At 46.5% G+C, this 72,089-nt stretch overlaps 1 protein-coding gene across 1 annotated transcript; it reads left to right on the top strand.

Annotated features, from left to right (window-relative positions):
- The first annotated feature begins 17,428 nt into the window (after positions 1-17,428).
- On the top strand, positions 17,429-70,521 carry c12h3orf70 (chromosome 12 C3orf70 homolog). Its single transcript, XM_041201304.1, has 2 exons — positions 17,429-18,473; positions 66,168-70,521. The coding sequence occupies exons 1-2, from the start codon at positions 18,290-18,292 to the stop codon at positions 66,758-66,760; spliced, it is 777 nt and encodes a 258-aa protein (XP_041057238.1). The 5' UTR covers positions 17,429-18,289; the 3' UTR covers positions 66,761-70,521.
- The last annotated feature ends 1,568 nt before the right edge of the window (positions 70,522-72,089 follow it).

The following is a 72,089-nucleotide window of genomic DNA, read 5'->3' as shown; positions in this document are numbered from 1 at the left end:
ATAGAACAGTCACAGTGGGATTCCTTCCAGGAGTGGAACATAGCAAAACTCTCCTCAATTCATCATTTCTTTCAATGACTGGGAGGTACTTAAATTTAGCTTTAACAGCTGATAAGCCAGCATAAGCTCAGAATTATATGCCCATTTATGAACTCCTTTATGTAGCATGACCTACATAGAAGAGACAGCAAACAAGTCATAACAAACCTTGCCAGTCTCGCTGAATATTTAATAAAAATGTGGTAACTATGGAAAAATGCTTGAAATTACCAGTTGTGGTATCGGATGAATATTTTAACAGAGCACTTACTGCCAGTGGCTTAACCATGAGAAGGATTTGGAACCTAATTCTACTGAACTAGAATGGACAGTGAAGCCTACGGATGTTTAAGTGTCATAATCAGTACAAATTACTGCCACTTCTCTTATGTGGAGTGGGGGCCATAAGAGGTCAGCAGTCGCTATCTGATGAGCGGTTGGTTCAAATCAAAAACAATCTGTTAAATAGTCACCAGCTGGTCAACAGCCTGGACTCATGAGGGAAAAATGTATTACAAAAGGCACCAGCAAAGGAAACTCGGCCAATCAAGAAACACCCGACAGTCTGACTTCTTGCTCCACAATTGCTTTCTGCTTCTTCCCATTGGAATGATAAAAGCACTGACAGGAACAGCTATGAGAAGCACAACTGGAAAGTGCAGCAAGGCCAGCGTTTGGTGCCCTTCCCTAATTGCCCCTGAACTGAGTGTCTTGCTCGGCCATTTCAGGGGGCAGTTAAGAGTCAACCACGTCATTGTGGGTCTGGAGTCACATGGACAGCAGATTTCCCTCGCTAAAGGAGATTAGTGAACCAGATGGGTTTTTACGACAATCCATGATAGTTTCAAGGTAACCATTCTGGAGACTAGCTTTATATTCCACATTTATTAACCAACTTTAAATTCCAGGGGCTGCCATAGCGGGATTGGAACCCATATCGCCAGAATGTTAGCCTGGGTCTACTAGCATTACCACTGTACCACCGTCTCCCCAGGCACTCTGCTGCTTAGACCCAAGCTAGAGTGGGATCGATCACCGAACACCACGTTAGACATACTAGAGAGAACGCACGAGTTCTGCACTTCAGCTTAAGTCTGGCAGGCCATGTTCCTGTGGGACGCTGTGGAGGGTGGTGGGTAAGGCATCACAACAACTTGTGATCATGTGCCACTTATAACAGAATAAAACAGCCTAAGGTTCTTTGCAACAAGGTTATAAAGCAAAATTTGATACCCAGCCACATAAGGAGCTGTTCGCATAGGTAGCTGGAAGTTTGGTCAAAGATGTCGTACAGGAGGAAGAAGAGGCAGAGAGGTGGAGAGGTTTAGGGAGGGAATTCCAGAGTTAATGGTCTAGGCTGCTGAAGGCATGGCTGCCAATGGTGGAATGATCAAAATCAGGGATGCCCAAGAGGCCAGAACTAGAGGAGCACAGAGACCTGGGAGGATTGTGGGGCTGGAGGGGATTACAGAGATAGGGAGGGCCGAGGTCATGGAGGGATTTGAAAACAAGGATGAGAATGTCGAAATTAAGATGTGGTTTTTGCCAATGAAGACCAGGGAACACAGGGGCGATGGGTGACTGGGACTTGGTTTGAGTTAAGACACGGGCAGCAGGGTTTTGTGTGACTTCAAGCTTACGAAGGGTGGTTGATGAGGGGGGCAAGCCACACTTGTGTTGGGATTGTCCAAGTCTAGAGGCAGCAAAGAATGGTGAGGATTCCAGCAGCAGATCAGCTGAAGCGGGGATGGAGTCCAAAAACATTAGAGAGGTGCAAATACGTGGCTTTAGTAATGGTCCAGAAATGACAGTAAGGCTGTGACCAATGGCAAATCCTGTCCATAGATTGAGCTGAGATTAAAGAAAAAATGTCTCCAGTTAATGTTATACTGCTATGCACAGCTTGAAAACAGTCTGTGTGTTCCCCAGGTGCCAATCTGACTGACTAAATACACAAGCCATATTGATGAAATGAAATATTTTAAAACCTTTAGAAATATGAATGTGTTCAATAATACGAAATGCTTCTGCCTTAAGCTGTTTATTCTGTTCTTGAAGGGATCAAATGACAGTGTCCCTGGGATTTTGTCATAGCTTGGGCTAGATTTTGCAATGAAAATAATGATGAGGGCAGTGTTATTAATGTGTAAATCAGCAACTCCCATGTAGAGTTAAATGCATCAGTCAGGAAGGGGCTGCCCAGGATGCTCTACTCCACCAGGAGTTGCACAATAATACCAGAGTACTCAGCATTGAAACACATTGACTGGTGTGAAGCTGCTGTATTATCTCATAGACACATACTGAAAATCACCAGGAAATGTTGGGGCTTGTCTATTACAATGTAATCACTCTGTTAACGTTGTGGTCAGTCTTAATTACTTCTAGACAACCTCTCTGCCTCTGAAAATTAACTTTGAGAAATGTGGAGTCTCATTCTTTCACGTTGCAATATGTTGTCACAGATTTTAACCTTTTTTTTAAACTTTCTGTCTCTTTTATCCAATCTTTATTTCTCTTTCTATATTTTGTTTTTTTAACTGATTTGACATTGAATTCGATAGTCTAACTTGCGCTTCCAAGTTTAGGCTCTACATGACTCACTAATGAGTCTTTAATCTGATTGGTGAAGGTGCTACACAGGCTCCAGATATTCTGGAGAGAGTGCTGTACATTTCTGATTGTTATCTGATGTGAAGTTGCCATGTAAAGGCGCTTAAAAAATTTACCAGCATGTACAAGTATAACCAATGGCTGATTCCATTCTTGGCACTGACTTCAAAGTCTAGCCGATTCAGTTAGGATAATAAACTTGGAGTTCTGGTACCTCGCTTCAAGTTCACCCCAGGCTAACTATGTGAGTACAAAAGCAAAATACTGCCCACAATGATGGAAATCTGAAATAAAAACAGAACATACAGGAATACTCAGGAGGTCAAGCAGCAGCTGTGCAGAGAAACAGAGTTAACATTTCAGGTCAATGATGACCCTCTAATGGCCTGAATATTAACCCTGCCTCTCCCCCCAGATGCTAGCTGGCCTGCTGAGTATTTCCAGTGTTTTCAGTGATTAACTAAGTGAATATCTGGAATGACTTGACGTATTGGACAGGTTTCTACTTGAAACAGATAACTTTATGACGGAGGGGTTTTAGAAACTACATACTTGAAACTACAAGCTCCCCTCACCTGGGGATTACCTGCACTTTGGGCTCATTTGTCAAGAGCAATCACGTGACTCCTAATATGCAGTAGGAAAGGTTATACTTTCAATAGCTACATTTCCTCCCCCTTTAGTTTTTTTTTACATATCCTATTTACAAAGAACATTTTAATCCACAACATATACAGGTCAGGTGATTAAAGGCAGACTCTGAGGTGGTTTTCTAATTCGGTTAGAGCGGTGTGTCTCTGCCTCTTGAGGTTCTCCCACTGGATCGACATGATCAGGAACTGCAGCATCAGGTACATCATTAGAAAGTGGCAGTTCAGGGTTAGGCAACTCTACCGAGACATCAGGTATGTCTATTCTAGGTCAATCTGTCACCTCAGAGATTAAAGGTTCAACATTAATCACTGGGAGAATAATCGGTTGTTGGAATGTCTCTCTACTCCGAAGATGGTCCAGATGTTTTTGAACAATTATGTCTTCCACTTTCACTTGGAATGACAAGTTACCATTTTCAGAGATAATTATACCAGGAACCCAACAAGGTCCATTTCCAAAACTCCGCATGAAAACTCCATCTCCTACAGTAAATCTTTGAGCTTTGCTATGAACATTGTGATTCAATTTTTGATTACTCTGATTCTTCTCTCCCTCCCCCATTAAGTTTGGAAACACCAGACTTAACCTTGTACGTAGGTGACGTTTCATCAATAACTCAAAAGGTGTTGAACCCATAGTTGCATGAGGATCTTAACTGAGAAGAAAGTGGGAAAGTCGAGTTTCTCAAGTACCTTTGGAAAACCTCTTCCTTCCTGATTTGAAAGCTTACACAACTCTTTCAGCCATCCCATTCGATGAGGGATGATATGATGCTGTTTTAAAAAGTCTGATTCCATTTAAGTTCATGAATCTCTGAAATTCTGTACTAGTAAAGGCTGTACCATTATCTGAAACAGTGACTTCCTGTTGGCCGTGTACTAAAACATTAGCACAGCTTTTAAATTGTTGCACTCGATGTTGCTGATCTGAGCTCATACACATCCATCCACTTCGAAAGCACATCTACGATCAATAAAAACCATGGTGCCTAAGAATGGTCCTACATAATCGATATGTAGTCAAACCCAGGATCAACCAGGCCACTCTCATGGATGCAGAGGAGCTGAAACAGGCAACTTCTATTGTTGCTGACAGTGGATTCAGTGCTTGACCATGCTTTCAATGTCACTGTCAATTCCTGGCCACCAGACATAGCTTCACACAAGCATCTTCATCTTCGATATGGCTGGATGCACACTGTGGAGCTCTGTCAAGAGTCATTCTCTCCCTTGTGAAGGGGTGATGACTCTTGGGCCAGCACTTTTGGCTTGTTGAGCAGGCATGTTCGACCTGAATGAGGGCAAAATGACGCACGTTGACATCGGGCAAGCATCCCAATGTCATCCCACACTCACACAATATTGCGGTCGGCGGGCATGTGTTGGAGTTGGCAGTGTGCCCACCGATAATTAACAGGCCCATTAAACATGTCACTGAATTCAGATTTTCACTGTTCACCCAACCTTACTTTTGGGGGCAGGCGAACAGGCCAGGCGGCCTTTGCACTTTTTGTGAAACCTCATCCTCACCTGTCGTTAAAAAAATATCCACCCTGATTTCTAACACGGCCCCGCTCATGCGCAGGATCTTGCCCTTGGCGGGGGTGCTTGGCAGGGACGGCCAGGGGTGGTCAGGAAGCTGACCTCTGGCTGCCGTGGGCTCTGCACCACCATTGTACGTGGTCGGGCCTTAATCGGCCGGTCCATGGTGGAACGCGGGCAGCAGCGGGTGGGGAGGGAGGGGGAGGGTGAGTGGGCCTAGCGCAATCTTCATACACACGCGTGGAAAAGCGTTACAATCCCCCTGAGGTATAGAGCTGCCTGAGGGAAGTGAAGCGCTGCTTAGAAAAAACACAGGGACTAAAACGGTCATAAAACATGTCCCCCTCGGTGACTCTGTCACATGAACTGGGACATGTCTGAGCTATTTTAGTTCTTATTTTTTTTGCAATGTTTTATTCCTAAACTAATCTTCCTGAGGCAGTTCTGTGCCCCCAGGGATATTTCGGCACATTTCCAAGCGCGTGCACAGCAGAGCAGAGGCCCCAACACCCCCCCTCCTCCCCCCCACCCGCACAGGGAGCGCTCAGTGCTTCCGGCGTGGCTCACGCAAAATGGCGGCGCGTAGCCGATTGTGGGCAGCGATCGGCTGCATGCCCACCCACGCCAGCTCTCAAACCACCCTCCCGATGGGGGAGAAAACTCTCCCCCACAATTGGGAAGCGTTTGTTGATGATTGCACGTTGCTCAGTGACATTTCGGATTCCTCACAGACTGAAGCTGTCCATGCTTCAAGATCGACACAGCACTCAGGCCTGGGCTGATAAGTGGTAAGTAACATTCGCACCGGATAAAGTTTCAGGCAACAGCCATGTCCAACAAGAGACAATCTCCCCTGGACATCCATCAGCATTACCAAAGCTGAATGCCCCACCATCAACATCTTGGATTAACCATTGACCAGAAGCTTAACTGGACCCGCCATATAAATACTGTGTGACAGAAGCAAGTCAGAAACTGAGAATTCTGTGGAGAGTAACTCACCTCCTGACTCCCCAAAGCCTGTCCACCATCGACAAGGCACAAGTCAGGAGTGTGATGGAATACTCCCCACTTGCCTGGATGAGTATGGCTCCAACAACATTCAAGATGCTCAAAACCATCCAGGACAAAGCAGCCCACTTGAAAGTCATCCCATTCACCACTGTGAACATCCACTCTCTCCACCACCGACACACTGTAGCAGCAGTGTGTGTACCATCTACAAGACACTGTGCAGCGACTCACCAAGGCTCCTTCGACAGCACCTTCCAAACCCATGGCCGCTACCATCTAGAAGGACCAGGGCAGCAGATAAATGGCTCAGCATTTTACAGCCCCACTACCCTGAGTCTCCCCCAGGCGGATTCAGTGAGCCACTTAAATCTCCATTCAGTTCATCTGGACTGTAATATCCTGCTGGAACTCCCTCCCTAACAACACAACCTACCCGACATGGACTGCAGCGGTTCAAGAAGGCAGCTCACCACCACCTCCTCAGGGCAATTAGAAATGGGCAATAACTGCTTGGCCCTGCCTGGCGACACTCCCCAATGCATGAATATATTTTTCTTTTTAATGTTGATTCCCTGTAGTTGCTCTTGGAGCAGCCAACAGACCAGCAGAGCAGAATAACTGGCTTTTTCATGATCCAGGCACATGAAACAAACTCCAAACAAACTCCTCACACTCTTCAGCTTTTGGTGATTACAACACGAGGTTATAATAAACAGAAGAGCAAATGAGTTGGATTCACCCCAGCACCCCTGCCTCCCTCCATCCCAGCATGGTAAATTTAAATCGACCTGCTTATAGCCTTTTATTGGATGCATGAATAATCTCACTCCCACTTCAAAGCAGTGAGAATGGACAGAATGAATGACGAGCTGAGTAGAGATATAACAGCAAAGCAATGAAGCTGGAAGCAGTAGGTAGCAATATCCAACTATTTTTAGCTCTCTTCTCATCTGAATTTCATCAAGAGTAGTGATACAGCCAGCAGAAAAACCCATGCAAACTATGAGTAATGATAAACAGGAAATCTGACACTGACTCCATTCTGCACATATGTGAATGTTTTGTCCTTGCAGAGTTCAACTGGCGTCATGCCAAGTTTTCAATGTAGTCTTTTCCCTTTGTCTTATGCTTTTGTGTGTGGGAAGATAATTCCAAATTATCTTCAGCTATTTCAGAACTGGACAGGAGAATGTCCGGGGCAGAAAGTTGCCGAGTTTCCTTTTCAGGCTCAAAGTAATTAACACGTTTCTCGTGTATGTCAGAAGCAGGAAGGCTGAAGCTAGGCCCCAGGCCTTTCCTGAATGGTTCCAGTGAGTTGCACAGGCCTGACACAAAATGTTCCTGTCCTTCGGGCCAATTTCGCAATGGAGACAGCAACCCACAGAGGCGAGGTCGATCCAGCAGGGACCCTTCTATTCACCCTGTTTCCACAGCAACCAAAAGACTGGCCCATGTTGGCAGCCTCCAGTAACCCCTTTAGACATCCAATTCCCAGCTAATGTTCCACCCAGTTTCTAGCAGAATCTTCAAAGGTGTCCGGAGGTGGGCATTATACTAGCGTATGAAAGGGGGCTGGTGCTTGATAAACGCGACTGCTCAGCCTGCCTGAGTATATCTGCATCAGGCGTCACATCCCAGAAATGAGTAACCTAATACAGGAAGCCAAATCCTGCAGGAATTCTGAAATGTAAACTGAAACGCTTGTGTGCAGACATACACAAGAAATCCTGGGAATTCTAGTCTTTACACAATATTCTCCCCAACATCTACTCACAAAGGGACCCCCGAAACCAACCTCTGTCCATCCCCAGCCCTTCCCCTGGCCTCTGATCCCATCAACCCTGCCCCAACCTCTCTGGCTTCTCCAAGTCCCCGATCTCCCCCTCCCCTCCGCAGGTTTCCGATCTGATCCCCAGTCCCTGACGTCTCTCCGCTCTCCAGCTGTGAGCTGGTGTTGAAGGCCTACCCACCCAACAGCTCAGCAGCTTCTCAACTGCCTGGCTGTGGCCAGACAACAGACCTAAAAATGTTAAATTCACGGGGTGTTAGCTATGGCCTTTGGTGAGCCTCCTGAAGTAATGGTGCTCATGTAGAGAGAGCTGTTCCTCTAGCTGTAGAGCCTGTGCTGGGGTTCTTGCCTCCTTAAAGCTGGATCTCAGTGGCCTTACCTTCTGGCCTTGTGGCGGAGAATGTCACTGTCACTGTCGCTGCTGCTGCTACACTTCTTATTCCTCATCAGAAGTTCAGTTAAGAGCTATAGAAGTAGCTCCCATTCCACAGTGTGCACTGACAGCAGAAGAATGCAGATCAAGACAAATAAGGTCTGAGACGAATGAACTGAAATCACCTGTCAAGCAGTAGGGACACACTCTCAGAAGAAGCATTCTCTCACCTAGGCATAGCCACAATCCTTCTGTTTCACTACTTGAAGCCTGCCCACCCTGTCAGTTACACTGAAGAAATACTCCATGCTCTACTCTCACCCACTTGACCCCAGTGAGGTGCAGCAGCTAGCAAAACTTGTGCACTGGCTCTTGAAGCCAGAACGTTGGGTTAAGTTCTGAGTTACATACCTGTCGGCATGTTGGAACTACTGACACAACAGCTGCACAGGATTTCCCCATGTGCCTACAAACTTGTCCAGGTTAAACCCAGAATTGGGGGGTGGTGGGGGAGATTCCTGATCCAAAGTCGCATTTGGGGATTTACCTGCCCCTGTGCTCACCCAAACCCGTCTCCCCTGTTATAATGCTAATAGCTGGTTGGTAAAGGAAGAAACCAGAGTCAGTCTTTATTCAGAATAGAGTTGTTCACAGAGTGAAACATTACAGGTATATATCTCCTAACTCCATTCTATTCCCTCGTCAATAAATGTCTCTTTATATGTGCTCAAGTAACCATCCAATCAATGTCCTCCACCTGTGTGTACTTAACGTCCATTGATACAATTAACATTCCCCTGGGTGTTGAAACTTTGCTCTTCAGGCTGTTTATCTTGGATTATGCTAGGTCATTTAAAGAGATAGCCAATTAGTTCCACTCTTATCTTTCCCAAAATTTCTACAATATACATTGAAAACCTTCTACCATCGTCATATAGTGTAAAAGAATTCTCCTTATCTCTCGTCTGGCTCGTTTGCCAATTATCTTAACTGTGTGTCCTCTGGTCAGGAGAAGCAGTCTCTCCTTATTTACTCTATCAAATCCCCACATAACTCTCAACACCACAATTAAATCTTCCCTTAACCATTCAGCTCTAAGAATAAAAACAAAAACAGAATTACCTGGAAAAACTCAGCAGGTCTGGCAGCATCGGCGGAGAAGAAAAGAGTCGACTTTTCGAGCCCTCATGACCCTTCAACAGAACTGACTGTCATGAGGACTCGAAACGTCAACTCTTTTCTTCTCCGCTGATGCTGCCAGACCTGCTGAGTTTTTCCAGATAATTCTGTTTTTGTTTTGGATTTCCAGCATCTGCAGTTTTTGTTTTTAGCTCTAAGAATAATCCGAGCTAATATAGTATCTCTACCTAGCGTTCTAGTTTGTTTTACAGGGTCAACGCAGACAGAAAACTGGAGCCAAATCTTTTTTCCGACCTTTCCCAAACCTATAAGTATTTCATTTAACCAGACATGTCCCTGATCCACACCTCCTGTCAAGACAACCACTGCTATCATTGGCACCCAAATTTGCAATTCGATGAGGGCCTGGATTTTACCTTCCCACAGGTGGGTGTGTGCCCGAGCCAAGCGGGTGTGGAATGGTGCGAGACGATGTCCGGTGAGTGTCCCGATGTCACCGCACACTCCTGTGATATTTTGCATGGCGGGTACGCACAAAAGTTGGAAGGGCACCCGCCAACAATTAAGTGGGCAACTAAACCCATTAACGTCCCAATCGTCAGCGATTTTTCATAGCCCGTCCACCAATCAGCCAGGCGGCCTTTCCAGTCTTCATCAAACCTCATCCAAGGGCCGGATGGGATCTCCATTAGGATTTAACATAAAAAGAAATACCTGGGCACTTTTCATCACGAGGTCTGCTTTCAGGTGCTTGATTGTGCTGCATGGACATTTTTGGTGCATTTTTGGGCTGGATTCCCCTATTTGGAGGTCTGCAGCTCCCTGAGGTACCTGTCTGCCTTCAGGGAGCTCTCTTGCAGTGCTCACCCACACCCGCGGTGACATCGGTGCCCGCTCTCTCCCCGCCCCCAACGGCAGTGCTGGGCCTCTCTCCAGGCGCCTTTCAGGCTGGCACAAGATGGCAGGTGGGGTCTGATCGCAGACAGAAGCTCATTCCGCATCCGCTTCCAGGCCCATCGATCACACTCACCCGGTGAACACAAAGTCCAGGCCCTTGTCCTTGTGCAGGATAGAAAATATTTAGGGAGAGTCGGGGAGGTTTTGGGTCTTTTATGTCACTGTTAAATTTTGACTTTTACATTGACGCTAAGGGATTAGATACTTTATCAGTGCAAAAGCAGCAGTGTAATTTAGGAGATGTGAAAGATGTGAGGGTCAAATCACTTGAAGGAGAACATCTCACACCTGTTTCCCATATCATCAGAGCCTTAAGCTTCAGGGAGGCAGGACTGTAATGAATGAATAATTCTCTAGCTGAGATTGATAGATTTTTGTAAGGGACGGGCACCAAGGAAGGTGGGTGGACTTAAAGTAGCAGGATAGCTAAACATTTTCTATTTGTCAGGAGAGTGTCTCGCGTTTTATTTGAAGGCCTGGTTGCTGTTGACTGCAGAGGGCGCTTTTTACTCATTTATTGAATTTCCAAATCCCAAACAGCTTCTTCTAATCCAAACACCAGATTTGCAGACGAGTGAGAGCCAGGATCACTGTGTCAAGTCAACTACCGGCCAGAATGCTGGATTCAAAGGTGCAGCCTCGTAACAAACATATAGCAGTGAAAGTTAATTCCTCAGTCCGACTGCAGAGAATACCACTTACACCAGCCCCCAAACATTAACTCAGATCATGACTATATCAAGAATCAAAACAGCATTTTGCAAATGCAGTGAATTTCTTTATTTCCTGCTAAAAGTCACTTCTGATTTTCATTTGAACAACTGGGGCCCTTATGAGAAGTTTCTTTTCCACACAAAGTTATTCTGACCTGAAATGTGCCACCTAAACAGGTGGTGGATGTAGATTCAACAGCGACCGTCAAAAGAGAATCAAATACATACTTGGCAAAAGCTGGGGAGTTGGGAGAGTGTGGTCAATGGGACTAATCGGATAACGCTTTCAAAGAGTAGGAAGAGGCACAGTGAGACAAATGGCACCCCCCTTCTGCTTTATAAAATTCTATGAATTAAAGTGTGTGGGGCTTCATGTTTGGAAAGTCCCTACAGATCATTCCATTAGCGATAACTTAAAGTTACATAGCAAATTTCTCAAAGTGATAGGAAGATGGGAGGCAGAGTGGAAGGTGACAGGGGGAGTGATACAAAGCATGGTCATTGAAGTCGGTTGTGAAGAACCTTCAGGGAGGGGTAATGAATGAAAGGTTTTAAGACAAGATTTCTAAAGTGAAGAGGTGTGATGGCTAGAAGCCATGTCACCACTGGTGAGCATTGAGATCCTTATTCAGTTCATAAATAGAAAAATATTGGAAGGAAATTAAACAGACTGAGCATCCTTATTAAAAGTCTATATTGAGAATGAACATAACAGTTTATTTATTACGCATTTCTTGTTCTTCACACATTATCCCAGCAACTACCAAGAAAATACCAAACCCAGAATGCCCATAGCTTCCGAACTGACCTGCATAATCACACTTTGAAAAACAATCAGAAACCTCACCACAGTTATTGCCTGCAACCTGAACAATAGGCAAGGAGACATGGTGTCAGGCTAAAGGGACAGCCATTTCAGAGAGTTGTGAATCTTGGGAATTCTCAGTTCCAGGGGTCTATGGATGCTCTGTTCTTGAGTGCATTCAAAGCTGAGGTTGACAGATTCTTGGACTCTGAGGGAATAGGGGCTATAAGAATCAGGTGTGAAAGTGACATTGAGATTGAGGATCAGTCATGGTCTTCCTAAATGGCAGAGCAGATTCAAGGCATCATATGGTCAACTCCTACTCCTACTCCTTGTGTTCTTATGCTTGAGAATCTGTGCATGAGGCACTATCTTGGCTTTGTGTGATCGAATGGTAGACTCCTTGTTACCCCAGTATATCCAAGCTGAAGGTGACTTCATTATCCTCAGTGTCTCATAAGTGAAGAATCCAATGTGAGATTAGCGTGGGCATTCACTGAACTGACAGCTTGTCTTTACCACTGCTGGTACTGGGGAACCTCTGCAGCTACCCACCCTCTAGCCTTCCTCTGGACACATTGGAAGTTGCGAGTTTGGTGTAGGTGATCCTCGAAACCTGCTGAACTAGATTCCAGGGCTTGACTCCACATGGGCTAGTGAGCTGCAACCTTTCTCCCAGACAGCCGGCCTGCAATGCAGAACGTTTGTGAAGCTCTTTTTTGGGGATGTCCTTGTTTCATTTGTACTGACCATCCTGATGTTGTTTGTCCTGAGGCAGCTCCCCATTGAAGATCTGCTTATGGATTCTGTAGTTGTCCATGTGGGGTACACAGTCCCGCCCATCTAAGCTGGATTTTCTGGAGGTTGGTCTCCAGCTGTTGAACCCAGCATGATGGACAGGCTCATTGTCTGTGATTTTGCCCTGACATCAAACTCTCCTGATGACCTCAGGTGTCTCTGGTGGAAGTGGGCCAGAGCTTTGATATGACTCCCATAGCAGACCCAGAACTCTGCACCGTACAGCATGGTGGTGGGGACAGGGACCTGGTAAAGTTTGATGTTAGTCTTCAGCTCAATGCCTTTCTGCTTCCAGACATGGTGATGGAGTCAGCCATGAACTAGCTCTCTCTGGATACATGCACTGATAGCTTCATCGATAGCGGCATCCCCAGAAAACACACAGTCAAGGTGTGAGAATATCTCTACACCCTTGGGACTAATGCTTTCAAAGGTTATGTCTGGTGTTCCATAGCATGTGCCTAGTACTGGCTGAAACATAGCCTCAGTCTCGGAGACACTAATCTGAAGACCAAAGTTAGTGACAGCACTTGAGAATTTGTTTACTGCAGTCTGGATGCCTTCCTTGTTGTGGGTAACTAGGGCATCATTATCTGGCCACAGGAACTCTCTGATTACTGCTTCCGTGCCTCTGGTGGTGGGACACGGTCTGGAGAGATAGACAAGCTTCCCTGAATGGAACCTAATGTTGATGCCTCCAGGCATATCTCCGGTGCCATGAATCAGCCTTGCCTTACGTCACTGCAAATCACCGCACACCTTGCCACGGGCACAAATTTGCCCAGCCATGCCAGTCTGCAGTGGGTACAGGACTTTGACATCCTGGCTGGGAAAGCAAGCGCCATAGTCCAGCTGACACATAATGTCAAAAGCTTTAATTAGGTCTGTGCACACCAGTCCTGAGGTTGCTGTCTGTGCTTTTATTGTGGCTGTGTCCTGTTGCAAATACCACATCGGCTGCTCGCGAGATAGTCCTAAAACCACACCGGGATTCTGGGAGGACATCATTTACATCATTTGGTGGACAGTTTCAGAGGATCCTTGTGAGGATCTTCGCTGAGACTGAGAGAAGGTTTATTCCTCCATAGCTGCCTCACACAGTTTTGGATTCTTTCCACTTCCAGGTGCTGACTATGTTGGCAACCGTGAGCCCCGGTGGAACTTCTTCCTGATCCCTTGAAGTTGGCTGTAAATAGGTGAATAAAATCTGTACTATTACACTCCAAAATCCCTGAAGGAATGTTTTCTGGGCTGGGGGCTTTGCCTCGTTTGGATGATTTGATTATCTTTAGTGAAGGATGAAGAGGCAGCCTTTCTTTCTCTGCTTAATGTGATGCTGAGAATCTGCGGAGATGTGGGGGTCTCTTGTTGAGGAGCACACTGATGTGCTCACACCAGTTTCCCATTCCAGATGCATTTTCAATAATTAACTCGGTGAGAGGGAAGGTTGTGGTGAGTGGAACGTTTCTAGTCTTCAGCACCTTGGCAAAACGGACCATGCCACTCAGTCAGAAGTTGTTACTCATCAGCTTTCACACTCCACCGGCCCGTCTGCATTTCTCCGAGAGCACTCTGGAGTTGTGTTTAGCAGTTGTGTTTAGTGATAGTGTACACTGTGTGGAATGGATGGTCGTGGGAGATAGAAAATGGGCTGTTGACATTATGGGTAGAAATCAGTCATTACACAAACTGGGGGACAATGATCGATTTTGCATGTCTGTGCTTTTCACCCCACAGAGACCTGGAAAATGTCCAATGCCATTGCAGTTCTGGCTCAGCCACCCAAAACAGGTCTATGGATACGACAGTGAGCTGTCTGACTTCTATTTTACCACCGTTCTGTCCTGAGTGAACCGAATCCCAGTTCAGTCTCCACCTTGTCGATAAGGTGCATCGGCGTTAACATGACTTTCTCACTGTAAGCAGGATTGCACTGTACACCACTCTCCAGTGTTAAACCTTCTTGTGAGTAGCCTGTACCAATCACAATGCATTTCCATTCCCTGTTACTCACCATACAGATGAGCCCGCACTTCCTGCACTGCACAGTTATATGAACAGACTGAAGCTATATCCTCCAATTCTTTACAAAGCTGAAATCAAACAATTTTCAAATGCTCAGGATTAAACAGCAACCTGTGTGTTAACTGCTTGTTTAACTATGCATTTCTCTCTCCCCCTTTCTTCCTTTGTTTTGATGCCTTTGATAAAAGGAACCTTTATTGTAACTCATTTCAATAGCAGCTGGAATCCAATTACCAAAATAGAGGACTGATTTCACAAAAGTGGAAGTGAAAGGTTATAAGTTCCAGCGAAGGGTCTGGGGAGGTTCTGTACCTACCACATCATTCTCACTACTCCTGTGGAGGGGAATCCCCCCTCTCCCCTCTCCCCTGCCCACCCCAATGGCTGGACCAGCTTTTGGCCTCTCTGTTTGATAGCTTCTCTGCCGACATGCAAGTGTGCCCCCCCCCCCACCGTGTGGGGCTGATGTTGGGGTCCCGACATTTGCCAGAAACCTCAGCCCAACAGGACCAGGTTTAATTTCCTTCTGCACTCCCATTAAACATTCAGGGAATACACCAGCAGGACTGCGATTTCAGACCCCACTCCATTTGACTCACTAATACATGAGAGTTCATATTATATGCATGGAGAGATCGTATCTTGCACATGGCACATGTACATTACACTTCAAATGTCAAACTTTGTCACAGGTACAAAAAATCTTCAAAACAGAGAATACTACTGGCTGATATAAAAGCAAAATACTGCGGATGCTGGAAATCCAAAATAAAAATAGCTCGAAAAACTCAGCAGGTCTGGCAGCATCTGCGGATAGGAGCACAGTTAACGTTTTGAGTCCGAATGACTCTTCAACAGAACTAAGGAAATAGAGAAGAGAGGTGAAATATAAGCTAGTTTAAGGGGGGTGGGACAGGTAGAGCTGGATAGAGGGCCAGTGATAGGTGGAGATTGCCAAAGATGTCACAGACACAAGGACAAAGGGGTGTTGATGGTGGTGATTTAACTAAGGAATGTGCTAATGGGGACATTAAGGGTAGCAAGTGGGACAAGCTAGTGGCAGATGGCCCTAGTGGGGGTGGGGAGGGGGGGAAGGGATCAAAATGGGCTGAAAGGTGGAGATAAAACAATAGATTGAAATAAATTTAAAAATAGGTGGGAAAAGAAAAATATATTTGAGCAATTATAAATTATTGGAATAAAGGGGGATTGGAAAGGGGGTGGGGATGGAGAAGAGAGTTCATGATCTAAAATTGTTGAACTCAATATGCAGTCCGGAAGGCTGTAAGATGCCTAGTCGGAAGATGAGGTGCTGTTCCTCCAGTTTGTGTTGGGCTTCACTGGAACAATGCAGCAGGCCAAGGACGGACATGTGGGTATGAGAGCAGGGTGGAGTGTTGAAATGGCAAGCGACAGGGAGGTCTGGGTCATGCTTGCTGCTATTACTGGCTGACCTGGAGCCTGACATTTCAAAGCTTTTACAGTTACTATCTCTGACCTCAGCAGTTTAAAAGTTACCCATTCACCCGGATTTGCTTATTTCAAGCATTGATCTCAAAAGTTAAAATCAGAACAAGGGCTAAATCGTCACGCTTTCCAGCAGCATGTGTAATTATTTTATTTATTTCTCAGCTTGCGGTTTTTCAATCCAAGTGCTTCAGTGATGTATCCCTTAATGTCAATGTGTAATGTTGTAAAACATTGGAATCCAAGTTGGGATCTGCTTAAACATAAACAACTGAAAAGAGGCAGAAAGAAGGGAATGATGGGCTAGTTCGGTCCCATAAGATTGCATTGCCTCTGGACACTGCAGCCCTTGATGTGTCCATCCAACAGCCATTGTATGATCTTGTGACAGACAATTAACATGAAGAATTAAACTGAGGCCAACTGAGGGATAAAAAGAATTCTGGGACATCCCTCTCTGGGTCTGGAGCCAATCCAGACCAAGTCCCAAGAAATAGGAGCCTCCTGGTGTCCATCCTACCTTTGAAACTCCCCCCAGGAACCTGCCCCTTTGAATATTTGCAGCCAATCTGGGCTCACTGCAAACTCCCAGAGCACAGGACCCACCTGCAGCTGAAAGAAACCTTCTCAGGGTGAAAGTCCCAGGATGCCCAGGCTGACGATGTTTGGATTTGTACCTTCCAGCTGTGTGGGGGGGGGGGGGGGGGGGGGGGTGTGGGGTGGAGAAACACATTTCCTGTTCCCTTTCACTGTGAATAGTATTTGGGAGTTCAACAGGGGCTGGTTTTAAAACGCTGAACCATTTCTCAGCACCAAAATTAGAAGAGAGAGAGAGAGAACCCAACTGAAACTGGGAAGCAGCACATCACAGGGTTAACACGCTGCCAGGAGTGAAATGTGATCAATTCCTTTTAAGGGAGAGTTGCTGTGTCGGTCTCTCTCCACTGCACAGACTGATCTCTGAGCGAGTAGATAGATGATGCCACCACTGACCAGCCGCATCCTGGACTCTGCCTAGTCAGAGAAGTTTTCGCTACTGAAACTTCGGGGTCAGATGGATATTTGAGGCGACCAGAGAAAGTGGAGCCAGATGTTGTGCGAAGGGTTTGTCGGTGGTTGATGTGGGGTGAGCAGGCTGCCTGTCTCTGTCTCTGTCTCTCTCTGACTGTGATCCCCCTGTCACTCACATCACAGCCCAGCTGGCAGGGACACTGAGCAAGTGACCGGGGGAGGGAGGGGGCACTACTACCCCGGCTGCACCGAATTCCCCAAACCCCAGCCCCCAGCCCCAATGTGGGGGCCGAAAGCAGAGAGTGGGAAGTCCGGGTCAGTCTGGGGGGGAGGCAGTGGGTAGCTGCAGAGAAGCTGCAGTGAAGGAGAGGGAGGGGGAGAGGGAGGGGGAGAGGGAGGGAGGGAGAGAGGGAGAGGGAGGGGGACAGGGAGAGGGAGGGAGGGGGAGAGAGAGGGAAGGAGGGAGAGGGAGGGAGGGAGGGGGGACAGGGAGAGGGAGGGAGATAGAAGCTGGAGGTAGAAGCAGCAGATCTGCAGCTGGAGTTTGCGGCGGCTCCGAGCAGCCAGTAGGAGGTGCTGGAGGTGCAGGAGGTGGAGGTGCAGGAGCTGGAGGTAGGGGTAGAGGAGGTGGAGGCTGGTGGAGGTAGAGGAGGTTGAGGTAGAGGAGCTGGAGGTAGAGGAGGTAGAGGCTGGTGGAGGTGCAGGAGGTGGAGGAGCTGGTGCTGGATTTATTTTGCAGTGAAAGGTCTCTGGCTGGATCCGGAGGTTACCCGCAGGCGGCTGGTCCAGGCTGGTCCCTGATCTTCTCCCCAGCTGCAGAGTTTCGGACTGGGTCTGGGTCCGGGAGAGAGGGAGGGGGGTTAACCTGACTCCCGCCGCCGCCGCCGCTCTTCCGGCCAAAGTGTTGGGGGTCAGCGGGCTGTCCCTTCACTGCCCCCCACACTGTCCCCAGCTCATCCCACCACCCCCCCCCCCCCCTCCTCTGCCAGGAAGACCCTGAGCTCCACCAGCTGGAAGACCTGGGAAGGCCCCCTCTTGCCCCCTCTGGCCGGATGGACGCTGTTGCCCCCGTGGTGTTGGCGGGGGGAGGCACACACATTCACTCTGCCCTGGTCAGGTCATAGCCTCCAGCCCTCGGAGCCTCCAGCAGCCCCTGACCACCCCTCCAAGCGCTGTCCCCTTTCTCCAGCCTTAGCCTGAAAGATTTCACTTCCCCAAACCCCCAGTCCAATCCCTCCAACTCCCCAAAGTGGACTGGACGATCCAAGCTGCTGATAACTGTGGGGGTAGCTCCTTGACCCCCCCCCCCACCCCCCACTCTGTGGAGCTCGGGATTTACCCCCCTCCAGGATGATGGCCTCAGGTGTGAGGAAGGTTCTGAAGAGCGAGAAGGTGGATGAAGCCCAGGCACTGGCTCGGAGCTGTGCAGGGAGACCAGACTTTCAGCCCTGCGACAGTCTCTCCATCTGTGCCACCCACAGCCATGGCAAGTGCTTCAAGCGGCATTGGTGCTGTCATTTAGGATGGTGTCATTGTAAGTAATATTCATTACTGCTCATTAATGTTGATGTGTGATTAGCTGATGTAGAGTGTCACTCAGAATTATGCTGAAGTCCAAATTTGGTGAATTGAGTGTCCAGGTCCTCTGAACTATTTACAGAGAATCTCAAAATCTGATCATTTGAGCATAACACCCTGTGGACTGGGGCTTGTAGGAGCCTATTTATGAATCAAATCCACAGTCACCATCCAATCTCTAAGTGAGGAATGCAACCTGTAATAACTGTATGAATGGAATGCTTGCTACATATCCTGTGATTGTTTTAGCACTCCTATTTACCTTGCTAACAGTTTAGGCTTCTAAGACTTTTCGTTATTTCAAATGGCCTATTAACAGGGTTCATAAGGGAGCTGATCTCTCCACTTTGATGTGCCATTTTCCATTTACACCCTGCCACATTCACCTGTGGATCACACTTGGTCTCCATTCTCAATGGCAACCTCACAGAAGTTTATTTAAACAAGTTAAGATTGATATGAATGATTTATTTTTGGATAATTATAGACTCAGAAAAACATCAAAGCAGCAAAGATTCTTAACCATAGTGCTGATGGCTCATTGGATAAGTACATCACATCACACTGGCAAAACAGTGGACAGATCTCGAAGGCCCTCTGGTTTCAGCCTGCTCATTGTAGAATGCCGGCTGTGTGGTTTTTCTGGTGGTATATCTTCTCCTCGGTGCCTTCAGCAGAATTGGTCAAGATTAGTCCTGCCTGGTAGCATTTCACTCATTCGGAACTCGGGCAAGGACAGGATTTGAACACGTTGGTTGAGAACTCACTGGGACTCCCTCGCCCCATGTCCAGGATCAAAGTGTCTCTAGGCTGAACCTGAGGAAGGCTGTGGTGGTAATCTGTCGGAGGATAACTGTTCATAAATCAGTGAATCTATGTCTTCAGGAGAGGGAGGTTAAGACCAGGGGAATAAATTGGAACAGGAAACAAACTAAACACCAGCAAGAGAAATTGGAGTTTTGAACCTGCTTCCAAAGTTTGTTGGGACTTCAGAATTGTGACAATGGTTATGACAGTCATTCAATACCAACTCCCACACTTTGCATAAAAATAGATCATTCTGAAAATGCAGACAAAATCTGTCAGCATCTGAAAGATAAAAGACAGGACTTTTGGTTTTGAAAGGGTACCTTCCCTCATGATGTACATTTCCAGTATTTTCACTTGTTATACCGGATTTTTATGGCTCTGGTTTCTCCGACCTGCTCCTGGTGTTTCCGCTGATTTTAAAGTGAGAGTGGAAATTCACTGGGAGTTTCCAGAGCAGCGTTAAGTGAAGGTGGCTTCATGAGTCACCTCAGGAAACATATAATGCAAAGTAAGAAAGGTAAAATAGGAGCGAACCAGCTTGTTTTCAGCTCTGACCACACTGGGGACTTAATTTAGGCTGGACAGGAAGGAAAAGGAAGGGGAACTGTTTTAACTTAAACTGAATTAACCAGACTTTTGTCATTGAATGAAGTAAACATTCACATCTTGAACATTCTGATCTGAGAATTTTGGCTATAGCACCTGTCAGTCACTTGTTACAGTGAAATCCTCAGACCGGAGTGCTTCACAGAATGACAGATTGGTTACCCAACAGAAGGAGCTGGCGCTCTGAAGGGGAATTCACCCAGTGCCATTCGCCTGCATAATCTTACTTTTCAGATAATAATCCAACTCCCTCTTCAATGCCTCGATTGTCCCTGCCTCCACCACACTCTGGGGCATGCATTCCAGATTCTAACCACTCGCTGTGTGAAAAAGATATTCCTCATGTCTCCATTGCTGCTTCTGCCAATTACCTTAAAGCATTGCCCCCTGCTTCTTGACCCTTCTGCCAGTTTCTCCTTATCTGCTCTATCCACACCCCTCGTGATTTTGAATATCTCTATCAAATCTCTTCTCAACCTCCTTTTCTCAAAGGAGAACAGTCCCAACTTCTCCAAACAGCCCCCATAACTGAAGTTCCTCGTCCCTGGAATCATTCTCATGAACCTTTTCTGCAGTCTCTCCAATACCTTCACATCCATCCTAAAGTGTGGAGCCCAGAACTGGACACACTACTCCAGTTGAGGCTGAACTAGTATTTTATACTAGTTTAACATCACTTTTTTTTCATTCATGGGATGTGGGTGTCGCTGGCTGGGCCAGCATTTATTGCCCATCCCTAACTGCCCTTGAGAAAGTGGTGGTGAGCTTCCTTCTTACACCGCTGCAGTCCCTGTGGTGTAGGTACACCCACAGTGCTGTTAGGGAGGGAGTTCCAGGATTTTGACCCAGCGACAGTGAAGGAACGATGATAAATTTCCAAGTCAGGATGGTGAGTGACTTGGAGGGGAACTTCCATGTGGTGGTGTTCCCATGTGTCTGCTGCCCTTGTCCTGCTAGATGGTAGTGGTCGTGGGTTTGGAAGGTGCTGTCTAAGGAGCCTTGGTGAGTTCCTGCAGTGCATCTTGTAGATGGTACACACTGCTGCTACTGTGCGTCGGTGGTGGAGGGAGTGAATGTTTGTGGATGTTGTGCCAATCAAGTGGGCTGCTTTGTCCTGGATGGTGTTGAGCTTCTTGAGTGTTGTGGGAGCTGCACTTATCCAGGCAAGTGGGGAGTATTCCATCACACTCCTGACTTGTGCCTTGTAGATGGTGGACAGGCTTTGGGGAGTCAGGAGGTGTGTTACTCATCACAGGATTCCCAGCCTCTGACGTGCTCTTGTAGCCACAGTATTTATACGGCTAGTCCATGTTTAACCAATTTATTGGAGTCCTTTAAAGGAGTCACATGTGCTGTGGATAAAGGGGAATCTGTGGATGTATTGTACTTAGATTTCCAGAAGTCATTTAATAAGGTGCCACATCAAAGGTTATTGCAGAAATTAAAAGCTCATGGTGTAGGGGGTAATATATTGGCATGGGTAGAAGATTGGCCAGCTCACAGGAAACAGAGTTAGCAGAATTGGGTCATTTTCTGATTGACAGGGTGTAACAAGTGGTGTGTCACAGTGAACAGCGCTGGGACCTCAACTGTTTACAATTTATATAAATGACTTGGATGAAGGGTTGGATGGGATGGTTGCTAAATTTGCAGATGACACAAAGATAGGCAGGAAAGTAAGTAGTGAAGAGGACATAAGGAGTCTACAAAGTGACATAGGTAGGTTAAGTGAGTGGGCAAAGATCTGGCAAATGGAGAATATTGTGGGCAAATGTGAAATTGTTCATTTTGGGAGGAAGATTAAAACAGAAGCTTATTATCTAAATGGTGAGAGATTGCAGAGCTGTGAGATTCAGAGGGATCTGGGTGTCCCAGTGCATGAATCACAAAAGGCTAGCATGCAGGTACAACAGGTAATTAGGAAAGCTAATAGGATGTTATTGTTTATTGTGAGAGGAATTGAATGCAAAAGTAGGGGGGTTATGTCTCAGTTATACAGGGCACTGGTGACACCACATCTGGAGTATTGTGTACAGTATTGGTCTCCTTATTTAAGGGAAGGTGTAAATGTGTTAGAAGCAATTGAGAGAAGGGTTATCAGGCTAATACCAGGAATGGGTGGGGTGTCTTATGTGGAAAGGTTGGACAGGTTAGGCTTGTATCTGCTGGAGTTTAGAAGAGTAAAAGGCAACTTGATTGAAACATATAAGATCCTGAGGGGTCTTGACAGGGTGGATGTGGAGAGGGTGTTTCCTCTTGTGGAAGAATCTGGAACTGGGGGTCACTGTTTAATAATAAAGGGTTGCTCATTCAAAACAGAGATGAGGTGAATTTATTTCTCTCAGTCTTTGGAACTCTTTTTCAAAAGGTGGTGGAAGCAGAGTCTTTGAATCTTTTTAAGGCAGAGCTAGATAGATTTTTGGTTAACAAGGGGGTGATAGGTTATTGGGGAAGACAAGAGATTACAGTCAGATCAGCCATGATCTTATTGAATGCTGGAATAGGCTCGAGGGGCTGAATGGCCTCCTCCTGCTCTGAATTCGTATGTTTGTTTGTAAAGATGTAGCTGGAATGAAGGAATAGCGAATGTCGATCTTTCCAGCCTTTCTGTCTGATGTAGTAAGTATTTTATTATTTGTGTTAAAAGTTCATTAGCAGATTCCTGTGAGTTTGCTCAGTGACTTTTCCTCCACGATTTCAAAAAAATAGTTAGGACCTAGCAAGCCAGGTTTCACTCTGGAACTGACTTGTTCAGTAATAACATCAGCTGGGATCCTAACAGTATCATCCACAAATTTTGAAGTGGTGCCTATACACCAAGATCTGGGTCATTAATATTTACCAGGAAGAGCAGGGTCCTAACACTGACCACTTGGGCGTTGTACTGGGAGATGGATGTGAGCTTCGCTGGCTGGGCCAGCACTTATTGCCCACCCCTAATTGCCCTTGAGAAGGTGGTGATGGGCTGCCTTCCTGAACCACTGCAGTCCCTGTGGTGTAGGTACACCCACTGTGCTATTAGGGAGGGAACAATCCCGAGATTACTACTTTTGAGTTCCTGCTTGATAATTTCCTACCTAACTCCCTAAATTCAGTTTACAGGACCACATCCCTCTTTCTAGTCATGTCATTGGTACTGATGTGGACCACGACTGCTGGCTCTTCACCCTCCCCCCTCAGGGTGGTCAGCACTCGCTCAGTGACACCCTTGACCCTGGCACCAGGGAGGCAACACACCATCCAGGATTCACATCTGTCACCACAGAAACATCTGTCTGTTCCCCTAACTATTGAACCCCCCCATCACTAATGCTATTCCAGACTTCTTTGTACCCTCCTGCACAGCGACCCATGGTGCCATGTATTTGGCTCTGGCTGCGCTCCCCAGATGGACCATCTCTGTCATCAGCATTCGGAGCTGAGTACCGGCTGGAGAGTGGGATGCACTCAGGGGACTCCTGCTCTACCTGCCTGGTCCTCGACTGCCTGGTGATCAGTCATTCCCCTTCTCCCTGTATACTCTTAGAGCAGGATCGTCCGGCTAGCGAGTGGGGGCAAGGCCTGCTCACCGACATGTAAAATGATGTGGGATGATGTCGCGTGGAACTCCCAACGTCATTTCCATTTTCAGGCTGGCGGGGGGGGGGTGTTGGGGGGGGGGTGTTGGCGGGGGGGGGCGCAGCCGAGTCAGCTGTGTGCTCGCTGACCTGTCAACGGCCTATTGAGGCCATTTGAAAAGTAATTAAGGTCATTATTGGACATGACTGTCCTTAGGGTCTGGCGGGGTTCAGAAAAAGCATAAAACCTCTTCCACGGGCGGGGTGGGGTTTCAGGAGGGTTTTTAAATTTTAATCACATCTTTCAATAAAAGCTCTGGACTTGTCCCAACTCACCTGACAGTGTCTTAATTGGCCCACCCACATAAAATGGCGGCATGCCCTCAATCAGGGGCACTGATTGAAGGCGCTGCTGCACCCGCTCCCACACTCTCCCCCCGCCCCCCGCCCACCTTAACGGGGGACAAGTTTCTCCCTTAAGCTTATTGAGACCTCCAGTTACTGGCAGAATGTCTAATAATAACATGAATCAAATTAGATGAAATGGAAGTCAATGAATCAGACTTCATCCAAAATTGGGCCCAGAACTGGTTTCACAGCTATAGATCACTTTCAATATCACAGATCTGACCCCCTGAAAATCACATCATAAAAAGTAAGCTCAGTTTCTTCAGCTGTTTATTGGCTGGGAGTTCGAAACGTTTATTAGTTGGTTGAGAAATATTGTTACTTTTTCATCCTCGTCTTGTGTAGACGCCCCCCCAAAAAAACAAGTTGTTCATGTGAAGCCTCAGAAATAGGGGGAAATGAATTTAAAACCCTCCCTTTTTGTGTTGAATTTCTGTGTCGAACCTGGGGAGGGAAGTCAGCTCTGAGCAGATGCAACCTTTTCCCATTTTGAACACAGTGGCTTGTCTTCACTCTCGCCCAGTTCCAGACCCCTTTGGAAAGTGGGAAAGTAGGACACGAGGTGGGAATGGACAAGGAATTCTTTCACCTGCACTAACCAACCCAGAAGCCTCGCCCGCATCTTAATCGCTTTTAGCATTGAGAGGAACGTCATGGCCAGAACGTTCCAGTCAGTATGGGGCGGGCGGGGTTGGGTCTGACACTCCGATGTATAAAGTGACAGACGGTGACACTGGGCCTGTGTCCCAACGCCATGGCGAAATTTCGTTCAGCGGGCGTGTGCCAGAGTCAGCTGTGCACCGGCCGCAATGCCAACGGTCAGTGAAGGTCATTGAGAAATCGATTGAGCCGCTTGTGGACACTGACCGTCCACCACAATGTTAGCAGCAGGTGAACAGTCTGAGTGTCCTCCAGGAAACCACATCCACGGGCGGGAGGAGCTACACTGAAGCTTTTATTAAATAAATTAATTAATTTTCATAAATATGAAAACAGGTCCCCAGGGGACATGTTTAAATAAATTTTTTAAATCAATTCTTTCATTATTTTAATATCCATTAGGTCTCCCTGAAGCAGCTCGGTGCCTGAGGGAGTTTGCTGCTCTCTCTCTCTCTCTCTCTCAGGTGCATGTGTGAAAGAGCGCAGGACCCCGACTCTCCCTCCTCCCCCCACCCGCACAGGTAGAGCCGAGCGCTACTGCCCGTGTGTCAAGCTGGGCAGGCCTTCATTGGCCCACCCACGTACAATGGAGGCGTGGAGCTGATCGCAGGCAGTGATTGGCTCCGAGTCCACCCAGTCCACCTGCTATAGGAAAAACCCAGGCCCGTGACTTCAACCCTAAATTTGCCCCTCGTTTGGACCTCCACCCACTCGTCCGGCTGTCAAGGTTCAACTTGACCTAGTGAGGTGAACTTCCTCTCTCGATTGCTCCTTACTTATTCCTGAGAGCCTGTTTCAGTCATTCCCTTTCAGGATTTCCAACACAAAACTTCCCTGGTTCTTCCTTCTAACTCCCCCCGCCTCTCGTGTGAGGGGCCATGACTTTTCACGCTGTCTTCAGAGTTTGAGTGTTTCCTTGGAATCTCAGTGCCTGGAACTGAACTCAAGGCACAACGGCTGGAGTTCTGCACTGCTCAAACCCAGGGGTAGGTTGGCAGGCAAGAGGAGGGGGAGACAAGCTGACAGCGGCACTGTGACCGATGCCTACCTGCCTCCACTGGGAGTTAACCCTCAGTAGGCAAGGCCTGGGCAAAGTGTACCAGGCAGTCTTGTTGCTGGGTTAGGAGGGAGTGCCTCCTATCCCCCTGCTCCACTTCCCCTCCCAAGTTAGTCTCCTTCCAAACCCCCACATTTCTACCCCATTCTGCCCTGGTGGACCCAACCTTCTGACACCCATGCCAGGGCCTGTCTGCCTGGTCCTGGGGAAGCCCCTGTATCTCCCACGGCGTCTCTCCCTTGGGGACTGCCTGTAGACCCAGCGGTGGCCACTGCTCCCAGCGGCATAGCTGGGGCGAGGGGGCTGCTGTCCAGCTGATCTGGGGGTATGGAAGTCCCGGCTTCGAGCCAACAAGCGGCCCAATAACTGCAAATATTGACGGGAGTGGCCTAGCCAGAGTGCCGCACATTCTCAGCACTGACACTGTTCATGTTAACAAGTTATTTTTAAAAGGTGGGGAATGTTGGTATTCAGAAATAGGGCACTTTCCACTTCAGGCATCCTGGGTAGAGTTTCTGCTTTGGCTGCATAGTAATTGCGGTTTTATTTAGCGTGCAATGTACCTTTAAGAATAATACAGGTGAAGGAAGATCACATGATCTGTAGTACCCAATAGGAGAGTAGTGCGGACTATCTCAGCAGCCAGTGTAGAGATAGCACTGGGGCAAGGGGCAGGATTTTCCCCCAGTCGGGGGTGAAGTTGAATTGTGGGTGCAGGTGGGCGCTCCTCTGATCGGTGCCCCCTATTGGGGGCGCGCCGCCATTTTACACAGGTGGGCCAATCAAGGCCCACCCAGTGTGACATCCACAGGGAAGCGCTATCTGCTCCCTGTGTGGGCAGGCAGGAGGGGGTATCCCTTAGCTGGGAGTGAGCTCTTTCACACATGCGCACAGAAGAGCGCACAGGTCTCCCTGAGGCTAAGTGCAGCCTCAGGGAGATTGTCTCTACTGTACAAAATATTAAAAACAGAAAAATAAATTCCCTGGCATGTCCCCTCATGAGACACTGTCACATGAGTTGGGACATGTCCATAACTTCTTCAAAAACTTTAATTAAATTTTTAAAAACCTACATGAAACCTCATCCCGCCCGTGGATGAAATATATCGGCTGTTCCTTCACTGTCGCTGGGTCAAAATCCTGGAACTCCCTCCCTAACAGCACTGTGGGTGTACCTACACCACATGGACTGCAGCGGTTCAAGAAGGCAGCTCACCCCCACCTTCTCAGGGGGCAATTAGGGATGGGTAATAAATGCTGGGCCCAGCCAGCGATACCCACCTACCGTAAGTGAATGTTTAAAAACAGGCACAATTTGTAAAAATTTGCTCAATCCAGGAGTCTCACCAGTTCTGTGGGGAGGGGCTGGATTCCAGAGTGATGTCATTTAAATAGGGCAGGAAATTGCAGAAACCCAATTTGCGCTAGAAATAATTTCAGAACATTTGGCACTGGTTTGACCATTTCAGGCAAATTATACTGAAAACACAGTGCAATATAGTGGAAACTCTGGACCCCGGTGTCAGAAACACACACACTCCCTGAGCAGATCAGGTAGAGTTAGATTTTATACTGGAGCTCCCTCCAATTTACCCCAACGTCCCTCCTCGACAACTCAAGCCTCTGAGAGGCTCTTCCCTCTGCATTTCTGACATGTCTTTCCATCTTGCACCCTGACCTTCCTTAAAACCTTATTATCATTAAATATTAAAATAGCTGCAGTTTCTTGCTGCCAGTGCTTTTCGAGGAGGGAGAGTAAATTTAGACTGCCCAAAGTGACGTCACTCCAGGGCTGAATCTTTCATCCCGTCAGTCTGAGCTGAATTTGCAGGTCAAAGGGCACCCACTGCATCACCAAATGCTGGCAATAAAAATAATCCACAGTGTTGACCAATTATCAGCAGGGTGGTAATTCATGGAATGTGTGTTTAAATGTCTTTAAACCAAATCCAACAAGATGAAGCTACAACTTCAGCAGCTCCTTCAGGCCTGTAATCAGTTGGATCTGATAGCTCTGTAGCCCAATGGCGATAAGACATTTATTACATCCACTGCTGATTGGCTGCCCGAAGAGGTAACCTTTTGTAATATAGGCCAGCGAGGAAGGGCAGGTATTCGGGATTATCCTTTTACAGAGAAACGTTTCATTAAAAGATTATTCCAAAGTATTGGCAAGTAATTCCTTAACTAACACAACCCAGATGGGCAAGTTCCCCTCTCTTTGTGCCCTCAGTGCAGTGTCTCTCCCATAGCCCAATGCTGGGGCTTTTTGTCATGTGGACAGGCAATGCACCCCCCACCCCACCATAAGGAGGGCTGCAGTTGATCCCAAACCAGTTCTTAACCAACATCCACATTTCTAACAGAGGGTAAGAAACGTGCTTTTACAAAGCATTTCTCATGAACTCATCACAAAGTATTTTACAGCTTCGAAGAGTAATCACTATTGGAATGTAGGAAATAGCCATAATGCACAGCAAGCTCCCACAAACTGTAATCTGATAATGACCAGATGATCTGTTTTTGTGCTGTTGGTTGATGTATAGATATTGGCCAGGACACCGGGGGAGAACTCCCCCACTCTGTTTCAAATCATACTAATAGTGGGATCTTCTACTTCTGCCTGAGAGGTCAGGCTTTTTTTATTCATTCATGGGATGTGGGTGTCGCTGGCTGGGCCAGCATTTATTGCCCATCTCTAGTTGCCCTTGAGAAGGTGGTGGTGAGCTGCCTTCTTGAGCTGCTGCAGTCCATGTGGTGTAGGTACACCCACAGTGCTGTTAGGGAGGGAGTTCCAGGATTTTGACCCAGTGACAGTGAAGGAACGGCGATATATTTCCAAGTCAGGATGGTGAGTGACTTGGAGGGGAACTTCCAGGTGGTGGTGTTCCCATCTATCTGCTGCCCTTGTCCTTCTAGATGGTAGTGGTCAAGGTTTGGAAGGTGCTGTCTAAGGAGCCTTGGTGAGTTCCTGCAGTGCATCTTGTAGATGGTACACACTGCTGCTACTGTGCGTCGGTGGTGGAGGGAGTGAATGTTTGTGGATGGGGTGCCAATCAAGCGGGCTGCTTTGTCCTGGATGGTGTTGAGCTTCTTGAGTGTTGTGGGAGCTGCACTCATCCAGGCAAGTGGGGAGTATTCCATCACACTCCTGACTTGTGCCTTGTAGATGGTGAACAAGCTTTGGGGAGTCAGGAGGTGAGTTACTCACTGCTGGATTCCCAGCCTCTGACCTGCTCTTCGACTCGGTTTAATGTCTCACCTTTAGAGGGCATCTCAAACAGTGCAGCTTTGGAAACAGTTTCTCCTTATTTACTCTATCAAAGCCCTTCACGATCTTGAACACCTCGATTAAATCTCCCCTTAACCTCCTCTGCTCTGAGCAGAACAATCCCGCCTCTCCAGTCTCTCCACATAGCTAAAGTCTGTCGTTCCTCCTTTCTTCTCTGCACCATCTCTAAGGGCTTGACACCATTCCTAATGTGTGATGCCCAGAACTGGACATGAATCTCTCATTGAGGTCCAGCTAATGATTGATGAGAGTGAGTGAAAACTTCCTCATTTCTATACTCCACGCCTCCACTTCTAAAACAATAAATCCTCTAAGCTTTTTAACAACTTTATCAACTTGTCCTGTCACATGAAAAGATTTCTGTGTCCCTAGCTCACCTCGTTTTTGTACCCCCTTTAGGGTTGCATCATTTAGTTTAAATTTTGTCTTTAGCTTTTCCCCCAAAATGGATCATCTCTCACTTCTCTGCCGGGTGCCTGGTCATTTCACTAGTCAGTCCATGTTCTTCTGTAAGTTGCTGCTGTCCTTCTCACTGTTTTTACTACATTTCCAAGCTTTGTGTGATCTGCAAAATTTGAAATTGTTCCCTTTACACCCACGCCCAGGGCATTAATATATATCAAAAGGAGCAATGGTCCAGTACTGACCCCTGGGGGATGTACTTTGCTCCAATTTAATAAAGAGCCATTCACTAGCATCTCTTCCTACCTGTCCCTTATCCAGGCTGCTGATGCCCCTTTAATCTCATGGGCTGCAATCTTTCTAACAGATTCATTACTTGGCACTTTATCATGGTTGGTAGAGATCATCAAGAAGTCCTTTCAACCTGCATGTGGTATGCTATTCAGCACCTTTGCCAGAAACAAATGATCTTACAGTGCTTGCGTGAGAGTTGTACGTTGAGTTTGGTATTAAATTAATCAGCAAGGGCAGATTCAGTCCATTAGTGCGACGCCAAAGATTAAAAGAAATTAAAACAGGTTAAAACTGATCACCTAAAATAAAAGTAGAAACAGCGACAAATATACAGCAGGCCCTGCAGCAAGTGGAAACAGAAGGACAGCTTTATGTTTTGGGTATAGGTCTTCATCGGAAATTCATTCACCTCAGTTACTGACACAGCGGCAGTGTGTGTGACCCCACATCCTTCCCGTCATAAAGACCAGCTAATGTCACCCCTGCAACACTCACCTCAGCCTCTGGCCCAGCCTTTAGCCATTCACCCGCCATTTCCAAACTCAGCGACTCCAATGCTCACCTCACCGCCCTCCAAACCCCCATAAAATGAAGCTCAGCCAAAATTCTGCTGCCCATCCCCCAAACTGCAGCAAGTTCTGTTCACCCATCGCCCCTCTGCTTGCTGACCCGCATTCACACCTGGCCCAATGCCTTGTTGTTAAAATTCTCATCTTTGTCTTTAAAAGCCTTTGAGATCTTGCACCTATCTCTACAACTCTTGGAGGCCTCTGCGTCCCTCCAATCTGGAAGCCTTTCCCATGCTTCCTCAATCGCTTTAACCCTCAACTGGTGGCCGTGCCTTCAACCATTGAAGACTTAAGCTCTAGAATTCCGTCCCTAACCCTTTTCACCTCTCTCCACTTTTAGAACCCTCCTTAAAACCTTAGTCATTCACTAAGTAGTTTTTTTCTATATATAAAGCATGCTTTATTAACATTATCTGGGGGCTGGGGTTGGGGTCCACCCACATTTCATACCTGCTGGCCTTGCTCTTGTGCACTGTTCAGCACAATACTACCCCCCCCACCGCCTTGTGTGAGTAGACAGCAGCCACACGCAGAATGGTTGGACACTGTCCTCAACACATCAATACAGATAAATCAGTGGTGCACTGGAATGAACATCTGTACAGTAACTCCCACTCCTCTCTAATGCCTCACCTCCTGATGTGCACTGGAAGGCAGAAACACTGGGAAAGTGAGAATATGATAATACGTTTGCCATTTGAAAATAGAAAATTTAGCAAGTGGATGGAAATACTATCAACCCTTCTGGGATGATCATTTCATCCAACTGCACTGAATTCCTTTCTGCTCTATTTTAACATAGGCACGACCCAGCTTAGTTTAAACACCTACGTTATGATAGCACCAAGAGAAATTTGGTCCAGGCGTCATAAAGACTTGTGTGGGAGCGGAGCCAAATGTAATTCCTACCCTCAGGTGTCCAAAATATAAGGGCCTATGTTAACTCCCAGTGGGAGTTGTGCAGGCAAAGCCCTTCCAGCCCTTCCCTAAGCGAGTCTGGGAGAATTTAGCTTGTGGGGAGGTTTCCCAGTGCTGCTCCCTTGCTTGGGAAGCCTCCTGGAATGGACACTTAATCTCTCTAAGCTGCTGCGAGTAGAAGCAGTTGTTTAGAGTGAGGCTTGTGTGAGGGCAGGTACCCTGGCTATTACAGCTTGCAGAATGACAGAATAGTGAGCAGCAGGTCATATACAATCTGCACACAGAGATGACACTGACAACCCTCTCATCTCCAGTCTGTTCCAATTTAAAGTTCTGAAGGTCACAGGTTGAACACAATGTGCAGAGGAAGCTCAAATCACTGAGGTAGAAACCAAGTCTTAAATGCTCTGCAAAGCGGTTAAAGTCAGAAGCTGATTGAAATTGATTTGATGTTTTAAGTTCCTCTCACCCTTATTATATTTCAAGTTTCTGACTGACTCCCATCAGCACACAGGCGATACCCCTGTCCTCTGGGTGTTTCATATCTCTGATTTACAATGTGGGAGGGCCCAAGAGGAGAGTTCCAGATCCCCTTTGGTCCTAGTTGGATAGTTGGCCTTCCCTGTAAAAGAGAAGATTAGGATTGGACCTGGACCCCCTCTTGCTCCAATCTCCAAAGTGCTTCACAATCCCAATGCATCTTAAGGAGCCTGTGTCTGTTTAGCCTGTTTCATTCTGAAATTGAATTAATTCCCATTTTTCCCTTCTCCATTTCCCCCAAGATTCACTTTGCAATTGGTTTCACATATTCATTATATGTGATTTAAGCCCTTTGCAATGAATGAGGCTGTTCTGCCTGAATGGAGTTATTTGTTCCCTTTAGTTTTCTTTATTTATTGATTTGCTGCATTTTTAGTTTTACCCTAAGAATGCAGGTGACACAGGAGCGGACCACCCCTGGAATAACGCGATAGACTGAAATGCCTGTGCTGTAATTTCGATCAACCCTTTGCTGAGTTTGAGTCTGGAGTGGTTTTGAAATGCTGGTGCTGAGCTGAGTTTAGAATGATAGACCCAGTAGGAACATGGAGCCTGCTTCCCTTCGTGTCACCTCAAAGTTCAGCTCAGGTTGGTCTGATGCCTCTTTCTGATTTGTGAAACCCGAGCGCAGTTGACTCTGACTGAGGTTCAAGGTTCAAAGTTCTCACCTTGACACAGAATTTAACCACTAACAGGAGCCCATATATATGTTGGGACAGAGTTACAACAACAACTGCAGATGTCACATGATCAAACCTCCAGCGATACCTCCAACTGGAGTTGGCAGCTACTCCTGGGCCTCACTGGCAGGAGAGCTGTCAGCTTCCTGCCTGAACCTGACTGGGTGTTCTGGCTGGTCAGTGAGTGACAGTGAGATTCCAGCCAACAGGAGAATTCGAAGCAGTGGTCTCCAGGAATGAGGTTGGTACTAACAGGAGAATCTGGAGCACGTTGGATGGGTCCAAGTATACCGTATGGGACCCAAAGAGGGTAAGTCCTGCTCCTCCTCAATCAAAGGAAACAAAAGATAAATTAAATGACCTCATTTTGCTTCCTCTTCCTGCCAGGTTAGCTGAGGGGAAGTGAGGTACCCTGTACCTTTAAGAGAATGCAAGTGTGCTGATCATGTGACAACACTAACGAATCACTTTACAGCGTGGGCAACTGGGTACTGTAAGCTTAATTGTGGAGGTTTCTGAGTGAGCACGTATGATCTGGTGCTCTGCCCTATGTCTCAATAAACCATCACTGTTAATTCTTATCTCAGTCTCTCTCCGTTACTGATTGCAAGCAGCAAGTGATGAGAACATAGGAAGGTGAGCTGTTAGAGTTCGGTTGGCCAACAAACTCGCTTACCCAAGACTTAAAACTGGCCCTGAAGGCACCGTCCCATTGTAGGCCTTAGATTAAAATTGTAGCTGGTTGCCAATGGCATCATCAGAACTCGATCTGTATGTTTTAAAAAGGACACTGCTGACTTCTGGAGCATGTCCCTCTTGCTTGCTCGAATGAGTAGGTTAAAATCAAAATCCAAGTGAAGGCAACAGCATCAGGGTGAAAAAGTCAATGTGACCATTTTAACTGCCCACCCTCACACTGCTTCAGCCGAAAAGACAGGGTTAAAATTGGCCCTATGTTCGCTCCATCAAATGTTATTTCCTCTGTCTTCCCTGTGTGTTGTTTGAACTACTTTTCCTGTTAGCTTTGAGTTTCCTGTTTCTCTTCAATAACCTTCACATCAATCTCAATCCAGCATTATAACTAAATTAAACGATCTGTTAAACATCCAAAACTTGCAAAAGTATTTCTTGCTGTTGATGAATTCCCGACTAACTCCAGTCTTAGCTCTGAGAGCTGTGAATGCACTTTCTCTAAAGCTACAGTGAAAAACTCAGTGTGAGCGAAATGCTAAATAGGTGACAAATTATTGAATGAATTCAGGAATGAACTTGCACAGGGTATAACAATCATCTCAGTAGAAAAAAACCAGCACGCAAGATTTGTTTTTGTTAAATCCTCGTTGTCGGAGATATAGTTCGATGCAGTCAGCTGGAGGATGTGCTATTGAATTACATTGGTTGTCATGCTGTGCACAGGTCTATAAGTAAAATACAACAGTCCTGCTTGTTTTAGAACTCTCGGTGCCATACAGGGAAGCCATGATTTTCATAATATTCAGAGTGAACATGGGTGGAACAAATTTGCCTATCCTTTCTTTTTTTTTCAATTCTGTCCCAAAAGACAGATGAATTTAGCTGCACAAGTGTCATTTCATCTTTTATATATCTTCATATATAATGTTGAGTTGTGATATGCAATACAAGGAAGCGTGTGCCCACTATTTTACCAGTATCCTACGCCGGCCTTGGACAAGTCCAGGTTGACATTTTCCCTCAGTTGAGGCTGTGTAAGATGTCATGTCCATGATGCTAAGTGCTTGAGGGTGTGTGACCCAGGATGAGGGTAGATAGTGGCTGTGGATTCAAGGAGAAAAACTGAGAGAAACATCCGGCGAGATCTTCCTGGGTATGTTGGCATCCGCTAACATCAGGACCCAGCCCCGCTGAAGGTCAAAATGTGTCAAATGCCAGCATTTTACAAGACGTGACCAGTCAGCAGGTTGCCCACTCAATATCCACCCAGTAATGGGTGGTGGGCACACGCAGGAGGTGCAGGATGGAGTTAGAAGTGGAAGGTCTCATTTAAAGGGCCTCATCTGGATTCGAAGGACAAGCAGCTAGAGGGAATCAGCCCCGAGGGAAGAGGCTTTGTGTGCAGTAACACAGCTGTCTGGCACGGTAGGACAGCCCCAGGATCTACCAGCAGCTCCCTGAAGGTCAAGAGAGAGGCAGCTTGTGCCTGGGGGAACATTTTGTTTCCTGAGAACAGTTAGGAGGAGACCTGCCAGCCAAACAGAGGAGGCGATGCTGGACGCTGCTAGAGAGGTCAGCAGCTGCTGTGTGGTTAGCAGTGCCCCTCTGCACTCTGGCAAGCTGATCGTGAAGCAAAGCTAAGGTGTTAGCCGTGAGAATCTTACAGGGATGGCACCAGCTTTGAGCAGGAGCGCCTCGAAGCAAGCGGCGATTAGGCTCACCGAGGAGATCACTGCCCATTGCCAACCCTCACACAAAGGGACTGAGCAAAAGAGTAGGAGTATGGGTGTGTAAGCCCTGGGCGAATGCAAGAACAGGAACACCACTTCAGGGAGCAGGCGAACAGTTGGGAAAGGTACGTGTAGCTTAAATGAACAGCCACCAAATGCCTGGTGAGGGGAGTTGTTCAGGGCTGGGGTGGGCAACCTGGCAACATGGATGCTCATGGAGGAAGCCCTCGACACTGCAAAGGCTGCATCAGCGCAGGTAGGGGGCGATGGTGAGATTGGTGCATGACAGAGGGAGGGTGAAAGTTTATCGACTGCTCCACTGAAGTGCTTTGGAGTATCAATGCAGTAATTTCCAGTCAATGCCACTTGACCTGCTGAAGCACCTGCTGAGATGAAGCTCTGAGCTGAGGCATTAGGTTGCCCCCCCACCCCAGGAGTGTGCAGCTCTCCCTCCACCTGCCTTGACAGGCATAGCCAATCAGCAGCTCTGCTGCCCTGACATGCTCAGGGGGCTGATCCTCGAGGGTGCTACACTCGAGCAGCAACTGCGTGTCCATGGACACAATGGGACTGCCATTGTTGCTGAGGCTGCTGCAGATTCCCCACTGGTCCTGCCCAGCTCTGATTAGAGGTAGCACCAATGACCAGAAACAGTGTCAGGCACCAGGGCCTCAGCTTCCAAACTTCTCTCTCGCCTATCAGGAAGAGACATTCTCCAAGTCCCAGCCTCTCCATCACCAATCCTAGTCACACGATTCAGAATGGGAGATTAGTAGGTAGGCATCACTTCTGCTCAATGATTCCTCCTTTGATACATTATTTTAAATGGTTATGGTGCCAGTCAAGAGCTCCCCGCTGTGCACAAGATTACACGAGATATACCTCTGGAAAAACCTCAATACCCCTCAGCTGCCTCCTTAACAATCTGCGTCAGCCACCTCCCCCCTACTCTCTCCAAATCCATCAAATGTGAGACAGGACAGACATGTGCGATATTAATCCTGAAACAGGAGATCACAAACGCATGGGACATATCTCCCAAGTGTGGCTTCCCTGATAAGCCAAGGTCAATGATGCAGCACAAACTGGAAGAGAAGAACCAAATTGGAAACTTGCACCAAGCACCACTTGCTAGAAGAGGAAAGGCAGGGAGGCCCGGAGAGTGATTATATTTTAATTCTTTCATGGGACATGGGCACCACTGGCAAGGGCAGCATTTACTACCTGTAATGATTCAACCGATCGGACAGGTTTCAAGAAGAAACAGATAAACTTTATTACAGAGAGCTTTTCAGCTGCTCGGTCAGGACTCTGGTCAGGAAGACACACCCTCCGGGTTGTCCGCGTTGAGGGCTTATTGGTTGGAGCTGCCAAGAACATCACGTGACCCTTGATGGACAGCAGGAGAGTCTATACCTTCAGTTACTATATTTCCTCCCCTTTTAGCGTTTTTACAATTTCTATTTATGGGGAAACCTTTGAACATCCAACAACAGATACATAGATACAACTTCAGGTGATTAAAGATCAAGTCTCTGAGGTGCTCTACTTATATGGCTAGAGCAGCGTAGCTCTACCACTTGAGGTTCCTCAACAGGATCGACAGGATCTGGAACTGCAGCATGAAACACATCAGTAGAAAGCAGCAGTTCTAAATTTGGCAACTCTACAGAGACATCGGGTATGTCTATTCTAGCTCGATCTCTCACCTCAGGAATTGACAGTTCGATGTTAATCACAGACGGAATAGTTGGTTGTTGGAATGTCTCTCTAGCACAAATATGACTCATGTGATTACGACTGATTCTATCTCCCACTTGTACTTGGAAAGATAATGGACCAGTCTCTGAGACAATAGTTCCAGGAGCCCGACAAGGTCCACCTCCAAAACTCCGCATGAATAGTGTCACCTACACCGAATATGTGAGCTTTGCTGTGTATATCGTGGTTCAATTTTTGATTACTCTGATTCCACTCTATCTTCCTCTGTAAATTTGGAAACACCAGGCCTAACCGTGTACATAGGTGGCATTTCATCAATAATTCAGATGGTGTTGAACCTGTAGTCAAAGGTGGCGTTGTCCGATAACGCGGGCAAGTCAAGATTCTCGAGTACATTCTGACAACCTTTTCATACCAGACTTGAAATTTTGTGCAGCTCTCTCAGCTAAACCATTCGATGAGGGATGGCAAGGGGCTGTTTTAGTATATCTGACCCATTTAGGTTCATGAATTGCTGGAACTCTGTGCTGGTAAAGGCTGTACCATTATCAGAAATGATGATTTCAGACAGGCTACATGTGCTAAAACAGTGAGACAGCTTCTCGATTGTTGTGGTCGATGTTGGCGAGTTGGCTTCAGTTATGTCCACCTATTTAGAATGTGCATCTACGATCAATAAAAACAAAGTATCTCAGAAAGGTCCTACATAATCAATATGTCGTCTAACCCAGGGTCGACCAGGCCACTCCCACAGATGCAGTGGAGCTGAAACAGGCAACTTCTGTTGTTGCTGACACTGGAGACAGTGCTTGACCATGCTTTCAATGTCACTGTCAATGCCTGGCCACCAGACATAGCTTCACACAAACACTTTCACCTTCAATATGCCTGGATGTGCACTGTGAAGCTCTGTCAAGAGTCGTTGTCTCCCTTGTGAGGAGTCGACAACTCTTGATCCCCACAATAAAATTCCTTTGTGACAACCTAACTTTGTGTTTCTGGCATGGAATGGTCTCAAATCTTCAGATATGGGCAAATTTGACCATCCTTATAAAAACAAAGTCTTGGACTTTTGACAATATGGAATCTCAGTTCATCCTATTTCTAATTTGTTTGGCACACTCAGCTGAAGAATCTAAGATGTTCAGCACTAGCACTAATTCTGGTAGCAGTGGAGCATGTACAATGCTATCTGATAACGGGAGATGACCGAGTGCATCCACTTTTGCAATGTGTAAACCAGGGCGGCACATAAAAGTACACACATATGCAGATAATATCAGAGCCCAGCGTTGTATTCTTTCTGATGCTATTGGCAGGACAGCCTCACTGAATAAACCCTCTAATGGTTTATGGTCAGACACAATGGTGAAATGATGACCATGTAAGGACTGGTAGAATTTCTTCACTCCGGATACCACTCATAAACCCTTCTTTTCTGGCTGGGAATAATCCTTCTCGGCTGTGGAGAGGGATCTCGAGACATTGCCAATGGACCTTTCTGATCCATCTTCCATTCTATGTGATAACACAGCTCTGACACTATAAGGAGAGGCATCACATGTTAATACCAACTCTTTCGATGGGTTGCAGTGTACCAGTAAACACAATGAGTGCAACAGTTTCTACACTTTTACAAAGGCTTCATCCTGTTGTGAATTCCACCACCAGCAGTGATTCTTTTTTAACAACAAGTGTAATGGCACTAACACAGTCAATAAGCTAGGCAAGAAGCGGCTATAGTAGTTGATCATACCCAGGGAGGACTTGAGTTCGGTTCCGTTGGATGGTGTGGGTGCAGCTTTTATTGCCTGAACTTTCTCATGTGGACCCATGGCGTTCACCCTGTGACCCAGGTAAGTAACTTCTGGTGCTTCAGATGTGCATTTTTCCATCTTTAATTGCACGCCGGCTTCCATGAACCTTCTTAGCACCTCCTCCAGGTTGGCCAAGTGTTTGTCTTGGTTGACCACATGATCAGAACATCATCTAGGTATGCTACTACTCAGGGAAGTCCTTGCAAAGGAGGTCCATTGTTCTTTGGAAGATAGTGCATGCAGACAATACTCCAAAGGGTGAGTGAGTGTACTGATAAAGACCCTTCTGTGTGTTAATAGTCACGCATTCTCATGACGTGCTATGCAGTTCTAATTGTTGATAGGCGTGGCTCATATGCAATTTTGTATAGTATTTGCCTCCAGCCAGCTTTATATCCTTGGAATGGGGTACTTGTCTAGTTCTGCTGCCTTATTTATGGTCAATTTATAGTCCCCACAAATGCGTATAGTTTGTTCAGGTTTAACCACTGGAACTATGGGTGCTGCCCATTCCGAGAACTGGAAGATGCCCAGCTTTCCTAACCGGCACAGTTCTGCATCAGCTTCTCCTTCAACTCATAAGGCACAGGTCCGGCCTTAAAGAAATGTGGTGTCGCCTTAGGATCCACATCTATCATGGCTTGCACGCCTTTTAACTTCCCTATATAAATAAAAACAAAAAAACTGCGGATGCTGGAAATCCAAAACAAAAACAGAATTACCTGGAAAAACTCAGCAGGTCTGGCAGCATCGGCGGAGAAGAAAAGAATTGACGTTTCGAGTCCTCATGACCCTTCGACAGGTCACGAGGACTCGAAACGTCAACTCTTTTCTTCTCCGCCGATGCTGCCAGACCTGCTGAGTTTTTCCAGGTAATTCTGTTTTTGTTTTTAACTTCCCTAATTCATCCTGAAATACGCTGTCATATTTTCTGAGCAGTTCAGGAACTCCTCCTGTTTTCGGGTGGAATATCTCAGACCTGTCAATGCTTGTCTCAGCCTAAAAGACTGGGCCCTTCACCAGACACTATTATCACAGGCGGCTGGGCTGTCTGTTGCCTGTAAGACACTGGTACTGTGGCGATGCCCTTGACCTGAATATGTACATTCTCCAGCGTATGTCTTTAATTTAGCAGCTGTCCGCTGCAGGTTTATTGGCTGTCTACCTTCAGTAAGATATTTGAATGTGTGCTCTCCCACCGCTGTGGTTGAGGCTCATATCCACCTCCATTATTAGTGGCTTCTGTTTAACTTGGATTGTGACAGTGATAGGTTTGGTTTTTACAGCAGTTACATTATACAGGGAACCAGACGTGTCAACTCTGAGTGCATACCAGCCATTGAGAATTGCAGCTCTCAAGTCTCACAGCCTCTCCCTCCCCTAGTGCTATAGATGAAGTTGGCCTGCTAGAGACTCTTCAATAATATATGGCTCCCACTGTGCAGTCCCTCTAACTTTTCACTCCTTTGTTTGAATGAATCCCAGTTTACCTGCAGCCACTGAGCTCTCACCTTTTACCAGGTGAGCAACTGATGCTCCTCTGCACCCCAGGGACAGTTTAAAATACAGATAATAGGCTAGCTAACAGCCTCAATTGTCTGCTCACAGCTAGCCCACTGAATGCCCACCTCTGGGAAGCAGCTGTGGGAAGGCATTGGTGCTCCTCTGCTATTTTACCAGCCCGCACTCCAATGTTCTCCCACAACACCACTGTCTTGTGTCCAGTAAAGTTCTCCCCTTTGTATTTGCAGAGCTTGACATAGAGAAGAGGGAGTGTACGCAGGGATTTCTGGCCTTGGTGCCACACTATTGAAGCTTTTCCCACTGAAATTTCGAATGGGTTTGTATGATAGGGAGTTGAAATGGACTGCCATGACCTCCTATTTTACAGTTAATTACAACTTTGTACAGTGTTAGAATCACTCATTGCAAAGGAAGAGAAGGAAATTTACCTTAACCTGCGCACAATGTGACCTTACTGGCAGTACATACTGCACAATAACGTGGTTGTCAAAATCCAAACATTGGGTAATGTGGTATGTTTAACCCTCTAAGAACTGACAGTCTGTCAATGCTCCAAGAATAATGCAATGTTTTCACCAAACTCTAGGGAACAAAAAAATGGCAGTGCTATCAAGCGGCACTTGCTTAGCAATAACCTTGTCACTGACGCCCAGTTTGGGTTCCACCAGGGTCACCCAGCTCCTGACCTCATTACAGCCTTGGTTCAAACATGGACATAAGAGCTGAACTCCTGAGGTGAGGTGAGAGTGACTTCCCTTGACATCAAGGCAGCATTTGACTGAGTGTGGCACCAAGGAGCCCCAGCAAAACTGGAGTCAATGGGAATCGGGGGAAACTCTCCGCTGGTTGGAGTCATACCTAGCACAAAGGAAGATGGTTGTGGTTGTTGGAGGTCAGTCACCTCAGCTCCAGGACATCACTGCAGGAGTTCCTCAGGGTAGTGTCCTCGGCCCAACCATCTTCAGCTGCTTCATCAATGATCTTCCTCCATCATAAGATCAGAAGTGGGGATGTTCGCTGATGATTGCACAATGTTCAGCACCATTCGCAACTCCTCAGATACTGAAGCAGTCCATGTCCAAATGTAGCAAGACCTGGACAATATCCAGGCTTGGGCTGACAGTGGCAAGTAACATTCTCCCCACACAAGTGTCAGGCAATGACCATCTCCAACGAGATTGAATACAACCATCATCCCTCGATGTTCAATGGCATTACCATCACTGAATCCCCCACTATCAACATCCTGGGGGTTACCATTGACCAGAAACTGAACTGGACTAGCCATATAAATACTGTGGCTACAAGAGCAGGTCAGAGGCTAGGAATCCTGCAGCGAGTAACTCACCTCCTGACTCCCCAAAGCCTGTCCACCATCTACAAGGTACAAGTCAGGAGTGTGATGGAATACTCTCTGCTTGCCTGGGTGAGTGCAGTTCCAATAATACTCAAGAAGCTTAACACCATCCAGGACAAAGCAGGTCACTTGACTGGCACCACATCCACAAACATTCACTCCCTCCACCACTGACACACAGTACCAGCAGTGTGTACCATCTACAAAATGCACTGCAGGAACTCACCAAGGCTCCTTAGATAGCACCTTCCAAACCCACGACCACTACCATCTAGAAGGACAAGGACAGCAGATAGATGGGAACACCACCACCTGGAAGTTCCCCTCCAAGTCACTCACCATCCTGACTTGGAAATTTATCATCGTTCCTTCACTGTCGCTGGGTCAAAACCCTGGAACTCCCTCCCTAACAGCACTGTGGGTGTACCTACACCACATGGACTGCAGCGGTTCAAGAAGGCAGCTCACCACCACCTTCTCAAGGGTAATTAGAGATGGGCAATAAATGCTGGCCCAGCCAGCGAAGCCCACATCCTGTGGATGAAGAAAAAAAGGACTGTGAGGAGGAGGAGAAAGAGAGGGAAAGCAGAAGCAAGTCGACATCCCCTTTCTGGCTCAGCTGTCCATGGACACCTCATCTGAATGAGGTACCAGTGCAGCAATCGCAATCCCATTCACCAGCAGACCCATACCTTACCCTCCCTTGGTGGTCACCCCCAGAGTGTCCGCTTGGCCACAAATCCAAAGTAAAATCCATTACAAAATAAAAGTTCCGAACCAAATTGATAAATGACATGATGCCAGATTGTATCATCATCCTTGTGCATCTCCCTGGTGCCTGTCCTGTAGGTGTCTCTGCCTGTCTTAAGTGCTGCTCTGCAGTACTCCCCCAGTGGCTGTACCATGGCTAGTGGAAAACCACTGGCATTTGATGCAGACACTGCAGATTGGCCTTGGAGTTTGGGCCTAGAGGCTGGTCTGTGGACTGTACAATCTTGGCATGGGTTGTAGCACACTGAGCTGGCTGGCTGGCTGGCAAACAGCAAGGATTTCCCTGTCACCTCCACAGAGTGGCACCTCAGCAATCTTAGTGATGTTTTGAAGGGCAGATTGCAGGGCTGCAAGCCCATTTACACACCATAATCCACAGCCATGATGCTGGAAGCTTGGACATGTTTGACCACAGTCTAAGCTTCCATGTTAGACATTGGATGGCTGCTGCTTGTGCAGCCTTGGAAACGGAGCCATCAGACATTGTCCTTCTAGATGGTAGTGGTCGTGAGTTTGGAAGGTGCTGCCTAAGGAGCCTTGGTGAGTTTCTACAGTGCCTCTTATAGATGGTACACACTGCTGCTACTGTGCATCATGAAGCTATTAATGTATATAATATTTTGGAAATATTTTTCTTTTAAAATAGAGGTTTAGTCTGTGGGTGTGTCTTAATGGGATTAAAACCAGCTGGTCTGGGTGCTTTGATATGTATTAGTTTTGATATGGAAGAGAGAAAGTGGCATTTGCATTTTTTGAATAGGCCATTCAAGAAGTGGGGTGAAGACTTGATGCTTTTCTAGCAGCTACCAAGCAATATGTTTATATTACTAATCAAATTGGTACAATGAAAGGGGTTTTATTGTTAGAGAAGTTTAGCTCAGAGGTTGTTGATACAATGAGAATTTACATTCAATGGGCAGTAGGTATAACTTCAGCAGTGTTGTGTGTGTGTAGAGCAGAGGCAATGTGAGATCAAAAGGCAGCTGTAAGCCTCCAACTGGCTCCAGAGGAACCAAAGTGAAAAGAACTCATTTTGAATTCATAAGGCGAAAATGCTTTGCCTGGTGTCTGGTTAAGTCTATAAGTTGCTGTTGCCTTAATGGAGATTAGTTTGGGGATTTGTTAAAAGTTATGATAGTAGTAGTTTGAACCCATGTGTATATCTATTTCAACCTGTGTAAATTAATAAAATGTTTCCTTTAGTTTAGTGTAAAACCTCGAGAACTGGTGGTCTGATTCCTGAATTTAGAGTCACATCTCAAACATAACACTTAAAATTATAGATTATGACAGTTGTTTAAAGTTTCCATCCGGGATTTTTAAATAACTCAATTTTATCAACTACATCGGTCATAACAATTGGGGGCTCATCCAGGATAAATTATATTTCTAATCCCTCGGTTGGTTAGGAATCGGTGAATCCTAAGCTTATGAGTATGAGAGGCACCTTGAATTCAGGAGTTGGTGAGGTATTTTAGAAGTGGTGAGACTGTAAGATGGCTTTGGCAATTGCTAAGACTTGTCTGGGAGTAGAAGCGATAACTCTGATTGGGTTGGAGAGAATAACCAAAGGTAAGTTAACAGAATTGGCAGATAAGTTAAAATTGGGGTTACCTGAGGGTGCTAGGAAATCAGATATAGTTAAAAATATAGCACAGCATCTACAGTTGGAAGTGAAATCTGACACTAGTGAGTCACAAAACAAAAACAGAATTACTTGGAAAAACTCAGCAGGTCTGGCAGCATCGGCGGAGAAGAAAAGAGTTGACATTTCGAGTCCTCATGACCCTTCAACAGAAATGAGTGAATATAAGGAGAGTGGTGAAATATGAGCTGGTTTAAGGTGGGGGTGGTTGAGTGGGGGGAGAGAAGTGGAGGGGGGGTGGTGTGGTTGTAGGGACAAACAAGCAGTGATAGGAGCAGATAATCAAAAGATGTCACAGACAACAGAACAAAAGAACACAGAGGTGTTGAAGGTGGTGATATTATCTAAACGAATGTGCTAATTAAGAATGGATGGCAGGGCACTCAAGGTATAGCTCTAGTGGGGGTGGGGGTGGGGATGGGGGGCATAAAAGATTTAAAAATAATGGAAATAGGTGGGAAAAAGAAAAATCTATATAAATTATTGGAAAAAACAAAAGGAATGGGGAAGAAACAGAAAGGGGGTGGGGATGGAGGAGAGAGTTCATGATCTAAAATTGTTGAATTCAATATTCAGTCCGGAAGGCTGTAAAGTGCCTAGTCGGATGATGAGGTGCTGTTCCTTCAGTTTGCGTTGGGCTTCACTGGAACAATGCAGCAGGCCAAGGATGGACATGTGGTCATGAGAGCAGGGTGGAGTGTTAAAATGGAAAGCAACAGGGAGGTTTAGGTCATTCTTGCGGACAGACCGAAGGTGTTCTGCAAAGCGGTCACCCAGTTTACGTTTGGTCTCTCCAATGTAGAGGAGACCACATTGGGTGCAACGAATGCAGTAGACTAAGTTGGGGGAAATGCAAGTGAAATGTTGCTTCACTAGAAAGGTGGACCCTTGGACAGTGAGGAGAGAGGAAGTGAAGGGGCAGGTGTTGCATCTTTTGCGTGGGCATGGGGAGGTGCCATAGGTAGGGGTTGGGGAGTAGGGGGTGATGGAGGAGTGGACCAGGGTGTCCCGGAGGGAATGATCCCTACGGAATGCTGCCGGGGGGGGGGGTGAAGGGAAGATGTGTTTGGTGGTGGCATCATGTTGGAGTTGGCGGAAATGGCAGAGGATGATCCTTTGAATGCGGAGGCTGGTGGGGTGATAAGTGAGGACATGGGGGACCCTATCATGGTTCTGGGAGGGAGGAGAAGGCATGAGGGCGGATGCGCGGGAGATGGGCCGGATACGGTTGAGGGCCCTGACAACGACCGTGGGTGGAAAACCTCGGTTAAGGAAGAAGGAGGACATGTCAGAGGAACTGTTTTTGAAGGTAGCATCATCAGAACAGATGTGACGGAGGTGAAGGAACTAAGAGAATGGGATGGAGTCCTTACATGAGGCGGGGTGTGAGGAGCTGTAGTCGAGGTAGCTGTGGGAGTCGGTAGGTTTGTAATGGATATTGGTGGACAGTCTATCACCAGAGATTGAGACAGAGAGGTCAAGGAACGGAAGGGAAGTGTCAGAGATTTCCAGCATCCACAGGTTTTTGTTTTTATACTAGTGAGTCACAGCTGGTGGCAGTGAGACTTCAGTAGCAAATAAAAAAGCCTGAATTAGAAGCAAAGGACAGATAATTGGCTTTTAAAAGGGAATTAGAAATTGTGAGGATGGAGAAGGAGGAAAGAGAGAATTCCAAGTGAAAATGTTGGCAGTTAGAAAAGAGATATCAGTAGGTGAGGAAGGATTTATCTCTAGAGTAGAACCCAGCGGGGAGATGTTTAAGTTTGTACAATCTCTTCCAAAGTTTGAGGAAACCGATATTGAAGCATTATTTATTTCACTTGAGAAGCTAGCTAAACAGATGAAATGGCTACAGGAAAACTGGACATTATTATTGCAGTCTAGGTGGTTAGATAGGGGACTTGAGATATATGCCTCACTATCAGAAAAAATGTCGGTGAATTATGATGTGGTGAAAAAAGCTATTTTGAGTGCATAGAGTTAGTTCCTGAAGCATCCAAGCAGAAATTCAGGAATATGAGAAAACAGCCTGGGCAAACTGCTGTTGAGTTTGAAGGAGTAAAACAAAGTAATTTTGACCAGTGGATACAGGCGTTAAAGAGAGAGACAATATATGCAGCTCTTAGGGAAGTCATTCTTTTGGAGAATTTAAAGATTCAATCCCTTCTGTAGTGAGAACTCGTGGAGGAACAGAGGGTTGATTCAGTAAGACAAGCAACAGAGATAGCTCATGATTATGAGTTAGTTCATAGAGCTAAATATTTTTTTCCATCCCCCTTTCAAATTGGAAAAGGATAAAAAGTGGGAAAGTGAAAAGAAGGCAGGTAGTCAGGGGAGAGTAGTTCCCAGGATGTCAAGTGACAGGGAAACCACAAGCAGTGGTAAAGCCGGTGCCTTTAACCCCAATACCAGCATTTGAAGAACTGTTTACCAGGGTCATGATTGATTGTATTGGACCCCTCCCTAAAACTAAGAGTGGAAATCGGTATTTATTAACAATAATGTGTGTGCCTACCAGGTTTCCTGAAGTGACACCTTTAAGAAATATTACAACTAAGAAGATTGTGGAGGAGTTAATTCAATTTTTTACAAGATATTGGTTTGCCTAAAGAAATACACTTGGATCAGGGGTCAAATGTCATGTCACAGCTGTTTAGGGAAGTAATAAACAGTTTGGGGATAAAACAGTTTAAGTTAACAGCTTATCATCCAGGGTCACAAGGAGCTTCAGACAGGTGGCATCAAACTTTAAAAATTGGCTAAGAGCATACTGTCAGGATTATGTCCAGGATTGGGATTCCATTTTTATTATTTGCTATTAGAGACGCTCCTAATGCATCTACTGGTTTTTGCCCTTTTGAACTAGTTTACGGTCATGAGGTAAAGGGGCCACTGAAATTGATTCAGGAGAAATTGCTGGGTCAAAATTCAGAAACTCCTCTCCTAGATTATGTATCAGGGAAAAATTGAACAGAACATGTGGGTTGGCTTTGGGACATTTAAATATATCACATTAAGTGATATATCAGTTTTGTTTTTGGAGGGTAAGTACTAGTTTTGTTACCAGTACTGGGGGATTCGTTAAATGCAAGATTTAGTGGGCCTTACAGGATTGAAAAGAAATTGAGTGAAGTAAATTATTTAATAAATACTCCAGATAGAGGAAAGAAGCAGAGGGTATGTCATGTAAATATGTTTAAAAAGTACTTTGACAGGGGAGAGGAACAAAAAGAGGTATTAGTGATGGTAGATGATGAGAAAGAGGTAGAAGTGCAGGACTCTGAAATTGATTTTCCTCTAATCAAATTGGATAATGGGGACGTGTGCCTTAAAATTTAAATGAAATAGTGAGTTACAATCCAAGCAAGTGTCAAAGTGATTTGGGAAAGCTACTGTAATCACACAAATCTATTTGTGGAAATAAGTTGGGAAAGACACGTTTAGCTTTACATGATGTATTTTTAGAAATATCATCTTCAATAAGGCAACAACTTTATAGATTAAATCTGGCAAAAGCTATCACAAATACAAAAAGGAATTGATTTCATGCTTTGAAATTATATTATTGAGTATAGTTGCAGAAACTGGAGTTCACCTATTGTACTGGTACCGAAATTGGATGGAACACAAAGGCTCTGAAAGGTTATTCATTCAGGGGATGTGGGCTTCGTTGGACTGGGCCAGCATTTACTCACCTTGAGAAAGTGGTGGTGAGCTGCCTTCTTAACGTGTAAGTACACCCACAGTGCCGTTAGAGAGGGAGTACCAGGATTTTGACCCAGCGACAGTGAAGGAACGGCGATATATTTCCAAGTCAGGATGGTGAGTGACTTGGAGGGGAACTTCCAGGTGATGGTGTTCCCATGTATCTGCTGCCCTTGTCCTTCTAGATGGTAGTGGTCATGGGTTTGGAAGGTACTATCTAAGGACCCTTGGTGAATTCCTGCAGTGTACCTTGTAGATGGTACACACTGCTGCTACTGTGTGCCGGTGGTGGAGGGAGTGAATGTTTGTGGATGGGGTGCCAATCAAGCGGGACTGCTTTGTCCTGGATGGTGTTGAGCTTCTTGAGTGTTGTGAGAGCTGCTGTCATCCAGGCAAGTGGGGAGTATTCCAACACACTCCTGACTTGTGCCTTGTAGATGGTGGACAGGCTTTGGAGAATCAGGAGGTGAGTTACTCACTGCAGGATTCCCAGCCTCTGACCTGCTCTTGTAGCCACAGTATTTATATGGCTAGTCCAGTTCTGTTTCTGGTCAATGGTAACACCCAGGATGTTGGTAGTGGGGGACTAAGCGATGGTAATGTCATTGAATGTGAAAGGGTGATGGTTAGATTCTCTCTTGTTGGAGATGGTCATTGCCTGGCACTTGTGTGGGGAGAATGTTACTTGCCACTTGTCAGCCCAAGCCTGGATATAGTCCAGGTCTTGCTGCATTTGGACATGGACTGCTTCAGTATCTGAGGAGTTGTGAATGGTGCTGAACATTGTGCAATCATCAGTGAACATCCCCACTTCTGACCTTATGATGGAAGGAAGGTCATTGATGAAGCAGCTGAAGATGGTTGGGCCGAGGACACTACCCTGAGGAACTCCTGCAGTGATGTCCTGGAGCTGAGATGACTGACGTCCAACAACCACAACCATCTTCCTTTGTGCTAGGTATGACTCCAACCAGCAGAGAGTTTTCCCCCTGATTCCCATTGACTCCAGTTTTGCTGGGGCTCCTTGATGCCACACTCGGTCAAATGCTGCCTTGATGTCAAGGGCAGTCACTCTCACCTCACCTCAGGAGTTCAGTTCTTTTGTCCATGTTTGAATCAAGGCTGTAATGAGGTCAGGTTATTGTTAAGTAATTGCTGCTTGATAGCACTGTTGATGACCCCTTCCATTACTTTACTGATGATGGAGAGTAGACTGATGGGGCTGTAATTGGCCGGGTTGGATTTGTCCTGCTTTTTGTGTACAGGACATACCTGGGCAATTTTGCACATAGCCGGGTAGATGCCAGTGTTGTAGCTGTACTGGAACAGCTTGGCTAGGGGCACAGCATGTTCTGGAGCACAAGTCGTCAGTACTATTGCTGGAATATTGTCAGGGCCCATAGCCTTTGCAGTATCGAGTGCCTTCAGCAGTTTCTTGATATCATGTGGAATGAATTGAATTAGCTGAAGACTGACATCTGTGATGCTGGGGACCTCTTCAGGAGGCTGAGCTGGATCATTCACTCTGCAATTCTGGCTGAAGATTGTTACAAATGCTTCAGCCTTATCTTTTGCACTGATGTGCTGGGCTCCTCCATCATTGACGATGGGGATATTTGTGGAGCCTCCTCCTCCAGTGAGTTGTTTAATTGTCCACTACCACTCACGACTGGATGTGGCAGGACTGCAGAGCTTAGATCTGATCTGTTGGTTGTGGGATCACTTAGCTCTGTCTATCACTTGCTGCTTATGCTGTTTGTATGCAAGTAATCCTGTATTGTAGCTTCACCAGGTTGACACCTCATTTTTAGGTATGCCTGGTGCTGCTCCTGACATGCCCTCCTGCACTCTTCATTGAACCAGGGTTGATCCCCTGTCTTGATGGTAATGGTAGAGTGGGGGATATGCTGGGCCATGAGGTTACAGATTGTGTTTGAGTACAATTCTGCTGCTGCTGATGGCCCACAGTACCTCATGGATGCCCATTCTTGAGTTGCTAGATCTGTTTGAAATCTATCCCATTTAGCATGGTGTTAGTGCCACACAACACGATGGAGGGTATCCTCAATGTGAAGTTGGGACTTTGTCTCCACAATGACTGTGCGGTGGTCACTCCTACGATACTGTCATGGACAGATGCATCTGCAGCAGGCAGGTTGGTGAGGATGAGGTCAAGTATGTTTTTCCCTCGTGTTGGTTCCCTCACCACCTGTCACAGACCCAGTCTAGCAGCTATGTCCTTTAGGACACTACCAGCCCAATCAGTACTGGTGCTACTGAGCCACTCTTGGTGATGGACATTGAAGTCCCCCATCCAGTGGTGTTCAACATGGAGGAAGCACCGATTCATCAGCTGAGGGAAGGGTGTACGTGGTAATCAGCAGGAGGTTTCCTTGCCCATGTTTGACCTGATGCCATGAGACATCATGGGTTCTGGAGTTGATGTTGAGGTCTCCCAGGGAAACTCCCTCCTAACTGTATACCACTGTACCACCATCTCTGCTGAGTCTGTCCTGCTGGTGGGACAGGACATACCCAGGGATGGTGATGGTGGTGTCTGGGACATTATCTGTAAGATATGATTCCATGAGGATGACTATGTCAGGCTGTTGCTTGCCTAGTCTGTGAGACAGCTCTCCCCATTTTGGCACTAGCCCCCAGATGTTAGTGAGGAGGAATTTGCAGGGTCGACAGGGCTGAGATTGTCATTTCCAGTGCCTAGGTCGATGCTGGTTGGCCCATCTGGTTTCACTCCTTTCTTGTGACTTTGTAGCAGTTTGATACACCTGAGTGTCTGGCTAGACCATTTCAATGTCAACCACATTGCTATGGGTCTGGAGTCACACATAGGCCAGACCAGGTAAGGACAGCAGATTCCCTTCCCTATTGGATATTAGAGAACCAGATGGGTTTTTACAACAATTGACTGGTTTTATGGTGATTATTAATTCCAGATTTTTTTATTGAATTCAAACTTCACCATCTGCTGTGGTGGGATTTGAACCGGAGTCCCCAGAGAATTACTGTGGCTCTCTGGAATACCGCTCCAAGTGTTGCACACCTGTAAATCAGAAGAGAGTGTGAGGTGAGGCAGAGATGGGATGTGAGAAGGGGAATTAGGTCTGAAGATACCATCATCTATCATCTCCTCCGGCCATTGCCTCAGCAATGGGATCCCAATGATAGCCAGCACTCTCCCTCCTGTATGGAGGCAGGATATGCAGGCATTCCTGACCTCCACTGGTTAGTTATGTGTCATCTTGTCCTGTGAGAGGGAGGGATGTGTCTCAGTGAGTGTGGTGCAGTGAGTTTGGGTAATTGCTGCCAAGGATGAATTCCTGGCAGTTTGGGAGTGAGCAATGGAGAAGAGTGAAGTGCGTGGGGGTGTGATAGAACATATTAATGTTGCTATGAGAGCAGGACCAGAAGCATTACCTGTAGGCCCCAGGACTAGAAGCATTACCTGGAGGCCCCAGGACCAGAAACATTACCTGTAGGCCCCAGGAACAGAAGCATTACCTGTAGGCCCCAGGACTAGAAGCATTACCTGTAGGCCCCAGGACCAGAAAGCATTACCTGTAGGCCCCAGGACTAGAAGCATTACCTGTAGGCCCCAGGACTAGAAGCATTACCTGCAGGCCCCAGGACCAGAAGCATTACCTGTAGGCCCCAGGACTAGAAACATTACCTGGAGACGCCAGGACTAGAAACATTACCTGTAGGCCCCAGGACCAGAAGCATTACCTGGAGGCCCCAGGGCTAGAAGCATTACCTGTAGGCCCCAGGACTAGAAACATTACCTGTAGGCCCCAGGACCAGAAGCATTACCTGAGGGCCCAGGACCAGAAGCATTACCTGGAGGCCCCAGGTCTAGAAGCATTACCTGTAGGCCCCAGGACTAGAAGCATTACCTGGAGACGCCAGGACTAGAAACATTACCTGTAGGCCCCAGGACCAGAAGCATTACCTGGAGGCCCCAGGGCTAGAAGCATTACCTGTAGGCCCCAGGACTAGAAACATTACCTGTAGGCCCCAGGACCAGAAGCATTACCTGTAGGCCCCAGGACCAGAAGCATTACCTGGAGGCCCCAGGTCTAGAAGCATTACCTGTAGGCCCCAGGACTAGAAGCATTACCTGGAGACCCCAGGACTAGAAGCATTACCTGTAGGCCCCAGGACTAGAAGGGTTACCTGTAGGCCCCAGGACTAGAAGCATTACCTGTAGGCCCCAGGACTAGAAACATTACCTGTAGGCCCCAAGACCAGAAGCATTACCTGTAGGCCCCAGGACTAGAAACATTACCTGGAGACACAAGGACTAGAAGCATTACCTGTAGGCCCCAGGACTAGAAGCATTACCTGGAGGCCCCAGGACCAGAAGCATTACCTGTAGGCCCCAGGACTAGAAGCATTACATGTAGGCCCCAGGACCAGAAGCATTACCTGTAGGCCCCAGGACCAGAGGTCAGTGGGGCAGACTCGCCAGCACCAGGCAAGCAGGGGTGAGGGGGGTGGGCTGTTCGGTGTGGGGACCAAGGAGGGTCCTTTAGCAGGGACAGGCCTTGCTGGTCCAGGAGGAGGCCCGAAAATGGCCCTTAACTGGCCGCTTATGAACCTCAGTTGTCCTGGGGAGGGGGGTGGGGGGGGCCTGGGGTGCAGGAAGGCCAATCTCAACCTCCACCCTCCACCCATCCCACACCCCCTACCCCCAAAGTATTCAAGGAGTCAGAAAGGTGACTGCTTCTCCAGCCCACAATTTCTCACCCCAGCCCCCCCACGAAGGAGCATCAGATTCCTCCCAGTAATAATACTGGAAACCCACTTTTATGTTTTACTTTACAGTCTCAAAATATTTCTTTTAGCCCAACAGTTTAGCTTCCTCTCCTTAAAGTATTATTTCCAATTCAAGCCTTTTCAAACTGTTTCCCGGCCGTCAATGATCAGCTCCCAATCTGCCCATGCCATTGTAAAGATGGCCACCAGGAGGCACACAGGACTCCCTCTCCAGCTCACCCCTCTTTACCTTGGGGAGGTGCTGCACCTGCCACTCGCTCTTCACTTTCCAGAACTGCGCTATAAATATAAATATTATATATATTCACCCACTGTATCAAGTAATGGTTTCTGGTAAGTAATGTTTTCTTATTAGTACTAACCTGATTAAATTACTAGCTCCATTCTAACTGGTTGGGTAATTTATATTTAGCCTAGACTTTACTCACTTCCTACCAGTTTAAATGCTCTCCCGCTGCCCCATTCACCCTCTCCACAAACACATCGCTGCCATATTTGGTTTCTGCAGTGCATCCCTTTAACGTAGCCTTTGTTACAAGATTTGGAAAGGAGCAGATTTGGTGAAGATTCGATATAAGTGCCTGTTACTCCTGTAGGTAGCTCTCTGATGGCTGTCTGCTGTGTTAACGGTGTCACCTTGCAATAACCTATTGTTTCAAGTGTTGGTGTAATAGAATGTACAGCACAGCAACACCGGCCACTCGGCACACTTGATCAATGCTGGTTTTTATGCTGCATACGAAATTCCTCCCACTCAAAGGAGCACAGGAGAATGAGTAGACCATTCAGCCCCGAGTCTTCTCTGCCATCTAACTAGATCATGGCCAATCTTCTCCCTCAACACCATCTTCCCACACTATCCTTGTATCCCTTAACGTCATTGGTATCTAGAAATCTATCAACCTCTGCTTCGAGCATCTCAATGACTGAACTTCCACAGTCCTCTGGGGTAGAGAATTCCAAAGATTCACCACACTCTGAGTGAAGGAATTCCTCCTCATCTCAGTCCTAAGTGACCTACCACTTATTTTGAGACTGTGTCCCCTGGTTTTAGACCCCCAAAGCAGGGGAAACAGTCCAGGGAAGCATCTACCCTCTCGAACCCTGTAAGAATTTTGTACACTTCGATGAGGACACCTCTCATTCTTCTAAACTCTAGAGAATGCAGGCCCAGTCTCCTCCATCTTTCCTCGCAGGACAATCCCACCATTTCAGGGATGAGTCTGGTGAACCCTCATTGCAATCCCTCTATGGAAAATATATCCTTCCTTAGGTAAGGAGGCCAAAACTGTGCACAATACTCCAGGTGTGATCTTACCAATTCCAGCAAGCCTTCCTTACTCCTGTACTCCTGTCCCCTTGCAATAAAGCCTAACATACCATTTGTCTTCCTAATTGCTTGTTGCATCTACATGTTAGCTTTCAGTGACTTACATACAAACGTATGAACTAGGAACAGGAGTAGACCCCTCAGCCCCTCGAGCCTGCTCCCCCATTCAATAAGATCATGGCTAATCTGACTGTAACCACAACTCCACACTCCCACCTACCCCCGATAACCTTTCACCCCCTTGCTTATCAAAAATCTATCTAGCTCTGCCTTAAAAATACTCAGAGACTCCACTTCCACTGCCGTTTGTTCCAAAGATTCACAGTCCTCTGGGAGAAAAAAAATTCTCCTCATCTCTGTCTTAAATGGAACGATCCCTTATTTTTAAACAGTAACCCTGAGCTCTGGAATCTCCCACAACAGGAAACACCTCTCCACATCCACCCTGTCAAAACCACTCAAGATCTTCTATGTTTCCAACCTTATGTTTTGACTCACGAACAAGGACACCCAGATCCCTTTGGACATCAATATTTCCCAACCTGTCCCCATTTAAGAAATATTCTTTGACCAGGATTTTATTGCCCTGTCATGGACTGTCTCCCTCTGGGGGATGCAGCAAGCAACTTAAATTTCCACTCAGTTTGGCGGGACCATAATATCCCACCCGGCGGGAGAGGCTGTATAATCCTGGCCTTTGTACCAAAGTGGATAACTTCACATTTTTCCACATCTTATTCCATCTGCCAAGCTCTTGCCCACTCACTTGGAGCCTTGTTCACCCTCCTCACAGCTCACATTCCCACCAAGTTTTGTGTCATCCAAGTTTCTAATCACTCTGATTACCTCTTCATATTCTGCCCTAATATCCCATTATTCGTTTTATCCTCATGTATAAGGGGCTCGCAGAAAAGCAAGAATCTTAATGGGGTGCAGGAACAAAGGAATCTGGAAGTATAAATACACAAGTCAATAAAAGTAGTGACACAGGTTAATCCATAAACCAACACTCGAGTTTACTTCCAAAGGGATAGAGTTGAAAAGTAAAGAATTAAGCTAAATTTGTGTTGGACCTTGCTTAGACCACACCTCAGACTCCATTCCATTCTGATCGCCATATTATAAAAAATATACAGAGGTACTAGAGAGGCTGCAAAAGAGATTTCCAAGGATGATTTCAGGAATGCTGACCTGGAGACGATGAAGAAGCTGGGTCTTTTTTCTATTCGAAAGAGAACGGTGAGGGATGACCTTAATAATCCTTAAAATGATGAAAGGTTTCAATTAAGTGGATGCAGAGAGAATGTTTCCTTGTGTGGCGAAGAGTGTAACTAGAGGACATCAATATAAGATCATCAGCAAGAAATCCAGTAGGGAATCCAGAAGAAACTTCTTTACCCAGAGAGTGGGGAGAGTGTGGAACTCGCTACAACAGGGTCTAAGTGAATAGTGTAGATACATTTGAGGGGAAGCTGGACAAGAGAAGAGGGAGCAGGGAGTAGGGGTTTACAATGATAGACTTAGATGTGGAAAGATGGGAGGAGGCTCGAGTGGAGCAGAAACACCAGCATGGACTGGCTGGGCCAAATGGCCTGTTCCTGGGCCAGATATCCTATGCAATCCTACATATGCATCAACTCTCCCATGAAGTGCATCGTTGCTACCTGCTTTCACGCCTTTTCTACACAATGATGACCCTGGAGAGTCACAGACTGGACCCCTGGTTTTGCCATTCAACCATTCCATATAGTAGTGAGTTCCACATTCACACTGTCTGTATGAAGAAATTCCTTTCATGTTCTTTGTTTGATCTGTCAGTGGCTATCTTATATTGATGGTCCTTTCTGCTGGACAGGCCCACAAGTGGAAACCCATTTTCTCACATCTACCCCATCAAACCCCGTCACAATTTTAAAGCCTTCTATCAGGACCCCTCACCGTTTTCTCTTTTTGGGTGATCAGAGCCCCAGCCTGCTTAACCTTTCCTGAGAGCTGTGTCCTTTCAATCCTGGCTTCAGCTGTCAGCTGGGTTTCAGTTAGTAACACTCTCTCTCCTCCAAGGCACACGGTCCTGGGTTTAAGTCCCACTCCTGGACACAAAAACCAAGGCCAATAATCCACTCTTGTTGGCTTCTTGAGGTGAAGATGACTTTGTTCATCCCCTGGACTGTCTGGTCGAGTTCTGCTTGGTATGTAGATGATATGGTACCTGGCAGCTTCTGTCACAAATTGTACTGGATACTGCAAACAGTTGAGTTTTGGGTGAGTTGCTGGTTTGGGATTTCCTCTCCTTGTGTTTTCTCTCTGCCTCTGAAACACCTTGGCTTTCGAAGGAGGCTGCACCAGTTTTGATTTGGGTTCAGCAGGTGCAGCGATCCTGGCCGAACATTTCCCAGGTCTGAGTCAATATCAAAACTCCTAAGTGAAGCTGTCAGAATGTCCATGTCGTGCTTGCTTTGACCATATCGAGAGTGCACCTGAAAACTCAATCTCTCTGTCACTTTGGTCAGTGCATCTCAGGAATTCAGGCAAGCTGACCAGGCCAGCTCAGGTGTGAGTGCCTCACTACGGTGTGGACGCTTGGCCTGACAGCTCAGTGTCTCGGATTTTCTCCTCCCATCTGATCTTCAGGAGCTGCCCAAGGCAGCTGGAGGGAAAGTGGTTGTGCTTCTTGGGCTGAGACTGACACACAGTCCGTGTCTCCCATGTGTAGAGTAGAGCAGGCAGGACTATTGCTCTCTACACTTTCACTTTGGTTGGCAGACTTCCTTCTCTTCACTCCCAGACTGAAGCCTGCCGAAGGCTACACTTCCTTTGACAATTCTTGCATGTGCCTTGTCATCAATATAGACAGCTCGAGAGAGTGTGCTGCGAGATAAGTGAACTTCTCTGCTGCTCACAGATTCTGGTCAGGGACTGAAACCTCGGGCTGGAGATAGGGCTTTCTGGGAACAGGCAGACACTTCAGTTTTCTTTGTAAGGCTGAAGTTGCTGTGTGCATTGGAGAACAAGCGCCTGCTACATTACATATCCAGCTCAGAGCCCACAGCTATTACACAGCCATCAGCTAACAGAAAATTGCAAAGCATGTCCTTGGAGACCTTGGTCTTGACCTGGAGTCACCTCAGATTGGGCAGCTTCCTGTCCATGCGCTATCGAATTTCAATGCCAGGATCACCACTGTGGATGGCACTGGACAGCGTGGTGAAGAAAAACATGCTGAACATGGTTGGCACCAGCACACAGCTCAGTTAAACTTCATTAGTGACTGGGAACAGGTCTGAGGACTGACCATCGCCCAGGGCACGTGTGTGAACATGTCATCATGGAACTGGTAAACTATCCTGATCAATTTCTCAGGGCAGCTGAATTTCTCCATCACCTTCCAAAGACCCTCAGAGCTCACTGTCAGCCCACCAAACATGGTGTCGATGTCCATGTTCCGGTCTTGACCTTTCTCCTGGAGCTGTCTAACTGTGAACAGCAGGTCAACGGGTCCTCGATGTTTACTGAAAGCCACTGACTCTACGGCAGCAGATCCTGATTCAGATGTTGTGCTCAGCGATTCAGAAAGATTCTGGCAAAGCTTCTGCCAGTAATGGAGAGGAGTGAGATTCCTCCATGATTGTTGCAATCTCGAGAATCCCTTCCCACAAGTTCCTTTTGGCTTGTACAAGTGGACAATGGAGGCATCTCTGTAATCTTGTGGGATGGTTCCTTGCTCCCACGTAGACTGGAAGAGTTCAGTGAGCTCCTTGAGCAGGTACTGACCTTGTAGATCTCAGCTGGGATAACTGGAACTTTACCACCAGACAGGAGTTTGGTTGCATCCATCATTTCTAGCAGCATGAGAGGCTCATCAGGGGGGCAGTTGGGGGTAACCTGGGGCAGATTGATGATTGCTTCTTGCCTGATGGACAAAGGCCGATTGGGGGTGTGCTTAAAGTGTCCTGCTCAGCTTTCTAGAATTTGGGCTTTTTTCAGTGAGAGGTGTTGACCCATTAGCACTGCAGCATTGTCCATGAGGGTGTACACGTTCCACGTGGTGGTGCTGACCGTTATCACCTTTTCTTTCTTTGTCTGAGATTGATTTACACCGAATTGATGCTGGCCAGGGAGGTGAAGCAGGAATGTTTAGGACACCTTCCTACCTCCTGCCTCGCTCTAGAGAGCTGAGCAGTGTGATCCTGAAAAGAGCTGCTCAGTCACTCAGGGGGCTGCCAAATCCCACTTCTGCTTCATTCCAGTCGTAAACAACCTCATGAGCTCAGCTTCCCTGTGTGCAGTTCACAGTTATAGCTCCCAGTGACTTCCCACCTGCTGCTACATCACCACAGGACTTGTGACAGATCAATGATGGATGACAGATGATAGAAAGATGGTGAATATGACTTGTGTATGAATTGAGTTCTGATGAGGGAGAGTTGCACATCATCAGTCTCACTCTCTCATCCTGCCCTACCTTGGTACAGTAGGACCTTGGTCTATGGCTGGTGGATGACCAGGACATCCTCTATGTCTTGTCGAGATCGACATGTTCCACAACATGTTCCTGAACCACCTTCAAGACCGTTGGACCTCATAATGGTCTCACCCACACTGTCCACCGGAATCAGTCTCCTCATGCCAGGGTAGATAAATCCTGAAGTTGCCATGGGTATGAGACCCAACGCCCACCCTCACCTGGTTTGGCCCACCTGTCTAAGCAGTTTACCTGTGTGTGGGCCCTGTCGAATTATTAGCAACTACTTGGAGCCAGAGGCGAGGGTTGGGTGAAAGACCAATCCAGGATGAACCACTCCACTGAGCATGCTTGCAAGACTACACCACAGTGCAGTACGGAGGTAGAGCTGCACTATCACAGGTGCTGTCTTTCAGACGAGGTATTAAACCAAGACCCTATGGGCCTGCTTTGGTGGATGTCAGAGACCCCATGGCGCTGTTTCGAGGAAGAACAGAAGAGTTCTCCCCGGTGTCGTGGCCAATATTTATCCCTCAGTCAACATCACAAAAACAATCATTCTCACATTGCTGTTTGTGGGAGCTTGCTGTGTGCATACTGGCTGCCATGTTTCTTATGTTATAACAGAGACTGCAACTTCAAAAGCAGTTCATTGGCCATGTTCCAGTAGGTGGGGCAAGCATGATATAAATGCCAGGCTTTCTCATTTAGCCTTTTTGTCACACGGAGAGCAGAGCTGTGCACAGCAAACGGAATTTTACCGGCCCCAATGTGGCAGGAGTGAAGGTGAGGGCATCTCACTGCTGACTATGGAACTGAGTGAAAAGAAGCCTTGGCAAGCAGCCCTCACAAAGTGTGTCTGGACTTTCACACACAAGTGAAATATGACAGATGCTGGGAGTTTGAAATAAAAAAGTAAAATGATGGAGACACTCAGCAGGACAGGCAGCAGCTAGAGCTCATGCTTTCGCCATAGATCTGAAATGTTCATTCAGTTTCTCTCTCTCCGTCACACCTGCTGAGTGTTCCCAGCATTTTCTGCTTTTAAAAACAGCAGCAGGTTCCTGTGAGTGCAAAATTAACCGGGCAGTGGTTACAGATTTCACAAAAGCCAGAATTTGCTTATTTAACCTGAAATAATGTACCTCAAATCCAGCTTTCACCAAACCATGTTGTCTGAGTACAGAATGCCCAGCCCTGAAATATTGTTCTGTTCACAATTCCCTGACATGAGGAAAAGCTGACAGGAAGGATATAGAGCTTTTCCTGGGGTTAAATATGCTATTTTTAGTAAGCTGTTATACACCTCAAAGTTCATCATTTCTGCCGGAGAATGGAATCCATTATATTTTTGTAGGACTGTTCATTTTGTTTAAAGCAAAAAAATTGGAATTGTTGCTCCCTGTCAATGTCTCCTTTAAAATAATCCATCATTAATTTTTTAAATTTCTTTTTCACATTGGCTAAAATAGGTACTGGTTACGTGCTTGTGTAATTGTGAAGACTCCTGTTAAAATGCAGGAGTGAAGTAATCCCTCTAGGCTTGCTTGAAGCTTATTAATGTTATAGACACATCTGGCAGCTCTGAACTCACAGTGTAAATTAAATAAATCTATTTTCATCCACGTTATCCATGCTCGTCAGCACTTTAGCAGATGTTTTGCTCTCACTCCTGGTAAAATGCTTGTGCTGGGTTTGTAGTCACTGTAGAGGGTGCGTTTTGGGGCAGGCAGCAGCTGTAACCCGCTCCCCGGGACAGTGGGCCTAGTTTCCTGACACAAGCTCAGCTCAGCTTTTCAATCAGGATGGAGAAGATTAAACCCACTCAACACGGTCACTTGGCCTCTTGAGACCCTTTACTCAGCTGGGTGACAGCTCGCTGAAGGCACAGTGCTATCTTGGATCAGGGGCTGGAGTTCAATGTGCTTTCAGAGGCATCGCCATGAAGGAGGAGGTGGTGTCATAAGCAAGGGACACTCATCTGCGTCAGGACAGGGGTATAAGGAGGGCAGCCACCAGGATGGAAGACTGTGGGCTGAGCCTCTCAGGGCCTCACAGCAGCATTAAAGGGGAGTTGTCAGCTGCAGCATGTTGTCAGAGGACACAGAGCAGACCAAGATGAAGGCAGAAAGGCAAGGCCCAACAATGACAAGGCTATCGGATCATTGATCCAGCATTTAAAGTGCAGACCCTTTTAAGGCCACCTTTCCTTCCTTGGCTTATTCCTCAATTCTCACGTCTCAGCTGTCCAGAAGGTACCAACACATTAAAGGTGTGAAATAATTTGAAGTTTTTACCATTGTTGTGACTCTCCAGACCCATACCTGAGATCTAGGCAGTCTTTGGGGGAGTTAATGGAGCTTCCTCCTAACTTCTCTGACCACTGCATAGCCAAATGCCCCTCCTTGCACTTCTCATGCCAAGTAGTTTCAATTAGAGTTTCATTCAAGAAGGTTCATTCAATACGTGTGCTGAGAAGTGACTCCTTCAATTCTCACCATTTCAGCCCTTTCATGGTGCCCCTAGGTTGCTGGAAGGAACCACCAGCTGGGGCACAGCTGGCATCCACTCCGCACCTCTCTGTACCATTCACACCACCGTCTGTTCAATGCTGCTGGGTGTACCATGCTCTTTCTGCTTAGACATCTGTGAGAGGCATAAAGGACAATGGTTAAGAGAGGCGAGTGCACACAACAGATCCTTCCACTCATATATCATGAAATGACAGCTTCAGCAATGACAACTGGTTGCATGGCAAGCATTTCCCTGCAAACCTGGAACCTGGAGATGTCGAGATACCTTCACACTGTCTGCAGCGGACCCCAGTCTCACCCTTCCCTGTGGCTGGGCGCTCTAGCTTGAAGCACCTTCGTTCCTCCGAGCAGGTTGTGCCTGCCGTCCTTTCAGACATGTCCTCTCTGTCTCCTTGCTCTTCATCTGCAAGGTAAAGAATGATGCCATGAGCACAAGGGTCTCCCTCTCCAAGTGTAGCCTGTCACTTGCTGACATTACAGACAGCACCTCAGCCTCACACTTGGGTTCTCACCTATGTCATTGTGGCAGTGAGGAAGCAAAGCACACCCCTCTGGCATAGTCTTTAGACATCCATGTGCCCTCAGGATGTTCCTCTTCCTCACGCTTTGGTGATTGCCAAATGGGTAGCATGCCATCTTTGTTTCTCTTGTCACTTACCCTGCCTGCCCTAATCAGGTAATTGAAGGGTTTCTGGCACTGAACCCAGGTCCTCTGCCCACTTCCCTGCCACTGACAACCTCCAGCCATGTCTTCTTGGTCTGTTGTGGGAGCCTCTTGTGACCACTGACAGGGAAGAGAATATTCTAACAAATTGTGACCATTTCCAGCATGGCCTGAAGTATTGATCTGAAAACTGAAGCACCTTCGTTCCTTCTCCTCTTTTCCCACTCCCCTCTGCTTTTTGCAGCCTCTACAATGTGAATGAACAGCCAACCTCAACCATGGCTGCTCGCCCTATGAATCAAGCCCCTCCCGATCTGGTTGCGCCTCTCTTCCAGCTCCAGCGTCACTAACTGGGAGGTGAACGTGACTCTTGGCCAATTAATCAGTAGATTTACATTTGGAAATTGGGGCAGATGCACCTCCACCTGTCGATGAAGAGTCAGACCCGAAAGTCAGGGTCTTGACCTGAAACTCAAACCCTACCTTTTTTAAGCCGTTCTTGAACTGGATCATATTTTATCAAGGCTGCAAACTTGTCTCAAAATAAGTTGGGGGTTTATTTTGAGGGTTGGGTTGGAGCATTCTAAGTTAGGAATACCGCCTGAGGATTATGCCAAGTTGGGCTGGATAAACAGGAACAGGACAACAGCTAGAAGTCAGCCAGTTTGTTGCAGCTCATTGAGATGAAATGACAGAATCCCTTCACTGCGAAGGGAATGAAACTGAATTGCTACAAATGTCAGGTTCATGACAGAAATAGGCCCAGGGCTCAACAGGGATTTAAATTCAATTTGGTTCATCCCTCTTTTCTTCCCCCATCCTCCACCCCTGACCTGCACATCCAGTGAACCAGTGAGTTCTGGGATGTCCCTTGTAACATGACTAACCAGATAGTCTGGAGCTTAGCTCACTGAAGATTGATTCTTGGCAGTAAAAGATCTCCACTGCTCATTAACTCCCCCAAAGACTGCCTAGATCTCAGGCATGGATCTGGAGAGTCACAACAATGGTAAAAGCTTCAAATCATTTCACTAACAGACCTCCAGTGCTCAGGCTTTGAGTTGGAACTTTAAACAGATAGTCAATCCAAATGGCCACCAATCCAACGACAGATTAAAAGTGTGCGAGCTTTAGTTAATTTGCTGTCCCGCTCTGAGCTTAAGCAAGCAGGTGAGGGTGTATAACCTGTGTTGAAAAGTCAATATTTGGTACACGGTGTCTGAGTCCCCCATACAGATGAGCTCCCAACTTTATTTCAACGATGCTGCTGTGGGAAAAAGCTATTGGATTTTGGTAGATGATGAGGTTAAGTTTAAAAAGAGCAATGGGGTAGAGGGGGAGGTCATGCCTGCACATCTCCTTAGTGACCCATTTTAAAGTGATAATGCAGAAACATCATCAAGTTGCCCACCCACAGCATTAACTCCATGTAGTACATGGGCCAGCAGGACATTAATAAAAAGCAGAACCAACAGCAGGGCTGTGCAGGAGGTTGAAATGACCCATGTTCCATCAGAGTGCAACTACACCCAACGAATGTTATCTCATAGGTATTTGATGGTACAGAACTTGAGTATTGCTGAAAAAAGAGACATGTTGAAGCTTTTCATCTTGCACTCATCAGGACACTCACAAGAATACCAATATAAGGGGAACACAACACTTTATACTGTATGGGAAGAGAGTACAGATTGCTTGGCAAGTGGCGTTGCCATGGAGAATGTACCAGTGATGGTGACTGACAGTTAACTGCCAAGCGTTGTTTGAAATTGAAACCAGATTGCTTGACCCTGATTGGTCAAGGCATTGCCCTGAGGAATGAGTCAGCGAATGGCTGTCACACATTTCTCAATGTGCTAAGAATTGCGCTGACAACCTATTTAAGATTCTAAGTTGGGCTTGGAGTGTGGCACGTTTACATATACCGGAAGCTACATAGATTAATACACGGGGCCCTGATCTTTGCTGACAGAAAGAACATGTACATACATTCTGCCTGTTTCAGCCATTCACTGACTCATTCCAATCAGGACCAAGCTGCCTGGGTTAAATTCCAAACAATGCTTGGGAATTAACTGTCAGTCACCATCACTGGTGCATTCTCCATGGCAACGCCACTTGCCAACCAATCAGCACTCTCTTCATATACAATATAAATTGTTGTTTTCCCCTTTATATTGATATTCTTATGAGTGTCCTAATGAGCACAAGGTGAAAAGCTTAGACATGTCTCTTTTTTCAGTAATATTCAACTGTTACCTCTTATTGCTGGCTGAGCTCAGTACTGGCTGGAACTGCAATGTTACACTTCAATTATCTTGCCCTTGCTAAGGGAAATATCCAGTCTTTGCCAGTCCAATTAGCATAGGAACAGTTCACATCATCCAGAGAGGAGGTGGGTGGACGGTGGCAGTTGGACATTGTAAGGTATTGGTCAGAGGAATATTCCTGATATGCTGGAGGTCTAATGGAGCCAAAAGGATTTTTGGTGATTTTCAGCATCTCAGACACATTATTCTTTGGGATGCGGGTGTCACAGATAAGCTCAATAGTTACTGCCCATCCGTAGTGTGGTGATGTGCCTTGAATCATTGTGATGGAGTGAAGGTACTCCCACAGTGCTGTTAGCGAGGGAACTCCGGGATTTTGACCCACAAGGATAAATGAACGGTGATACACATATAAATCAGAATGGTGTGTGATTTAAGAGGAGCTTGGAGGTGCTGATGTTCCCCCATGAATCTGCTACCTTTATTCTACTAGGTCTGGAGGTTCCTTAAAGTCAGGACAAAGTCCTTCAGCATGTGCCACACCAATCCCTGTGGATTTCAACCTTTAACAACTCTGGAAACCACCAAACACTTCTACAATTGCAGAAATCACCCATAGAAATCAAGCAGCAGCTACGCTGGAAGTTACTGATAATCCCTTTAATAGTACTGCTGGCTAGAATCTTTGGAGCTGTTTCATGGCTCTTCCTTTGAAACATTATGTTGAGCTTGACCAAACTTAGCTAACAACTGAATGGTGTGTGCACATTTATTTAATAGTGATTATGAGAGGTGAGAGTGACTGCCCTTGATATCAAGGCAGCATTTGACCGAATGTGACATCAAGGAGCCCCAGCAAAACTGGAGTCAATGGGAATCAGGGGAAAACTCTCCGCTGGTTGGAGTCATACCGAGCACAAAGGAAGATGGTTGTGGTTGTTGGAGGTCAGTCACCTCAGCTCCAGGACATCACTGCAGGAGTTCCTCAGGGTAGTGACCTCAGCCCAACCATCTTCAGCTGCTTCATCAATGACCTTCCTTCCATCATAAGGTCAGAAGTGGGGATGTTCACTGATGATTGCACAATGTTAAGCACCATTCACAACTCCTCAGATACTGAAGCAGTCCATGTCCAAATGCAGCAAGACCTGGACAATATCCAGGCTTGAGCTGACAAGTGGCAACTAACTTTTGTGCCAAACAAGCGCCAGGTAATGGCCATCTCCAGCAAGACAGAATCCAACCATCTCCGCTTCACATTCAATGACAATACCATCACTGAATCCCCCACTATCAGCATCCTGGGGGTAACCATTGACCAGAAACAGAACTGGACTAGCCATATAAATACTGTGCCTACAAGAGCAGGTCAGAGGCTAGGAATCGTGTGACGAGTAACTCACCTCCTGACTCCCCAAAGCCTGTCCACCATCTACAAGGCACAAGTCAGGAGTGTGATGGAATACTCCCCACTTGCCTGGATGAGAGCAGCTCCCACAACACTCAAGAAGCTCAACACCATCCAGGACAAAGCAGCCCCGCTTGATTGGCACCCCATCCACAAACATTCACTCCCTCCACCACTGACACACAGTAGCAGCAGTGTGTACCATCTACAAGATGCACTGCAGGAACTCACCAAGGCTCCTTAGGCAGCACCTTCCAAACCCACGACCACTACCATCTAGAAGGACAAGGGCAGGAGATAGATGGGAACACCACCAGCTGGAAGTTTCCCTCCAAGTCACTCACCATCCTGACTTGCAAATATATCGCCGTTCCTTCACTGTCGCTGGGTCAAAATCCTGGAACTCCCTCCCTAACAGCACTGTGGGTGTACCTACACCACATGAACTGCAGCGGTTCAAGAAGGCAGCTCACCACCACCTTCTCAAGGGGCAATTAGGGATGGGCAATAAATGCTGGCCCAGCCAGCGACACCCACATCCCATGAATGATTTTTTTTTTAATTGCTCACTACTCATCACTAAATCTAATATGATCTGCTTCCTTTGTTGCACTCAAGAAATTCACTACTTTTCTGACAGTGGCTTGTCAGATGATCTCAGTCCATGTGAAAGTTAAAATCCCCCATTAAACCTTGCTATAGGGTTTGAATGATTTCTGTATTTAGACAATGCTATCACTTCAAGGCTACTGTCGGGGGCCAGCACATATCCCTGGCTACAGTGTTACATGCTTTTCTGTTTCTCAATGCTATCCATGTCTCCACTGCCTGTTTATCTGTAGTTATACCCTGTCTTAATACTGAAATGATTTAATCCTTCAACACTGAGGCTGCTCCTTCCTCTCTACCTGCTTTTCCTATAACCTTATAAATTGGGTTTATTTACTTCCCAGTTCTGACCATTTTACAGTCATGCTTCAGTAAAGGTTACTATGTCATATCCTCCAAGTTGAATTTTCACCTGCAATTCATTCAGTTTGTTCCTTGTACTCGGTGCAGTTGTATGACGAATGTTTCTTAGAGTCACACACCCTATCCTGTCCTCTAGCTTTAATCTTTTATCCTGAAATGCAGAACAGTATGGTAATGGTTTATCTGAAGTATAGAATTGTATCATTCCTGTTATTAAAAAAACAAGAGGAATTAAACACAACACTGAACTAAACAAACATAATACTGTGCTTTAGCAGGAGATTATACATGAGAAACTGGAGACTTATGAAAACCAAGCCTCCTGGCCTTGTTAAATAATAATTTGTTACAGAGGTTCCAAGCAGAAAAGGTCTCAAATTAGTGATAATCAACAAAAGTAAATGTCAGTCTTTGCTTTGTTGCATTCTTACCATTCTCGTTTGTTTTGTCCATTTTCAGGTAGATATATTTACCAGCCAATGACCCATGTAGAACATCTACCAAGCACTTCAATCCCAGTCAGCACAAGCAGCCACGCAGATACAGTCCAGCTGTCCATCTCCCTGGTGGGTCATTTCCTAAAGACTGCTTCTGTTCTCAGAGCTCCGTTCACACCAGACACGCCCAGGTACTGCACTATATCCAAACTCTTTGTTGACAGCTATCGGGTCAAAAGGATCAATGGCAAGATGTGTTATGTTCAGTGTCAGCCTCAGCCAGCTCCCACTGTGCAAGAGCCAAAGGTTGGAGATAACTTTAGTCGGGCTACCTCAGCTAGTCCAAAGAATCCAGCCCCGGCAGACAAGGTACCGGCGCCACAGATGAACCACTGCTCTTCACCATCAGCCTCAGAGGACTCAGGCATTAATGCATTGGGGCTGCACTATCCAGAGTCATGTGATGAGGACACAGAGGAGGACGAGGATGAAGATGAATTGAGCTCAGATGATGACTCTAGTCCAGAGAGCCAGTGGGATCAGGATGATTGTGGTTTACTTTCCCCTTCCCGATCCACTGTGGAAATTATCGAAAAAATTGAAACAACTGTCTGAGCTCAAGCTCTAAGAAAGGAATTCCCTAGCCTCTCCATCGTTGCCTGAGGAAACAAACTCAACCAGAACTTGCAAACTCCAAGAGAAGTTGGCAATATCCTCACTCCATCACTGTGTTGAAGTATAGCCAAAAACACAGGAGTTGTTCAAACCTTTTTTCTATTTATTCATTCGTGGGATATGCTCATCACTTTCTCAGATATAAATGGACAATTAAAATGTAGTACAGACGGACAGTAGGTCAGTGACTATTGTGCCTACCCAAATAGAGACTGTGTGAAAGCCCAAAGGGACCAAAACCTTTCAAATCCCCAAGCACAATATCAAAGCTCACAACATTTATCCAGCACCCTGGCAATGAGAGCCTTCAACTGAAACCATCACATGGAAGTACTTTTGACTGCACTGGATCACTTCCACAAGGCTAATTATTTTCCTTGAAGGGGAGGGGGGCTGGTGGGGGTTAGAGAGGGAGGGAGGTGTTGGGTAAGAGAATGGGCACCAGTAGATAATGTATAGCACATCAGGATCACCACCAAGAGGCATTTACACAAAAAGCACATTAAAGAAGAATTTAAATTCAGCACCTCCTCCTTCACTCAACACAGGAAGAGGTTTCCGACCTGGGGTCTGAATCTTTTGTTATATTATCAAGTCAGGTGACTCCTTCACCTCAATAAATCTGTGGATATATTGCTGAATGCATTACGTAACTCATAAATTACATTACCTCCTGCATGCAAATGTGCTTTCAATTCTGAGTTGCCCATGTGAAGTATTTACTGTGATTATCACAATGTTAAAAGAATTACTTTTACTGAGGGTTACACATTATTAGAATAGATACCTTCATGTTCCGTTATCTGACTTGCTCTATGCTATTTCACATTTCAGTAGAAGAAAAATGTTAAAATAAATTAGTGGATTGGGATTTCCAGGAGTCACATTAAGTCCTCCTACGACCGGAAGCTTCAGCCTGAGTGTACCCGTAATTTCAGACGGAAGATTGTATAGAATTAAGGAGAGTTTTATGGGGATGTAAAATTAACATTGACCTCCCACCAATTGTTTTCTCAGTTCTGTTATTTGAACCTGTATACGTTTTAGGTTCAGTTACAGGTGAATGGGTTTTGTGGGGAATTAAATGCACTTAGAACATTTCAGTAAAGATTGTGGCAAACGTTTCTAATTTTCTTTCAAACCTCTTCAAAATGCCTGATTGGTCACTGGCTTTTACAATGTCCTCTGTCCACTCGAGATCAATGGTCAAACCTGTACCCAAGCCACTAATACAGGGTAGCAATAAATGTACCAAATAATAGAAGGTAAACATGTACATCAGACTCACAGAATTGTCCTCCCAAAGAAACATGTGGTTCAGATGAATAACGAACCCAAGTACTCATTACGCGGCTAAGCATAACACTGGCAACATTTCCATTCACTAATCTTAGCTTCTCTTAATTTCCTTGTGGGCCCACTAGGCGGTGTGACACAAGAGGATGTGCTCAAGACGCTCCCACACACACCACCGCCCCCCCCACCCCAGCCTCCCTTTATAAATTTCAAGTGGAGAGCCTAACACATAGCAAACAAATTTGTGCAAGAAATGTGCTTATTCGCTTGGTGTGTTGCATCAACCATGTACAGCACTGCAATAGTTAGGTGCGCCATACTGCAATTGAACATTAAAAATAGATTCATTGTTTCAGATTACATCCCACCGACTTTGATTCCCGTTACAAAAACAGAATTACCTAGAAAAACTCAGCAGGTCTGGCAGCATCGGCGATTCCCGTTACACTGCACAATTGCAGCACATTAGCGATGCAGCTATGCATAGTTCAACCTTACGCATATATTCACTTTGTCAAGGTGAGGAAAGTTCCGGTTTCAATGCACAAGTATTACCACGCCAGACAATGTATATGTTGTGTATATGTGGCTATCTGGCTTCACCCATTCCTGTCAGAAGCTGAGATATTCCTGCTTTAATGTTGTAGCATGAAACAAGTACCTTCAACATCCATACCCTAGAATTATAATGTTAGCACAAGAAGATAAAGCCATAAAAAGCATCTTGGTTCAGTGGGGTTAAAGAGTAACAATAACTTTATACAAGGCAATGGCCAGGTCAGAATTGGAGCCTTGTATACGGTTTTGGGGACCCAATACAGAAAGGGCATTCAAGTCATAGAGAGTGTACGATGTACATTGTAGATAAGGAAGATGTGAAGGAAAATAGACTATAATTATGTGGGGAAACTTGAAATACTGGGATTCCACTGGAGCAGAAACACTGAGAAGATTTAATGGAGATTTTTCAAATTAGGGAAGATTTAATTGGGTGAATAAAGAAAGACAATCCTCTGGATAGGAGTCAGTGCTGAGGGATTACTCGGTCGTGAGGCAATCCCTGGGTTAAGGAAGGGGAAATGAACTGGGGTTTTCCCTATTGATCAGTATAAAGTGGTAACTGCGGGAAGCACAGTTCTCTGACTGTCACGCGAAGGTAAGATCAGCTTTGCTATCCTTAACAATTGGACTGCCTGCCAACGCTCAATATCTTGGCTTAAACAAGAAGAATGGCTGCATGGATGAAGGAGCAGAAGGTTACCCATTACCTCAGCAAGTCAGTGCCTTTGGGGGAGTAGAGGGAGGACATTTTGAGGAGGAAAAAGGAAAGGAAGTTGGATTGAAAACAGGAAAATAACTAGTATAGTGGACCAGTCTTGGAATCAGTGACTATGGAAATCTTATACAATTTCAGTGGTGAAAATGAAATTTGAGTATGCATTGCCAATTTATATGTCCAAGATCACTCATCTTCACAGTTAAGAATTATTATCCAGTTTTTAAGCTTACATTTTTTCATTACTGGCACTTTGACCAATCACTTTCTAGCTATAACAAAAACAGAATTACCTGGAAAAACTCAGCAGGTCTGGCAGCACTGGCAGTGCTGCCAGACCTGCTGAGTTTTTCCAGGTAATTCTGTTTTTGTTTTGGATTTCCAGCATCCGCAGTTTTTTGTTTTTACTTTCTAGCCATCATGGTAGCGAAATGGCTGCTCTCTGTTCCGTTAGCATCCTGTGATTCTATGAGTTTCACATGCCTGCCTGATAAAGGGTCTACCAATTTTGGTTTATTAACAGTCGTGTTTAGCTACAAATGGGAGAAATGTTGAGTTAACCTGAATTTGGCTTTTCAGAAAATTCTGAAAGTGAACTGAAATTCTTTGATTGAACAAACAATACTGGCCTTTTACCAACAGTCACCTCACCACCATCTGTTATCATTCAAGTTTCACTGTCAAATACATTTGAAAAAAGTGTGACTCCCTTCTATTGCAATATGCAAACCCCACAACAATCGCCTACATCACCTTCTATTGCAATATGCAAACCCCGCTATTGATTTCCACAACAATCGCCTACATCATTTTCAGAATGGCAGATGCCAAGAAGAGAATCATTTTTAGCTTGTACCCAATAGTCAGGACCAAACAAATACATGGCAGCATTACAGAAGTTCTGGGCAAATTTTACTGCTAATTTAAAAGTTGCTGAACTTCAGAAGTGCTGGTGAAGTGTGTATTATTTATTGGATGGGTCTGCAGCTGGAAATAGTTTGTGAGTATTTACACTTGCGATCTTCACTGCTGTTAGAAGATTTTTGTTCTCGCATACTGTGGCTTGCTCTGTACGTTATTAACCCACATACCCTGTTTATTTCCAATAAAAACATTCCTTTAACTCTTTCATGTGTGTACGAATTTTTGCAATCAATGACTGAAGTGCCAGGAGTCAATGCAATTGTGTTGGGGACGGTTTTGACTAAATACATGACATGGCCAAGGTTTGGAAAACTTTCCATCAAATAAATGGATAGAATCTGGAAAAATGGACCATAACTTGAGTCTGTGGGCAGAATTGTCCCATTCCAGCTGTGGGCGGGAGAGGAGAATCCAGGTGCAGACAAAAGATCACACACCCACCATCGTAAAAACAGGTCCCGTTGCTCCCGAGGCTGTGTTTATGGAGGGTTGGTTATCCCGCTGGTTAGTGGCGCAAACTCCATTCACATCATGAGCCTGTCACGAATGCTCATTAAAACAGCTGCTGGCTGGAATCTTTCCGGGTTTCCCAATCTCCCATCACGCCAGCGGGAAATCACGTCAAGGTCAAACCCGTTTGGAAAGGGCTGGCGGGCACAAGGTGGGCCTCAGTTCCCTCGGTAATTCTGAGGTGAGGGGGACACACTCAGCCCACCTGCCTTGGCGCTGCCCCCATCTTGTTGTGATGAACGAGGCTCTGCTGGGGCTGGAGGGTTGGTCTGCTCCTGCTCTTTGTCTACATCACCCCGAGGAACACCCACTGAGTGTGGTACTCACACAGGCTCCACTTTCAGTAACCAGCACTTCAACCGAGTGTGGGCTGTGAGGCGGGGGTGGGGTCGGTGAACACGAGGGGGTAACGGGGAGAGAAGGCTGGGAAATGGCAGTGAGGGGGAGGGGTAAACACGAGGGGGGTAACGGGGAGGGAAGGCTGGGAAATGGCAGTGAGGGGGAGGGGTAAACACGAGGGGGGTAACGGGGAGGGAAGGCTGGGAAATGGCAGTGAGGGGGAGGGGTAAACACGAGGGGGGTAACGGGGAGGGAAGGCTGGGAAATGGCAGTGAGGGGGAGGGGTAAACACAAGGAGGGTAACGGGGAGGGAAGGCTGGGGAATGGCAGTGAGGGGGAGGGGTAAACATGAGGGGGTAACGGGGAGAGAAGGCTGGGCAATGGCAGTGAGGGGGGTAAACACGAGGGGGAGGGGTAAACACGAGGGGGGTAACGGGGAGGGAAGGCTGGGAAATGGCAGCGAGGGGGAGGGGTAAACATGAGGGGGTAACGGGGAGAGAAGGCTGTGGAATGGTAGTGAGGGGGGTAAACACGAGGGGGAGGGGTAAACACGAGGGGGTAACGGGGAGGGAAGGCTGGGAAATGGCAGCGAGGGGGAGGGGTAAACACAAGGGGGTAACGGGGAGGGAATGGTAGTGAGGGGGAGGGGTAAACACGAGGGGGTAACGGGGAGGGAAGGCTGGGAAATGGCAGCGAGGGGGACGGGTAAACATGAGGGGGTAACAGGGAGGGAATGGTAGTGAGGGGGAGGGGTAAACACGAGGGGGGTAACGGGGAGGGAATGGTAGTGAGGGGGAGGGGTAAACATGAGGGGGATAACGGGGAGGGTAGGGCTGGGGAATGGCAGTGAGGGGGAGGGGTAAACACGAGGGGGTAACGGGGAGGGAATGGCAGTGAGGGGGAGGGGTAAACATGAGGGGGGTA

The sequence above is a fragment of the Carcharodon carcharias genome, chromosome 12, assembly GCF_017639515.1.
Source record: "Carcharodon carcharias isolate sCarCar2 chromosome 12, sCarCar2.pri, whole genome shotgun sequence".
In the NCBI taxonomy this organism is placed as follows: domain Eukaryota; kingdom Metazoa; phylum Chordata; class Chondrichthyes; order Lamniformes; family Lamnidae; genus Carcharodon; species Carcharodon carcharias.
The sequence above is the reverse complement of the archived record's forward strand: the minus strand, read 5'-3'. Positions and strand labels throughout refer to the sequence as shown.

Bases quoted from the DNA above. Each gene is read 5' to 3' on its own strand.
- c12h3orf70 (XM_041201304.1), top strand. From the start codon at position 18,290: ATGATGGCCTCAGGTGTGAGGAAGGTTCTGAAGAGCGAGAAGGTGGAT. The intron at 18,474-66,167 runs GTAAGTAATATT...GTCCATTTTCAG, and splicing joins TCATTTAGGATGGTGTCATT to GTAGATATATTTACCAGCCA.